Source organism: Pelobates fuscus, chromosome 3 (assembly GCF_036172605.1).
Source record: "Pelobates fuscus isolate aPelFus1 chromosome 3, aPelFus1.pri, whole genome shotgun sequence".
Lineage (NCBI taxonomy): Eukaryota > Metazoa > Chordata > Amphibia > Anura > Pelobatidae > Pelobates > Pelobates fuscus.
The window spans coordinates 165,987,989-166,060,077 of NC_086319.1; the positions used below are offsets into that span (position 1 = coordinate 165,987,989).

The 72,089-nt window shown below is 43.5% G+C and overlaps 1 protein-coding gene across 4 annotated transcripts; it reads left to right on the forward strand.

Annotated features, from left to right (window-relative positions):
* The first annotated feature begins 1,540 nt into the window (after positions 1-1,540).
* Positions 1,541-59,612, forward strand: BORCS5 (BLOC-1 related complex subunit 5). Of its 4 annotated transcripts, none has more exons than XM_063447643.1 (6): positions 1,541-1,597; positions 3,345-3,437; positions 6,814-6,957; positions 12,247-12,315; positions 57,186-57,343; positions 58,894-59,612. In XM_063447643.1, the coding sequence occupies exons 2-6, from the start codon at positions 3,380-3,382 to the stop codon at positions 59,122-59,124; spliced, it is 660 nt and encodes a 219-aa protein (XP_063303713.1). In that variant the 5' UTR covers positions 1,541-1,597; positions 3,345-3,379; the 3' UTR covers positions 59,125-59,612. The 4 variants fall into 4 exon arrangements, with proteins under 4 accessions (XP_063303713.1, XP_063303711.1, XP_063303712.1 ...); XM_063447641.1 differs by having other exon boundaries at positions 1,545-1,717; XM_063447642.1 differs by having other exon boundaries at positions 1,545-1,692.
* The last annotated feature ends 12,477 nt before the right edge of the window (positions 59,613-72,089 follow it).

The window sequence follows — 72,089 nt, forward strand, 5'->3', positions numbered from 1 at the left end:
GTGTAAGACACACAATGGGGAAAAATAGGGGATAAGATACACTGAAGGGGGTAAGACATTTAAAAAAGGGGATAAGAAACAAAAGGTGGGTTAAGGTGATACCGGAGAAACTGACGGAAGCCAAGCACAGAGAGATGGACACAGGTTTCTTCAGGAAGGAAGAGATTCTTTATTCGGTTCACCGATCGGGACTCAGAGGGACTAATGTCACCAAAATACAACAAGTTCTGAGCCCCGGACAATAGTGTAGGCTCCTTATATAAGCATGTAACTCCTCCCATAAGTAGCTCCACCCACACATTCTCTTACCCAATCAATCGAATAAGAACTAACTTCCTGTTTGACTGCATGGCTTGCCCAGCACAATGGAGGAGGGGAATACTACATCCGGTATTCTCGCACATGCTCTGTACACTACTGATCGTATCTTTGCCACGTGCAACCAACCGACCAATACGCCAGTATATGCACGTACACATGCCACGTGGTAATCTCGGCCTACTAAATTTATTTTTACTGAGATTCCACCACAAGGGGGCACACAGGTGAAGATGCTTTTAGGTGGTTGGGGGGAGGCCCCAAAATCATTTTTGCTTGTGTACCCAAAAATCCTTGCACCGGCCCAGCACCTCTATGAGGAATGTTCACCACCAGGCAGAGCATTTACTTGTGTGTGCTGCTGTGGCTTTATATGTGATTTATTTGTTGACCACTGGCGGGAGTGGTGTTCCACTGATTTGCATCATATATCTCCTTATATTAGTCTGGTTGTTTTTGATTTGGGTGCACCCTCATACTAACAGATGAACCTAATACTCTCCTCTGATTTACTTAAAGGACCACTATAGTGCCAGGAAAACATACTCGTTTTCCTGGCACTATAGTGCCCTGAGGGTGCCCCCACCCTCAGGGACTCCCTCCTGCCGGGCTCTGGGGAGAGGAAAGGGGTTAAAACTTACCTTTCTCCAGCGCCGGGCGGGGAGCTCTTCTCCTCCGATCCTCCCATTCGGCTGAATGCGCACGCGCGGCAAGAGCTGCGCGTGCATTCAGCCAGTCTCATAGGAAAGCATTATCAATGCTTTCCTATGGACGCTTGCGTGCTCTCACTGTGATTTTCACAGTGAGAATAACGCAAGCGCCTCTAGCGGCTGTCAGTGAGACAGCCACTAGAGGATTTGAGGGCTGGATTAACCCATTTATAAACATAGCAGTTTCTCTGAAACTGCTATGTTTATAAAAAATGGGTTAACCCTAGCTGGACCTGGCACCCAGACCACTTCATTAAGCTGAAGTGGTCTGGGTGCCTATAGTGGTCCTCTAAGTTTAACTTCTTTGCCTGCATCCCATAACAGTGGTAGCTGTGGCACTCCAGTACTTGATTGTACTACTCTTACTCAGCACGCCACCTGTCCTAGAAAATGTAATTCACAGAAGAAGCTAGAACGCAAAGCTTAGCTAAGCACAAACTGCATGAGCATTCCATGTAAACAAATTAGAATCATGTGACGTCACTAGCAGGCTGTGCACCTCGACCCGGAAGTACAGCCTTCCATCCAGGCAGCAGCCGGAACCCGGAAGTGCTCTGCGTGATCCTGAGGTAACCACGGCAACCGGAGCCGGTAACGTGATGTTCCGGGCAGTAGGACCTGTAAATAAAATTCAAATCAGCGGTAGACCTTAAATCTTCCTCCAGTATGTTGTTGATCCCAGCAAACTAGTATGTAGCTTAACTGCATCGCTATTACATGTAATTACATCATGGAACCTGCAATATTAGCTAGATTTATTATAATAATAATCATATTTCAGTAGTTTTTCAAATATTCATAAGGGCCCATACATCTATTTTTTCTTTTTTTTTTATCGTGGCAACATCAAAAGAGCTGGTTATCACCCTTTTGAAATTACTACTTTCCCTGGTTTTATTATGGTTTTAATAGAGCTGTGCAATAAACGTTTTGCATAACTATCCCTAGAAAAAGTAAAGCTACAGTATCATTACACACACACACTTACATGTGTAAATAAAACCTCTAAAATATATATACATTTTTTTTAAATAACTTTGTAGCCTCGCATAAACAATACTGTTTTGACATGTTAGATTTTGTTTTAGCAGATATTAAGTTCTTGATGTATAATAAAATGTTTTAGCTACAGTTCTGCTTATTTGTTTTTTGATTGGGTTATCATGCTATATTTAGTTGGCCCCTACTAGCTGTAACATCCATATCATGTTCATCAGGTCATTGACTGGCCAGAACAAATTGTTTACTGAGACTACACTGCCTTCAAATGGGGGGCTTTCCTATCACAAATAATGCTTAAGGCCTCATTTTCTCACTATTTGCTATATTTACTGGTTGGGGTATTTCTGAGGAAGCCAGGGGCACTAAAGTACTGGTTTAACTTCCACTGGTATTTGACTCAGAATGCTGATATCAAGGGTCTGTTTGTTGAGTAAAATGAGGTGTTACCCTCAAAAACATCTCACTGGTATTAGTAGTACTGTACTGTTTAGTTTTTTTTTTTGCCTTTTAAGTGTTGTATGTAAAGTTGAAAACACCAACTTGGTAAATGGAATGAACATTGAGATCAATAATAGAGCTATCTATTTTTTTTTCTATGCTATTTTGACACACATTTGTCAGATTTTCTTGTTTGGAAAGTTACAAAAACAAAACAAAATAACCTTCAAGGCATATCTCCTGCAAAGTGAGCAAAGGAAAAACATGTTCACTGCTTTGCCTTTCTGTCTTTTCATTTGACCTGTATGTTTATTCTCATGTACTGAAAACCTTGTACACGGGACATGAATACAATTTCATTTCCCTAAAATATATTTTATGCTCACAACATGTATCTAATTTTTTATTTGATACTGTGTTTTCAGCAACCCAAAATAATGCACAATTTGGACTAATAAAAATAAAAAAAGGAAAGAAAAAGAAAAAATATGATAAATGCCTAAGCATACCTCTGAGATGGGGGGTAACCCTGTGATAGAATGAAGAAAAAAAAGAAAACAGAGGATGCAGTGTCTGGTACTATAATAATGGAATGCTAAAGAAAATTCTTAAGATAAAACTGATTAGTTTTTTATTAAAAGTTAAGAATTTTCTTTAGCATTCCATTATTATAGTACCAGACACTGCATCCTCTGTTTCCTTTTTTTCCTACAATTTGGACTATATTCACACAATAGTTGCATCCATAGACTGTTGATATCTAAAGTATTTTAGAATTATCCAGGAGAAGCTGTTACATTTGTCATTGTTAATAACATTTGTTTAGGGCTGTTTAACAGTTATTACATTGGTTTTATTTTTCCTTTTTTTTTTTAGAGATTGTAGATTAATCACTGCAAGTGCTTAACAACATGGGTGCTGATCAGAGTTCAGAATCTGATATTCGGCATGGTGGTGATGGCTCTTCAGGTAAATGCATATTACATTCACTTGCAAATTTAAAACCAAAAATAGAACCCTTACAATGTCAAATACCCAGCTCCTAATGTAAATTTTTAAACAAGAAGCTGTAGTATTGTTTACTGACCTAATCTAAAATTGAATCAAACACACCAGGTCAATTTATCATTTTTTTTTTTTTTTATATATTTGAAGAGTTTTTACATTAAACATATGAAGAAAACTCTCACTTTCTCCATTTAAAGGAACACTCCCAGCATCGCATCCACTACAGCCTGCTGTTGTGGTTATACTGCCAGGAATACCGTGACATCCATTTAGTGTAATTTGTCAAACTGTAGCTAAAGAAAACGTTGCAAGCAAATTGTATCAAAGAGAAATCGTAGGGCAGTGAAGGGGTTAACCCTAATTTAGAAATGTAGACAATAACAGAAATACACTGTCCTAAGCTAAAGATAGATCATAAAACAACGTTTAAAAGTCGTTGATAATAAAAGACACACATAAACTAAAACATGTAAACAAAAAAATAATGTGAGGGAACGTGAGTAAAATAATAAAGTCAGTAATACATATAGAAACCTATATATTTAGGATACACTTGTAATGAGGATAGGTTTATAAGCTCTTGAAGGATCCCAGGCTAAATTATCTCCGTGAATAGGATACTGTTGCAATTTGATGTCTGAATTGTTATTACAAATAAAGTGCAAAATAAAGTCAGTATCCAAAGCAGTGAAAAAATAGCAACAATCAGAGGGTTGTAACAATTTGAGGTAAAAGGTAAATATCGCCTAAACAGCTGTTTATTGAATCCTAATAACTGCTGCAGCGATGCATAAAAAATCTAGATTGTAGAGAGATAAATCTAATAGTGCTACCTAATTAGAAGGTGATGAAAATAAATACTTGTAAAAGTGCAGGATCGGAGATACTGACGATCTCTGTAAAAGTGCAAACACCGTGTGGAATGCACTATGCGTTCCTCCCCCGAGTGGAACAAAGATGGCGGATACATCATCCCCCGCATGTGCTAGTAGTGCTCAGGACGCATACCTCATTACGTGAGGATGTGATCAGTGTATGGAATGCACAATGGTTACAGGTTTGTCTGCACAAGCGATCTTTAGGGATTGTAGGACATTAATATAGACTTTATAATTCTGAGGAGAACACATTGTTTTTTACCTTCATGTAATAAATATGTCCTACAATGGTTTTGGCTGCTGGGGAGTTCTTCTATGCAAGGGGAGTTCTTCTATCACGAAGGATTGGTCCTGCCTAAGCTGGAGAGTTGTGAGTGGCACTCTACCTTTGTGAGTGAGAGTCCATTTTTCAGCATTGTTTTATTTTAAAAATATTACAGTGTTGCACTATGTTTGTCTTGCTTTTCTATTTATAGCTGATCAGAGTCTGCCTAATTAATTTATAAGCATGTATATACAGTGCACTCTTGTGCACCACATATGGTTGTTTGTACAGATATGCACTTAAGTACATTTTGCACCAGTTTTTTTACCTAATTTTTTTTAATTTATGAATAATTAAGCTCTTTTGACAGTTAGACTACTTACAGTTGGAGGGTGTCACCAGGGCACTCCTTGCACCTTAAACACTACAGGGAGCTCTATTTGTTATGGTGTTTGGAATGTTGCTTTGAGCTATTTAGTACTTTTTTTTGCAAATACTCAATGATTATGAAATACGCAACCTTTCCCAGTGATGAGCATAAACAGTGCTTTCTGGGCACAGCAAGGGAAGTTAACAGTTTTACAGGGATGTGGCTGCAGACTACAGTCAATGTAGTTATGGTACCTACAGTGTCCCATTAAGAATCAGGGGTTAGAATGTCATTTGGGTTTAGGCTTTGACTTTTCTCTTAATCTCACACTACCCCATACATGTGCAGCCTTCCCTTTTTGCAATTGCTCATTTTTACATTGCTCAGCAATTATTAATGTGTTTTATGCATAAACATTCAGATCTACATCACAGTAAGATTACTGCAGACTCACATTTGAGCTGCAGGAAAGGAAATGCATGCTGTGGGACTGGCTGCAGTGAGTACAATCGGCTGGGTAGGGCTTTTTAACATTGTGCTCAACAGAAAACCATTTCTATGTCAATAAATAGACTCTTTTCTGTGCTTTATATTTGATAATGCTGGTGTTGACAATCTGCAGGCTGAATTCTTATTATGCTGCTTCAGTGAGGGTGGGCTCACTATTTAAAAGGGCACCAATAGAGAAATTGTCAAGAGATGAAGCTGCTGCATTGAGAAGCAGGTACAGGTTTACAAGTATATGTAAAATATGAGAAATCATCCCTACTTTAGTATATGACAGGACTGAAGCAGGGAAGACCATTGAGACTAACTGTTGTTTTTCAGACACTGTCTGATCAAAGATTTATGTATATGGTCAAATGATCCTGTTATATACTGATAGTAGGGATTTTTTCTCATTTTTATGTATATTCTTTATTTTAAGAATGTATCTTCTTTCAATGCTTGAGGAAAGCAATGAATATAATATGTATATATTATTTTCAAAGTGACTGTTCTCCTGTAAGAACAATGCCATTGTTAAAAGTGTAGTTAGTATGGTTGTTGAGAATAGATTTTAGTTTGTAATGTATTATTAAACAAACCCCCCAAAAAGTTGAAAAACTGTTTTTGTATTTTTTTCTGTTATTCAATGTATTCAGCCCATCTGCCTCCCCCGATACCCAATGGCATCACAAACCTTCTAATATGCACATGCATATTGTGATCTTTACATATGCATCCAATTTTACCAGCACATTGTGCAGATTGAATTTAGAGCTTTTAAATGAGCCAACAAATGAAGACGTGAACAAACATTCTTCCCAATTGGTTCATAGTTAATGGATATAAATACCATGAAATTAAGCTAACAGTCTGCACTTTATGCTTTAAAAACAAAGATGAAGCAATAATATTTTTGTCACTATTCAAATACTTGTATATGCTGTACTGATTTTTTTTCTTCTTTCAGTTCACAGTAAATTAATAATTAATGCAGAGTGCATGGTCAGACTATTAATAATTACTTTTTGTATATCTCCTTAGAATGATAGGGCCTTGCTAAATTAGTATACACCCCACAACCAAATTTGCGTGACTATATACCGGTGGTCTAGTAATTAACAGTAGAGAAAAGTGGGTGTCTGGTGATTAGTTGTATGTATGGGTAGTCATAATCAATCATTGCAAATTGATAGCAGAATGTGTTGACTGAGTATATGGTCCACATACCTGGCACAGTGACCTTTCTAACTTGCTAGAGGGTAAGTTATGTTATTTTCTTTAACCAACTTATATATTTTAATAGAAAATGCTGTCTTTATTGAACATATTTTGCAGCTGTCCCATCTCCGGCTAAACAGAGAGCAAAAATGGATGACATTGTAGTTGTGGCTCCAGGGACCCAATCCAACCGAAACATCAGCAAAGATCCTGAAGTTATCAAGTTACAAGAGATTCCCACATTTCAGCCTCTATTGAAGGGTCAGTATGATATATGTTGGTCCTGGTGTGATTGTGTTGATTTAAGGTGTACTATCACGTCTTTGAAATTAACACACATTGAATAAAATATTGAAATCACCTGCAACATGTGTTAACCTTTTTCATGAGATTGTTTTCCTTTAAATATATATTAAAGATATTACAAATTACATTATGATCCAGTTCCAACAAGGCAAAGCCAGGGCAAACATTGCAAACAAGGAGGAGAAATACAAACACTGTTTAATTTCTCCTTCTTTGTTTCTCCTCTCTTCTTTTCTACACTTATCAGCCACAACATTAAAACCACCTGCCTAATATAGTGTAGGCTTCCCTAGTGCTGCCAAAAAAGCTCTCCTGCGTCGAGACATTGGCTCCACAAGACCTTTGAATGTTTCCTGTTGTATCTGGCACCAACACATTAGCAGCAAGTCCTGCAAGTTGTGCGGTGGTGCCTGCATAGATCGGAATTCTTGTTCCAGCGCATTCCACTGATGCTCAATGGGATTGAGATCTGGGTAATTTAGAGGCCAAAGCAACACCGTGAACTCTTTGTTAGTGTCCTCAAACCATTCCTGAACAGTATTTGCAGTGTGGCAGGGTGCATTATCCTTCTGAAAGAGGCCACTGCCATCAGGGAACACCATTGCCATGAAGGGGTGTATATGGTCTGCAATATCTAAGAAGATGATTTGTATCCAAGTAACATCCACATAATTGCCAGGACCAAAGGTTTCCCAGCAGAACATTGCCCAGAACATAACACTGCCCCTGCCGGCCTGCTATCTCTTCCCCAGGTAAATGACGCACACGCATCCGACCATCTACCTGATCTAAAAGAAAAATCGATTCATCAGACCAGTTGGCGTTCTTCCATTGCTTCATAGTCCAGTTCTGATGCTTACGTCCCCATTGAAGGAACTTTCAGTGGTGGACAGCGGTCATGTTTTGACACCGTTCTCTCATGGCCAGCATTACATTTTTCAGTGTAATCGGACCAGATAGGCTATCTTTTGCTCCCCAGATGCATCAGTGAGCCTTGGGTTCGAATGACCCACTCACTGGTTCAACGGTTGTCTTTCCTTGCACCACATTTGATAGGTACTAAACACTGCATACTGGGAACACCCCACAAGACTTGCTGTTTTGGAGATGCTCTGACCCAGTCTTCTAGCCATCACTATTGGGCCCTTGTCAAAGTCACAGATTTTTTGCATGCCCATTTTTCCTGCTTCCAACACATGAAAGTCAATGACTGACTGTTCACTTGCTGCCATAAATATCCCACCCATTGACAGTTGTCATAGTAATGATATAATCACTACCTTTAAGTGGTTTTCATTTTCTGGCTGACCAGTGTATATGTTTAATTGCTAACAGTTAAACTTCCCAAGCAAGCTTGCTATACATGTATGAAAAAAAAGTGTCTCTACTGCAAAATCAATATGCACTTTAGTTTGATTTTGCTCCACAGAAACATTCTTTGATACATGTTTGCCACTTGGAATTGAGAGACAATTCTGTCTATTTGATTTTTTTTTTTTATTTCACTATATATACTACTGCACTTTATCAAGTTTATATGTTGAAGCTTGCTATATAAGCCCTTAGACTCCCAGTGATTTACAAGATATTGTCAGACTGACATGGTTATTCACTAAAGTGAGAATTCAAAGTGAATTACAAATTTAAGGCCAGGGTGGTCAAACTGAGATCATAGCTAACTTGAGAATGTTTCCACTTTGGCTATTTTGGCCGTACATTTTAAATTCACTTTAAATTCATTCTCAGTGAGAAGCCTCTGATTGGTCAATTCCTTGGCACAGATAGAAAGTCCCTGCCTGGGATTAAGCGGGAAGCCATCAAAAGCATGTATTAAAAATTATGGTTTTCTCTAGTGGTATATTTACTAAATTGATAAAAAGCAATTAATGACTTGTTTTTTTTAATATCACGGTATGTGCAGTGCTTTTTACTGAAAAGCTGAACATACAGACTCCAAGCACCATTGTTCTTTAGTGTCCCTGCCCCTAGTTATATGGTCTCCCCTGCCCTTTGTGTCCCATAAAAGTAATAAACTAAAGCAAGTCATCAAGGAGGCATGGCCTCTTCCAGCTTGGTCCGATCCAATACTCCTCATATAGGAGCAATGGTGACCTGATGCGCATGCATACAAGTTACTCCATAGAAAAGGATTGAATCAATGCTTCCACGTCATGTGACCAAGTTTTACTCCGTGGCTGTCCGTGTAACCGCCACTAGTGGTGTGTTTGCCATTTTGCAGAAACCACAATGCTTACCTAGAAGGGTGAGTGTTATACCTTGAAGGGTTAAATTGAGATGAAGGGGCCTGGGTGACTTTAGTGATTCTCAAGTGGCATCTCCAGCCAGGCTTGGAAATGGGTTATCAATAAAAACTGCTGGTCTCAAAAACTGTGTATTAAAAAGGGGCGGAGACCCAATGCAATATACCTGCTAGTTCACTGACTTTTCTCCACTATCCATATCATGGTGCTTGGAGTCTGCATGCGCAGCTTTTCTGTAAAAACCACTGCACATACCCATATATGAAAAGAACAATTAGTTGACTGCTTTTAAACTATTTAGTAAATATTCCCCTAAAGAACACATGCATGTGCTTTTTCCTACATGCTTTTTTGGGGGATTTATGACGAAACAGCTGGCAAAGGCTGCAGACTTGGTGCATTCAGCCTGTGCAAGCCCTCCTGTTTATCCCAGGTACAGACGTTCAGTTAGAGGCATCTCACTGAGAAAGATTTTCAATGAGCTATAGTAGAGCTCTTTAAAAAGGGTGTGAGGCAGGTGCACTCTAGCCCAGCACACTTGTCACTTCTGTTATCTCTGTAGGGCTAACGGAAGTGGAAGACAATTTCCTTGGCTGTCTGCGTGATGGAGGTGTTTCTGCCCCCAGTTATAAAAGTCAATTCAAAATTGAAATCTGAACTTTTATAAACTGAAAAGTAAGAGATACAGGTCACAACCTGTATTGCTGCTTCTAACTATATCATATGACAAGAACAAAAATGTTGGACTAGGGTAGGCTTTCATCAAGTCTACTGCTCTTATCACATGCAAAGCACAAGGAAAGAACAGACTATTGAAGATTGCAGTTCCTATCGGTAGGAAGTTACATGTTTCTGCAAGAGCAGAAAGAAAATAGGGTAATGTTGCAAACTATTGTACAAAATGATTGTGCCATTAACACCACACATGGGTTTTAAAAAACAAACAAACTGTTAATTGTACCCTTGAAATATGTATTCACATTCATGTGGTATAAAATACCAGGCAGTGATTGGTATCACAGTGTTGCAATATTTTACTATTAATATACGCTATTGCAGGGGTGCACAAAAGGAAGATCCCCAGATGTTGAACTAAAACTCCCATGATGCCTTGCATGCTATAAGAATGCTTTAGAATGGCAAAGCATCATGGAAGCTGTAGTTTTAAAACATCTAGGGATCTACCTTTTGGGCACCCCAGATCTATTGTTTTACTTTTACGTACATACACCTGTGGGATCAAGTGCAGTAATTGATCATTTCAAGGAAATATTTATTTTAGTGTACAACTAACCAGGATAACCTTAGTTTTGTTTTTCTTTCTGCAAAGAACGGAAATTTTGATTCAACACAGCTTATATATGACTAGTGAACAACATAAATGCTGCTGAATAATGACCATTATATTATTTCCAACAGTTTCAGAAAATGTAAAAAAAATTTATGTGTGTAGAAATATCTGTACAATTCTTTATAAAAAAAAATAACAACTGAAATATCTGAAACATGTGCCTAATAATGTTTAGTCTGTTTTCTGAACAACAGAGGGCAGCAGTTCCCAGTCACATTTTACACACATTGGTAATGCTATTAACAAACTGAAGGGTATGCTGATGTATTGTACATGGTTATTCAATTTAGAAACACTGCAAAATGAGATATGATCTAATATGATTCTGTATTATAGAGATATTACATAATGCTGTTTGAGCAAGTGATCATATGTCTTGCTTAACTTATTAAGTGTTATAGCACTTTTTAAGACTTTGTTAGTATTTCCTGCACTGTAAATTTATATTTTTTTCCCACCTTGTTGCTCATTATAACCTCTTTAGAACGTAGGATAGGCAAATGGAACTTACAACAGCTTTATGTAAAACTTTTAATTTTTTTATTTTTTTAATTTCATGTTTTTGCTAAATGTGGAAAATGTCTGAAACTAAATAATTGCAGAAACATTTTTATCTAATATCTACTTTCAAAAAAAGTTGTTCTTTTCATGATTTTGTGACTGCGTTTCACTCTACAAAAATTTGAAGTTTCAAAAATTAACTAGTAGAAAATATCTACTTGTGGCGCAACACTTTAGAGCTATGTGGTCCAGATAGATGTTTGATTTGGTCAATTTTCCTTAACATATGCTTTATATTTTATATGTGAAAACATTGTTGAAATTTTCCTGCTATCTCTTTTCGCTCTTACTTTTCTTCTGTTTTGTTTAGTTTTCACATACTACATTTGAAATGCCCAGTGAGTTGGCTTGAAGTTATTTTTTTTTTTGGGTTTTTTTTAACTTTAATAATACTTTAAAAAAAAAAATGGGGTCTGAATGGCAATCTATATAGAAAATAAGTTTTTCTCATAATTTTTTTTAATTTTAACAATATTATATAAACAAATCTAAAACTGGGGAATAATGATACAAAATAATAATCCGGAAATATGTGTATAATATCTTCAGTATATTATTATGGTGCAAAATGTTATAAATGTTTTTAATACCTTTAAATATATGTACCTGGTCAAGTGGGATCATCAGTGTGAATTATTTGAAGTTTTCATTATAAACTTTGGGTTTTTCATACACTGATCAACCACAATATTAAAACCCTTGACAGGTGAAGTGAATAACATAGATTATATTGTTACAATGGCACCTGCCAAGGGGTGGGATATATTAGTCAGTAAGTGAATAGTTAGTTCTTGATTTTTCATCTGTTGGAAGAAAACTGGGAAAGTGAAAATATCTAAGTGACTGAAAAGGGCTAGATAGCTGGGTTAGAGCATCTCCAAAACAGTATGTCTTGTGGGGTGTTCCTGTTATGCATTGGTTAGTACCTGTCATGGGGCTGTGTAGCCGCAGACTGTTCAGAGTGCCCATGATGACCCCTGTCCACCGCTAAAAGCGCCTTCAATGGGGACGTGATTGTCATGGAGCAATGGAAGAAGGTTGCCTGGTCTGATGAATCACATTTTCTTTTAGATCAGGTGGATGGCTGGGTGCGTGTGCGTCGTTTACCTGGGGAAGAGATGGCAGCACTATGGGAAGAAGGTAGGCCAATGGAGGCAGTTTTATGCCCTGTTCTTCCGGGAAACTTTGGATTATTGCAGACTACCTATACCCCTTCATGGCAATGGTGTTCACTGATGGCAGTGGCCTTTTTCAGCAGGATAATGCACTCTGACACACTGCAAATACTATTTAGGAATGGTGTGAGGAATATGACAAATAGTTCAAGGTTTTGCGTTGGGCTCCAAATTACCCAGATTTCAATCCAATTGAGCATCTGTGTTTTTTTTTTAATTATTATTAATTTTTTTAATTTTATTTCTTTTTTGTGTGTGTGTGCTTACTCCAGACAATATTAGGAATATTGTAAGTAAAAATGTAGAAATTTAAAGTACTGCAAGTTCTTTCTATCATTGAGACCACTGTACACCCCTTTTGAAAATAAAGATTATTCACCTCAATTCCAGCACTGAGACACCGCAACTGCAGCTGCCCACATGGCCTCTGAAGATGTCAGCATGCCTGCTGACATCTTCCTTGATTTCATCAAATCCACTGCTTCTCATTGAGGTCAGCAGCATTTTATTGCAGGACCGAATTTTACTCTGTTCTGGAGGTAAAGCTCATCTAGTTGCTTGTCAGGAAGCAACCACTAGAGGTGTATATAACTCGGCAATGTAAACCATAAAAGTTTTTACAAAACCCAAAAGTGTTTTTCATTGCAGGGTTAAAACAACAGGGCCACTGCACCCATAACACTTTATTAAGATGAAGTGGTCTGGGTGACTTTAGTGGTCCTTTAAAGAAATGAACTGCTCCTGTGGCTTTCATTAATTTATAGTGATATAATGTTCCCTTACTTTCACTTACCTGTCCAATAGTGTGCTGATGACCCAAAGTATTCATGCTTTTTATAAACTATCCATGAGGGGGCATAACTGCACTTTCTTCCAAATAAAGGGAAGCATCCTGGCAGAGAGAGCCTCCTTAGCTCAGGCGTTTGAGATAACAGCCTGGACCAATATAGGTATCTTTGTATTAGATGTGGAGAGCTGCTGGGGAGGCAGAAGTTGAGCAAAATGTCCTTCAAGTAGTTACACATTAACCTAACAACCCCCAGCTATGTTTGTTTAGCTTTGGCAATTCTCATTTATTTATTTTTCTATTGCCTGAGAATGCAAAGAACACAACAAATCTAATTTCTGTTTATACATTTTCATGTAGTTGTCTACAATTTCTGTTGGCCCCCAAGGACCTCCAATAGTGCAAGTTTTGAGGAAGAGCACTCCCTAGTAATTTTCAGTGACAAAAAGCTGTCTTAGCTGGTATTTATTGAGATTGAGTACCTCCACCAGGTCACCTTCCACACAGCTACAAGGGACTTTGGAGCATTGACTGGGGTATCTGAGGACCCCTTCCACCTGTAAAGCAGATAATATAGCTTTTCCCCCACACATAAGACAAATCTGAATGTAGGTGGTAGAATGACCTTTATTGCAAAAGTACGTATACACTGAAATGTTGACTCTCCCTGAAGGCAGGCTACAGCTCCATTGGCTGTTTTTTTTGGCACTCAATGTGTTGGGGGATCTTACTGCAAATTATGAGGACAGGTTCACTTTGGTGCTGGGTTTATATCCAATGTAGGCTGCCTGACCACACATTATAAGGACAGACTCTGACAGTGCTGCTTTTATAACCAATGTAGGCACTTCTGTAGCACATTATAAAACTAAACTAAGACAGTGCTGGGTTTACATATAATGTAAAGTATCTGACTGCACATTATCAACACAGGAAATGATAGTGCTGAGTTTATATCTAATATAGGCAGTCTGATGGCATATTATAAAGGCATGCTCAGACAGTGCTTGGTTTATGAATAATGTAGGAGATCTGACTGAGCTGACAGTGTGAGATCAGAGATATTAATAGGAGAGGCCAAGACAATGATGTTTTTGTTTTTTGTCTGTCTGTCTTAGTCACAGATAAAGTAGGCTGGTTTCCAACAGGTGAAGCCAGATGTCATTTTAGAACAAAGCAGGGCCAATGTCATTGGCTGAGAGTACGATGCTGATGCCCTCAGCCAATGGTTGTCCTGCTTAGTTATAAAGTGACATCCAGCTTTTCCTATGGGAGAAAACCAGGTGCAGCAAATACAGGGTGGGCACCTAATGTGATCTAAGTAAGTTGTCAAATGGTGCTAAAATGGTTTGACAGTTTACCATGAGGCCATGGTGCTTGGAGTGTTTTTGTTTTTTTATAGGACATTCTGTCATTTAAAAAATAATATATAGTATGTTTTGTTGCACTAACCAAGTTAAAATGTATCACTGACTAAATACCGGTACACAGAAAATATTCCTAAATACTAAAGGCTCAAAACCTGCTGTTGTTATGATGCCAAGAGTACCCTGGTACGGTTCCCTGCTACTTGGGTCTCTCCAATGGGCCCTGAAGCTCCTTTCCCCTTGGTGATGTGCTTAGGGCTGCTGCAAAATCTGGAAGATGATCCAGTCACCAATTGTGTCAGATGACTGCTCTTTGCCAATGAATGGCACGCTGTGCATGAAGATTTTCACAGAACTGACTGGCTAATGATGCCCTAATGACGCTGCTGTAGGTGGATTGACACAGCAAAGGGATTAAACGCTGTACGTACAGCTTTTCATACTGAAACACTTCACATACAGACTCCATTCACCATGACCACTACAAATCACTGAAGTGGTCATGGGGCCTGGAGTAACCATTTTAAGAGACATCCTAACACCCTAAAGCACTTTAGCTGAAATGCTTTATATAAGTAAAGTTGTTGGTTGTTGTTTTTTTGTTGTTTTTTTTTTAATAAGAGAACATTGTTGCACCCACTTGGCTCTCCTGTTAACTTCTTGGTTTGTTTAGCTCAGTGGAGCTAAACTCAAGAGACAGGCATTTGCTCCGGCCTTGCAAAGTCTTCTCATCGAGCTGCAGTAGGAAGTCTCTTATTGGACAGCCACAGAAACTTTGGGATGGGTGAGGAGGAGAGGGCATGCAAGAGCTTCACACAATAGATATGCAGTTTTTGCGAGCTGTCTTTAGAAAAAAAATCGTAGTTTTAGAAAAAAAATAAATGAATGCTTGTTTTCATAACAAAATAAATAAATAACCTGTGATTATTTATTTTGTTGTTAAATCCTATTACTTAGTTTTTTTTTTTATTTAGGGAGTGAAGTGTTCCATTAAGCAGTATGTAACACTTAAAGATATCATGTATAGGTGACCAGTGCTGAGGTGAGGATGTCCTTGCTCTGTTTGTTGGTGACCCCTTTTTAATAGTTGACTTTACAGTCTGAATACTGCAGCAAATTTTAAATTAGTTTATGCCATACTTATTAAAATAACTTACTTCACAACTTTGTATTTAATATTTTTTTTTCATATAAAAAGTACATCTTCAAAGAACTAGATATGCAGTTGCATTACTGTGTGCCACTTTCCTATTTCATCACATGTCCAGGATTGATCTGATGTCTTTCAGGAGTTGTCCCTGACATTTAAACGTGCCTAATTAAATTGTCCTATCTAACTACTGCACCTCACAGACCCAATACCGTTTTTATTTTATTTTTTAATGTTTAGTCGTATCATGCCCCCTCCTAATTGCAGTACTAATCTCTAAGGACACAGCTCCCCTCTGAAGGTTACATCAGTCACAGCCCTTTGATTTAAATGGTCAGTAATACATTAATATAAATTCCTTTCATATCAAATACAGAGCCAAGTTCGTATATTAATGTTAAAGTAATGTTAAAGTAATGGAGTTCTCCTCTAGTGCTTTTTACTGATTCAAGAAACTTTAGTTATTTAGAGAAGCAGGTACTGTGTGTGTAAATTACAGTTCTATTTGTCCTAAAAGCTGTGTTCAAATTGGCTGCTGTAAGCCAATCAAACCAACTAGAGCTCAACAAGGAATAATATATGTATTATTTTGCAGTTTAAAAAAAAAAATGTATTACTATACAATTTACAGTAAATAGAAAATGTCAATTTATTTTTCTATATTTCTATATGTCTTTAAAGAAGGGACACTATAGGCACCCAGACCGTCTCATATCAAATATGTGATCTGGGTGCCATATCGCTGTCTAGTTAACCCTTCAACTGAAAACATTGCTCTTCTATAGAAATGGCAATGTGTACATTGCAAGGTTAACATGCCTCTAGTGACTTCTTCCTGACATCCACTAGAGGCGCTTCTGCCTCAATAATCAAGTAAAACTGAGCAATTCAATCAGGAAACATTTGATTGACTGAGATCATCTACAGTGATGATCATAGCCATAGAGGCAGAGCGTGATCGCGGAGGCTGGCATGGCGAGGGCTAAAAGTAAATAATGCTCACCTCACGTGGGGGGGAGGACCTAAATAGGTGTTAATGGTATCCGAATGCTATAGTGTTCCTTTAAGTTCAGTGTTCAAGTACAGAAGTCAAGTTAAACTGACACTGTAGGCACCCAGACCACTTCAGCTCATTGAAGGGGTCTGGGTGCAATATCCTGTGTCCCTTAACACTACAGTGGTAATAATTGCAGTTTCTGAGAAACTGCAATAATTACCTCTGAGGGTTAACTCCTCCTTTAGTGGCTGTCTAACAGACAGCCACTAGAGTGATTTCCGGTATTGAAATGGACCTTTTGTCCATTATCTGACGCTGGACGTCCTCAGATTTTTCCCCATAGGAAAGCATTGAATAATGCTTTTCTATGGGGAAATTCGAATGCAAGCGCGGCCATTGCCGCACATGAGCATTAGGTCTCCTCCGCCGGCAGATGTTGACGGGGAGGAGCGTGGGTGGAGTCTGACCAACTGCCGAGGGACATCTGTGCTGTATTCAGGTAAGTGGCTGAAGGAGGGGCGCGAGGAAGAGGGCCCCTGCAGAATTTTACAGTGCCAGGAAAACTGCTTTGTTGTCTTGGCACCATAGAATCCCTTTACGCAAACCCAATGTCTGTATTTGCTTAAAGGGGCACTGCATCCTGGAAGTGTCCTCCGATTTGTAATGCATGAAAAGAGATTATTATTTAAAGGCATGAAACAAATATATAATTTTTCTATGTTTCTGCTTTTGGTGCACCTTCTACAGACTTCTGCTCACACCAGGGAGTATGGTGGCCAATCAAAAGCCTCTGCACACTGCATTCATACACACACACTACATTCATACACACACACTACACACACTGCATTCATACACACACACACTGCATTCATACACATACACACACACACACACACACACACACTGCATTCATACAAACACACTGCATTCATACACACACTGCATTCATACACACACACTGCACTCATACACGTTGCACTCATACACACACACACTGCACTCATACACACAAACACACACCGCATTCATACAAACACACTGCATTATATATACACACACACACACACACACACTGCATTTATTATATACACACACTGTAAATAAATATTAAATTAATATAATTTTGGGGGGATATAATTTTATTTATAAATTTACCAGTAGCTGCTGCATTTCCCCCCTTAGTCTTATACTCGAGTCAATAAGTTTTCCCAGTTTTTGGGGGTAAAATTAGGGGTCTCGACTTATATTCAAAAGAGATCATTTTTGTCAGGTCTAAATCTGTCCCAAACTCCCTGAGTGTATGTGGAGCCTGACGAGCTCTATGTGCACAACTAAGCCATAGTAAGAGGAGAGGTTTCTGCCTCTTGAAGTTCTGTTATCAGCTTTCTACTTATTTGGTTAAAAATATATTCTTATAAGCATGCAAAAACTCCGGCAACTGTTTGACTTATAGGCAGCCACTACATATTGACATTAGGTGTGTATAACGTACAATTTATTGCCATTGTTATTCCATATAATGCTTGGCGATCTTAGTACATAGTAGAGATTGACATTTATTTATATCTTGAATTAGTGTATCTTAGCCATGTATTCCTATGTACTCATTGAACAAATTGGAGACTCAGTCTTGCTGATTACAAGCACCTATCTGATTTTAGACTTCCAGTTTTTAATTGTGTCCCCTGAAACAGAATACATTGTGATGCATTGTCAAAGGAATTTCATGTTTTCCCCAAAAACATATCCAACTTGGAAATACTCTCTGCAGCTCCAGACTCATTTTTAAATAAAATTAGAAACATCTTTGTCCCATTAAAGTTAGATGCCTAATTCAAAGTTGCATACCTCCCAAAATGTTAAATTAACATAGAGGGAGACTTTAATTTAAGGGTGTGCCTGGGAGTGTATCCTGGGGAGGGGCTGTCCCGAGACATTTTAGGTCACTAAACAATTTATGCAACTAAAATGTACAAGAACAATGTACCTTATTTACACAGTATTAATGCTGTGGATTTCTGTTTTACACTCAGACCAACAATACTTAGCTCCTAGAAATGAGGACAGGATAGAAAAGGAGGGATTTGGGCCCTTAAATAGGGACTGTCCCAAACCCCCCAAAAGGGCTCATATCATCACTTTATGCACACCTTAGCTCCAATAACATTGATTGGGGGGAACGACCCAATGGGAATCAGATCTGGGAGAGGTCCTGGAGGGTACAGACTGGAGAGACATATGGGAGGCAAATAAGGCCACCTCGATATGTGTTACACAACAGGAACAGGCTTACAAAACCATGTTTAGATGGTATACCACCCCAGTGAAGCTATACCACATGCGCAAAAACCCTGATGAGCTGTGCTGGAGGGGCTGCGGACATAAAGGGACGTACAAGCACATGTGGTGGGACTGCCCGAAGGCACAGGCCTTTTGGAGAGAAGTAGGGCACCTCTTAGACAAAGTGTTCCAGAGAAGGGTAGGCATAGACCCATGGGTGTGCCTGTTGTCCAGACCAATGGACGACTGGATAGGAAGGGAACAAAAACTCCTACGTAAAATCACCCTGGCAGCTAGACTCACCATGGCACAGGCATGGCTTAAACCCGAAATCCCCCAGATCCAAATGGTGATACACAAAATAAGAGACATCCACGTCATGGACCACCTCACGGCACTAGTGAGAGGTACTATAAAAACATATGAAAAGGTTTGGGAACCCTGGAAGGCCACTGATAGAAAAGATTGAGACTAGAACAGGAGGCATTGCCATCCCTGGCCTGCCCCGAGTGTAAGCCAGTGTAATCCAGACGAAACTCCGATCTCCGCTTGAGGACCTCCTCCCCCTCCCCTTCCCTCTCTATCCGTTACTCTCCTCTATTTTCTTTAAATGGTTACTGTGTAAGTGTCAAATTGTGTCGCCAACAACAGTATATTTTGGCTTGTGACAATGACAATAATACTGTACGAGTTGCATTACACAATTGTATACGTATACTTGAATGTACCATGTATGTACCTGGTCACGCAACTATATCCACCAAAGAGTAATACAACAACACACCAAACATGAATGAATCTTAAAAAGGTGGTATAGAGAAGAGGGCAAATCACAAGATAGCATAAGTGAAAAAACGTGTTAGAAATTGAATGGGACACAAGTTAGTGTTTGTTAAGAGTTAATTAAAAACTCCTTGGTGGACGGTGACGAAGATATTACTTACAATGAACATGCAGTGTCTATGGTTGCTTATTATATAACACTGTTCAAATGCATGACATGTTACTTGGCTTTTGCACAAGCCAATATGCTAATGATCTATCACTATGTCTGCCAAGATGGAAAAATAAAGAATATAAAAATAAATAAATAGGGACTGTCCCACCTAAATAGGAAAACCTGAGAAGTATGAAGTTGGTTTTACAAGGACAACTCGCCTGTTACAGGGTTAGTCACCAAAGTGAGAATTCAAGGTGAACTGCAAATTTTAAGGTCAGCTATGCGTTCAATTTGGCTACTCTTGCTTTACATTTGAAATTCTCTTTGAACTATCACTTTAATAAAGAATTCTGCTTGACTAGAGACATGGCTGATTTATCATTAGCCAGAGTAGAGCCCACTTGGGGGTGCCTGTTTTGAGCACTTATAACGTGCCGTTTTGCGCTTAAAAAAGCTGGGAGATATAAGTATCGGGAACCTTGGGAAGTGTTCTTTGTAGTCCAGACAGCCTTAAAAGCAGGACTCCAGAAACAATTTTAGAAAGTATAAAACTCAGTGCTGTCCCACCTCCTTCAGTGTCTGTGTGTGTGAAGCTGGACAGGAAGTGGAAGGGATCACTTCCCATTCGCCCACTATAAACCTCTCATGCAGGAAATGCCTTGCAGGAGGAGCAGGGGAAGCACACTGTAAAACCACTCTTAATAACTGACGGATTCTACAGAGACATAGGAGGGTGAGTACTTTGCAAAATACCATTCAAACTCCATACTCAAAGCATAAACCTGAAAATAAGCCCTTTACCTTAATCCTATGTTTACCTCCTCTTAACAACTATACACCTCATAAACCCCAAAAATAAATTTAACCCTGTACGTAATAATTCCAAGCAGCCCTTATACTCTAACCCCGCTCAAGCTGCTAATCTTTTTAGGAACACTCCACTGCCCAGATTATAAAACATAAATCACTGCTTTGGAGATGTACCCCAATGAATACATGCATTGCAGTTTTGTGCATTTATTCATTAGGGGTATATGTTAAAACAGTTTGCCAAAGTTCGTTTGCAAGCCCTCCACTTTTTCCCCGGAGGAGTCTTTGGTAAATTCCTAGGTAAATAATGTCAATCTCAATGCTAATTTTTTTTTTTTTTTTTTTTTTTGGTGTAGCTGTATTTTATTTTGAAGGCATGTTTAAATACAATTAAATTAAAATTATTAAATCAAAACAAGCGGGCCACGGAAAAATTATCCAACGTTTACCGGTCCGCGGCGATAAAAAGGTTGGGGAGCACTGACTTATGGGGCTGGCATAGATTTTTTTTTCCAGGGCTGCTTTGTATCCCCAGTCCGGCCCTGCTAATAATGCAGGAATGTAAATTCTACATTATGAATGCAGTCTAGGGGGTGTCTCAGGGTGCTGGGAAGAGACCAGGTTTTGTTAGCAGTAAACACAACTCCATCCACACAATGATACAGCCCCCAGCCCTCCCTGTGGATCTGTAATCTGCTGATCTTAACTCTGTCACCACAACCGTGTATGGAGCTGCTGGGAGCATGGTGGCAGATCTAGGACCTGTCTGTAACCACTCACAGGATGTCCCATTTAAATAGATTTGTGACCGTGTATGGAGCTGCTGGGAGCATGGTGGCAGATCTAGGACCTGTCTGTAACCACTCACAGGACGTCCCATTTAAATAGATATGTGACTGTGTATGGAGCTGCTGGGAGCATGGTGGCAGATCTAGGACCTGTCTTTAACCACTCACAGGACGTCCCATTTAAATAGATATGTGACCGTGTATGGAGCTGCTGGGAGCATGGTGGCAGATCTAGGACCTGTCTGTAACCGCTCACAGGACATCCCATTTAAATAGATATGTGACCGTGTATGGAGCTGCTGGGGGCATGGTGGCAGGTATAGGACCTGTCTGTAACCACTCACAGGACGTCCCATTTAAATAGATATGTGACCGTGTATGGAGCTGCTGGGAGCATGGTGGCAGATCTAGGACCTGTCTGTAACCACTCACAGGACTCCCATTTAAATAGATATGTGACCGTGTATGGAGCTGCTGGGAGCATGGTGACAGATCTAGGACCTGGTCTGTAACCACTCACAGGATGTCCCATTTAAATAGATATGTGACCGTGTATGGAGCTGCTGGGAGCATGGTGGCAGATTTAGGACCTGTCTGTAACCACTCACAGGATGTCCCATTTAAATAGATATGTGACCGTGTATGGAGCTGCTGGGAGCATGGTGGCAGATCTAGGACCTGTCTGTAACCACTCACAGGACGTCCCATTTAAATAGATATGTGACCGTGTATGGAGCTGCTGGGAGCATGGTGGCAGATCTAGGACCTGTCTTTTTTTTTTTTGTAAATATATTTTTATTGTCATTTTCATATATTCAATGTGAGACTCACAGGTCTCAATCGTTGTCAACAATATAGAAATCGAGACTCGCAGGTCTCTTTAAGATAAGCAAACAAAGCACAACGTGTGCTATAAGATATAGGTTGGAAGTGGAGCACGCAGGCCCCCGGCAGTGGTGGACACGCAGGTCCTATCAAAAGTGAACCTTGGTTAGGTTTTTGGTAAAACATTCGTGTGTCCCTCTGGGTTTAACTGCATATTAGGTTATCCCTAGTAGTTGTCATGGTGCTTAGATGCAAAACGAATGTATCTGCGGTTCATAGGGTAAGGGGGTTAGGTAACCAAAGTTCAAAACATCTCTCAGTCACTGTAGGTGAGCTTTGTGTGTCTGCGTGGCCGCCTGAGCCTTCGTACGTTGATCATACGTGTCTCTGTGCTGTCGGGGCATTTGCCTACGGCCTTAATGGAGGATGTGGGGAATGTTAGAGGGGGGGGAAAGCAGGGGATGGGGGGGGATTCCAAAGGTGGGGGGGGTATGGGGCTCCGTGGTAGGTTGGGTGGGTGGGGTGGTAGGGTCAGTCCGTCCCGTCGTGTGAGTCTCCCGTTTCCAGGTGAGTGGTGAAGTCTGTCCGTATAGTGGTTACTATCCAGTGTGTCCAGGTCTCCATATATTTCTCAGTGGTATTGGTGGTTCCTGCGTGGAGTTCTTCTATAGCCCTGAGGTCCTCCATTTGGTTGAACCAGGCTTTAAGGGGTGGGGGTCTGTCCTGTCGCCAGTATTGAGGGATGATCTGCTTTGCTACATTGAGGATCCTAATTGTCAGGGATTTTTTATACCTAGATCTGGGTGTTGTCGTGTGGTGTAACAGCATCGCCGCTGGGTCCAGCGGTGGTGGTGCATCTGACAATCTCGACAGGATATCATGAATAGTCTTCCAAAATGGTGTTATCTTACGGCAGTCCCACCATAGATGTAGTGTGGTGCCTGTAGCCTCTCCACATCTCCAACACAGGTCGGAGTGTGAGGGGTCTATGGCATGTAATCTGTGTGGGGTGCGGTACCAATGGCTCAGTAGTTTAAATGCCGTCTCTTGCGTCTTCGAAAAGGTGGAGCAGTGGTGTGTTAGGTAGCAAATTTTGTCCCATTCTGTCTCTGTAAATGTCCTCCCCAGGATCGTTTCCCATGTTCCCTTAAAGGCTGGAGTCTCTGTGGGGGTCTCCCTCTGAAGCAGTGAGTACAGGATTGAAATGCTGTGGGGAAGGGGGTCAGGTTGGATACAGTAGTCCTCGAAGGTGGTCGGTTCCCTAGCGTGGTTCTGTCCTCCGGGCAGTGAGTCAATGTAATTCGAAAGTTGTTTGTACCTAAAGGTTTGCATGAATGTGGGGTGTGTGCGTTCCGTCAGTTGTGTGAGTGTTTTCCGTCCTTTATGTGTGTGTATGTGGTGTAGTCTGGGGATTGGGTTGTGTATGAGGTCTCTGAAGGCCTTTGGATCCAGCCCGGGTGGAAAGTCTCGGTCATGGATAAGTGGTAGCAAGGGTGAGGGGTGTCGGGTGAGGCCATGTACCCGAGACGCTCTGTGCCATACCCGTAGGGTATGTTGCGCCAGAGAGGAGCATCCCCGACCCAGGCCCCCTCCGGAGCACCATGGTAGGGTCGACACCGGCCCCGCTATCTCAGTCTCTTCCACCGTTTTCCACTGTTTGTGGACGTTGGTCTTGGTCCAGTCCAGGACCCTCCGTAGGTGGCCAGCCGTGTAATATAGATAGAAGTCGGGGATGGCCAGCCCCCCCCTCTCCTTAGGCAGAGTGAGGGTCTGGTACTTGAGACGTGGTCTTTTCCCGTTCCATATATACGCGCTAGTCAGCGTACGTAAGGCTGTGAAGAATCTTTTAGGGATTGTTATGGGGAGTGTCTGGAATAGGTAGAGTAATCGTGGGAGAAGGTTCATTTTAATTACCTGAACCCTTCCCAGCCACGATATATGTGGGTGAGACCATTCGGCTAGTTCCCTTTTGAAAGTGTTCAGTATAGGGGAGAAGTTTTCTCTGTATATGTCTGTCAGACCTTCCGGCATTCGCTAACCGTGGACTTCCGGGTTCTCGGAGCGCGGCCACTCCCCCTCCTATGACGCGGTCGTTCCCAGGATTCATAGAGAGACCGCGTCAACACCACAGTGCTGGATCAACTCGAAAGCTCCCGCGAACTTCAAACTGAATATTTACTACTTCTACTGTGTATCGGACCCGGACTGTTTAATCGTTTACCCTCCTTCTCCTCTCCTACGACCTCGGACTGTTTTTGGATATTCTCTTGCCTGCTGCAACCTCGATTCTCTGTGGAATCTCTATCACCAATTTGGATTATCGCTCCTTCATAAGTTAAGTAAACCAGATTGGCTCAAGCTTAATATATAACCATCCTAATTCTAAGTGGTTCGCTATCTGCTCCACCTAAACTCCTAACCTTGTTTTCAACACCTACTAATTAATCATCTGTCTCCTAATTTGGAACTTCTCGCTGGTTGTGTTAAATTTGCCTTATCTCAAAACAACTTCAACTCCGCTGCTGTTTATAACCTGCCAGGAATTAAAGAGACAGTTCAAATTGATTATCTTTTTTATTTAAAAGCAATAAACAATATCAAGTTCAGAAATCTGCAGTTGTTTCCATCTTGTCAACAATTGAGCATTACAGATTGATCCAGCCTAATTAATGGATACAGCAGATCTCACTTCTGAAATCACCAGATTAAACCAAAGAGTGGATACGCTTACTCAAGGCATGCAAGATCTACAGATCACCAATGAAAGAATCCTTACTTATGTAAGGGACTTGCAAACACATACTCCTCACACAGTTACACACTCGGCTAGTGACCCTGCTGTCTCCAACCCCGAAAAATTCTCTGGAGACAGATCCCAATACCGAGAGTTTATCAATTCTTGCAAGTTGTTGATTGCATTAAAACCCCGATCATATCCCACTGAAAGATCTAAAGTTTGTTCTGTTATTTCATTTTTGAGAGGTGAACCCATGGCCTGGGCTCATTCCTTTCTTGAGAATGATGATCCCATATTGGATTCTCTGGATGAATTCTTTGAAGCCATGTCTCTTCTTTACGAAGACCCAAACAAACAAGCGACTGCAGATTTAACCATTAGAACACTGCAGCAAAGAAACCGGCCTGTCGAAGATTACATTGCTGAATTCAAACGATGGGCACCAGAAACTCAGTGGAATGACATAACTCTACGTAACCAGTTCCGTATTGGGTTATCTGAAGCTGTCAAGGATGAGCTCTCCAGAACTGAACTACCTACTACACTAAATACACTTATCCAACTGTCAATCAGTATCGACAGAAGACTTAGGGAAAGAAAAGCTGAGAAATCACTCACTAGCTCTCTATGGAAAAAACCCTTCACCTCTTCAAAGGCACCGGAGAAACCTATAACTCCCGCTGAACCTATGGAAATAGGGGTTGTGAGAAGTCCTCTTACTCCAGAAGAGAGAACCAGAAGAAGACAAATGAACCTCTGCATGTACTGTGCTTCGCAAGAACATGTGGTCCCAGACTGTCCCCTATTGAAACGTCCAAGAGGCGGTAAGCATGGTTCTACCACGACTGTAATGAGTGTACTTCCTTCTAAACCAACCGCTCATTTCTCCTCTGTTTCTCTCATATTACAGTGGGACAAAGAAAGAATTACGACTAAGGCCATTATTGATTCCGGTGCTAATGGGGTGTTCCTGGACTCATCCTTTGTTACAAAAAATAAAATTCCTTGTGTTCAAAAACGTAATTCCGTCTCTGTCAGAGTTATTGATGGCTCCTTAATCTCCTCGGGGCCCATTCGCCTTGAAACTGTCCCTTTAAGGACTACTACTAATTATATCCATTCTGAATTTCTTGTTTTTGATGTCATAAATTCTCCTCTTTATCCAATAATATTAGGGATAGACTGGTTACGGACTCACAACCCACTTATTACATGGGCTCCTTTCTCTCTCACGTTTAACTCTGCATATTGCCAGGGAACATGTCTACAACACATCCCCATTTTGCATGTTACTGGGGAATCCACTATACCTTCCAGCTATTCAGAGTTCGCTGATGTGTTCAGTAAAAAGGAAGCAGAGACACTTCCTCCTCATCGACCCTATGATTGTCCGATTGACCTTGTTCCTGGTGCTCCTATCCCTTTTGGACATATTTATCCTCTCTCTGAATCAGAGTTAAAAACCCTCAAGGAATATCTGGATGAAAACCTCCGTAAGGGGTTCATTAGACCTTCCTGTTCACCAGCCGCTTCCAGCATGTTTTTTGTAAGAAACAAGGACCAGACTATACGGCCAATCATCGATTACAGGTCTTTAAATAAAATAACTATCAAGAATCGTTACCCTCTTCCCCTGATCAATGAGTTGATTGAAAGATTAAGAACAGCTACCATCTACACTAAACTTGACCTTCGTGGGGCATATAACCTTGTTAGAATCAAGGCCAATGATGAATGGAAAACGGCGTTCAGGACCCGATATGGTCTTTACGAATATCTTGTCATGCCCTTCGGGCTATGTAACGCCCCTGCAACCTTTCAGCATTTCATTAACGATATCTTCCGAGATCTCCTAGACGTTTGTGTCATCATTTACTTAGATGATATTCTCATCTACTCCAACAACCTTGAAGAACACAGAAAACACGTGAGATGGGTATTATCCAGATTAAGAACACACAAATTATACGCAAAACCAGAAAAATGTATATTTGAAGTCAATGAAATCACTTTTTTGGGATACGTTATCTCCCCTCATTCAATAAGTATGGATACCTCCAAAATAGATTGCATTGTCAATTGGTCTACTCCTACTAATACTAAGGACTTACAACGTTTTCTGGGATTTGCCAACTTCTATAGGAAGTTCATTAAAAATTACTCCAAGGTTGCTCATCCCCTCAACCTGCTCAATAGCAGTAAACGGTCCTTTGCTTGGAACGATAAGGCTCAAGCAGCCTTTGATGAATTAAAACGGAGATTCACAAGTGCTCCCATTCTTCAACTACCTAATCCTGCTTTTCTCTACGTCATGGAAACGGATGCTTCTGACACAGCTATCGGGGCTGTCCTCTCTCAACACCAAACGCCTCAAGATCCTCTCCATCCAGTAGCTTTTTTTTCACGATCTTTGTCTCCTGCTGAACGAAATTATCCTGTAGGAGAAAAAGAATTATTAAGTATTAAAGCTGCATTCGAAAACTGGCGTCACATACTTGAAGACACACGCACTCCTGTAATTGTTTATACAGACCACAGGAACCTTGAATATCTTCATTCCAACAAAACACTCTCTGCCAGACAAGTACGCTGGAATCTTTTCTTTTCCCGTTTCAATTTTCAAATCATCTACAGACCTGGATCCAGAAACAAAAAGGCAGATGCCCTGTCCAGAATTCACCAAGATCTTCCTGTAAACGAAACTCAACCTCCTAAAATCATAGGTATTATTTCGTCATTAATTGATGATATTAAACATCTTAAAGAAGAAGATCTTGAACTTCCCAAACAAAGCAATCTATCAAAAAAGGACGGTATGTACTACTTCAAAGACAGGTTATACATTCCTCCCTTGCTTAGGAATAAAATACTCTCCTTGATTCATGATTCCCCTCTGGCTGGTCATCCTGGTACAAGGAAAACACTGGAGCTGTCTAAAAGATATTACTGGTGGCCTCGCCAGGACAGAACCATAGAATCTTATGTCAAAAACTGCCCAACCTGTCTGAGATCAAAATCTGACCATCACCCACCATTCGGTCAATTACTGAGCCTACCTGTTCCAGAAAGACCTTGGCAGTCCATCTCAATGGACTTCTTGGTAGAACTCCCTCCTTCGCAACATCATACCACCATTCTGGTAGTGGTAGACCGTTTCACCAAGATGTCCCATTTTATTCCTTTGAAGAAATTACCCTCTTCATCTGAACTTGCAAAAATATTCATCAACAACATCGTAAAACTCCATGGTCTTCCTGAAGAAATCATATCAGACAGAGGAACACAGTTCACCTCCAAATTCTGGAATGAGATGTGTTCCTCCCTCAACATTCAACGTAAATTATCTTCAGCCTATCATCCCCAAACCAACGGACAAACAGAGAGAGTTAATCAATGTGTTGAACAATACTTGCGGTGTTATTGCTCTCATTTACAAGATGATTGGATCACGTGGTTACCAATGGCAGAGTTCTCATACAACAACTCGGTACACGCTAGTAGCAAAATGACTCCATTCTTCTCAAATTTTGGATTCCATCCTTCTTCATTCCCTGATCAAGGACTTCCTTCTTCTAACCCATACGTCTCCAACCATAACTCGTTCATGTCTGCCCTCTTCCTCAGGTTACGTGATAACCTTAAAAATGCATCATCTGCTCAGAAAAAGTTTTTCGATACTGGTAGACGACCTTCCCCTACTTACAAGGTTGGTGATCTAGTATGGCTCTCTTCAAAAAACATTGTCACCAACCGTCCCTCAAAGAAACTGAGCTCACTCTTCCTTGGCCCTTTCCGTATATTGTCGCTTATCAACGAAAACGTGGTTAGATTGAAACTTCCACCTACCATGAAACTACATCCAGTCTTCCATGTGTCATTGCTTAAACCACACCACTCCGACCCTTTCATGAGGGATGTTCTTACCACTCCTGATCCCATTCTGGTACAAGGTGAAGAGGAATACGAGGTCCAGAGGATTCTCGATTCACGAATCCATCGTGGTTCCTTACAATATCTTGTCCGGTGGAAGGGCTACGGAGTTGACGAAGATTCATGGGTGTCGTCCTCCGCGGTGCATGCTCGTCGACTTATCAATGCGTACCATGCTCGCTACCCATCCAGACCTCGTTGACAGCATCCGGTGGCTGCTTCTTATGAGGGGGGTTCTGTCAGACCTTCCGGCATTCGCTAACCGTGGACTTCCGGGTTCTCGGAGCGCGGCCACTCCCCCTCCTATGACGCGGTCGTTCCCAGGATTCATAGAGAGACCGCGTCAACACCACAGTGCTGGATCAACTCGAAAGCTCCCGCGAACTTCAAACTGAATATTTACTACTTCTACTGTGTATCGGACCCGGACTGTTTAATCGTTTACCCTCCTTCTCCTCTCCTACGACCTCGGACTGTTTTTGGATATTCTCTTGCCTGCTGCAACCTCGATTCTCTGTGGAATCTCTATCACCAATTTGGATTATCGCTCCTTCATAAGTTAAGTAAACCAGATTGGCTCAAGCTTAATATATAACCATCCTAATTCTAAGTGGTTCGCTATCTGCTCCACCTAAACTCCTAACCTTGTTTTCAACACCTACTAATTAATCATCTGTCTCCTAATTTGGAACTTCTCGCTGGTTGTGTTAAATTTGCCTTATCTCAAAACAACTTCAACTCCGCTGCTGTTTATAACCTGCCAGGAATTAAAGAGACAGTTCAAATTGATTATCTTTTTTATTTAAAAGCAATAAACAATATCAAGTTCAGAAATCTGCAGTTGTTTCCATCTTGTCAACAATTGAGCATTACAATGTCTTCTTTCTGTCTAGTTAGCCATGTGCCTAGGTAACGTATTTTATGTTCTGCCCATTGGAATGGGAAGCTGGGGCGGATGGGGGTAACTCTGTTGTCAGGTAAGTCTACATTCAGTATGTGGGATTTGGAGTAATTTATTTTGAGGTTGGAGATGTGTCCGAATGACTTGAAGGATTGCAGAATGTTGGGGAGAGAGATCTCCGGTTTCGTAACGTAAAAGAGGAGATCATCCGCATATGCGGCCACTTTGTGATGTGTGTCTCTTGTGCGTATGCCCGTTATGTCGTGGTGTTCTCTGATGGCTATCATAAAGGGTTCAAGGGCAAGGACGAAGAGCAGTGGGGAAAGTGGGCAACCCTGACGGGTGCCGTTATGTATCGGAAATTCTTCCGTCAGTGCCCCGTTTACTATGACATGAGCCGTGGGCCCATCATACATGGCTGTGATCCAGTCCTGCATGTGGGGTCCCAGACCTATTTGGCCCAGGATCTGGAATAGGTACTCCCATCCCACTCTGTCGAAGGCCTTCTCCGCGTCCGTGGACAGAAGGAGAAGGCCTCCGGCGTCGCAGGTCTTGTTGTGCATAAGGGCAAGGGTTCGAATGGTATTGTCTCGCGCTTCACGGTCTGTGACAAACCCGACTTGGTCGGGGTGCACTAGTGAGGGGATGTGTGGCTGCAGGCGACCGGCAAGCATCTTCGCCATCAACTTAATGTCACAGTTGATGAGGGAGATGGGCCTGTAGTTCCCGCAGTGCTCCGCGTCCCTGCCCTCCTTTGGAATGATAGTAATGTGTGCTGTCAACGCCTGTTTGGGGAAATGGTGACCTTCTCTAATCGAGTTAAAGGAGGCCAGCATAGGTTGGTACAATTTGTCTGCGAAGTGCTTGTAGTAGCAAAGAGGCAGGCCGTCGGGGCCCGGACTCTTGCCAGGTTTGGTTCCCTTAATCGCCCTCGATAGCTCCTCAATCGAGAAGGGTTCATCGAGCTGGTCGGCCACCTGTTGGTCTAGTACGGGTAGTTTATGGGTCGTCAGATAGTGTCGGATGGAGTCTTTTAGGTGGGCGATCGCCATCTCCGACTTCGGTCGGGGAAGCGAGTAGAGTTCTGAGTAGTAAGTCTTTATCGTTTGCATGATTTCGGATGGTAGGCGGCGCGTCACTCCCTGTTTGTCTCGTATTTTATTGATGTATGTCATTTGGCGCCGTTTCGCCAGCATCCTGGCTAAGAGCTTGCCGCTCTTATTGCCGTGAAGGGAGAAAAAGGCTCTATGTCTAAGGGCTTCTCTATGGTGTTTGGACTGGATCAGGGAGGTCAGGTCTCGTCGCAGTTGTAGGAGTTGTGTGTGAAGGGCCGGGGATTGGTTTTGTTTGTGAAGCGAGTCGTGTTGATGTATGTCTGTTATGAGTTCTGTGATTCGGGCTTCCCGTTGTTTCTTGAGTTCTGCACCCTTTTGTATGAAGTGTCCCCGTATGACGCTTTTGTGTGCTTCCCATCTAATTGTCGGTGAGGTGTCCTCTGGTGCGTTGTCCTGAAAGTATTCGGTCAAAACTCTGTCAAAGTGTGTGGTCATGTCTTGGCGTGATAGCAGGTATTCGTTCAGTCTCCATTTGGTCATTGCGGGTCTAAGGAGCGGGGATCGGAGGGTGATAAGGACTGGAGCGTGGTCTGACCAGGTCGCTACTCCAATCTTTGCGTCTCGTATTAAGGAGAGGTGGTAGTGTGTGGTGAGAAAGTAGTCTATGCGAGTGTATGTCCGGTGGGGGTGGGAGTAGAATGTATAGTCCCGTTCGTCCGGGTGATGTGCCCTCCAGCAGTCAATTAGTCTGTGTCTATTCAGTAGGGAGGTTATTGCTCTAAGGTGTTGTCTGGGGAGGTGGGAGGTGCCCGTGGAGCTGTCCCAGGTTGGGTCTATGGCAACGTTTAAGTCGCCCCCTATTATGAGGATCCCCTCTGTGAAAGCGTGAAGCTTCCGCAGAGTGCTTTTAAGGTAGCGGTGGTGTTTGTAGTTCGGTGCGTACAGAGTGGCAAAGGTGTAAAGGTGGTCGGATATTGTGCCTTTTACAAAGAGGAATCTCCCTTCCCTGTCGGTCATGCTTGCCTTCTCCACAAACGGTATTTTCCTATTAAATAGTATCGCAACCCCCCTGGATTTTCCTTCGTGGAAGTCACTGTAGTATCCTGTTGGGAAGTGATGGTTAGTCAGCTTGGGCCTGTCCCCATCTCTAAAGTGGGTCTCCTGTATCATTACTACAGATGCTTTCTGCGAGTGAAAGTCCCGCAGTGCCCCTGACCTCTTCTCCGGTTTGTTAAGCCCTTTGGCGTTTATGGAGAGGACAGTGAGGTCGCACGGCAGTAGTGGTCCGTCGGTCATCGTGGGATGCGTGTACTTGTCTGTGTCGGGTCCGGTCAGTGTGTGTCGTGGGTCAGTCGGGTCGTCCGGTAGAGGAGGGGAAGGAGGGAGGGGGACGGGGGGGGGGAGGACAGGTATGGGGCGGGAAGGGAAAGGGAATCTAGGTGGGGAAACTATGTACAGTGAACCAAGCAGCCACTCGGTGGTGGCTGTTTAAAGGTCGAGCGTCGGGGGACAAGGAGTGGTGGGGTCCACCAGTGGTCCACCAAGTCCCGTCCACCTGTCTGTGGGCGCTCTCTTCCTATTGGGGAAAACGGAGGAGGTCGAGGGTCTCTGTGTGAGTCCCGCCCGGGAATCCCGGGGTTGTGTGGCCTCCCGTGCCCTCACACCCCTGGCTCTCGAGTGTCGGGTCTCACCTGGAACCTCCAGCCCCCCTACGGCTTCAAATGTGTGTGGTGGGTGAGTGATTGTTAGTTTCATCCTCGTCCTAAACTCGTATTGGCCTGAGGCCCTCGGTGGGTAGGGTTTGATTCTTTGGGCTTTTGGTATTGGTGTGGCGTGTGGCCCGGTGGGCGTGTCAGTGAGCATCAACAAACAATAATAGTTGAAAAAACATATTAAGCAGGTATAACAGTTTAAATGAGCTTATTAAACAAGCATATATTGAACAGTTTATCTACCTAAGAAAAAGTCCCGTTTCCCCATTCCTCAGGATTGGTTTCGGTTTTCCCATGCTACTCTACGGGTGTAAGTCCTATTCTGTTCCCTTGGTTTGTGAGGAGGTTAGGACAGTATGCGACTCTCATGGTGTGGGTGGGAGGGGGTACCCCATTCGTGATTTTAGCGGTTGTCGGGGGTGGGTTCAGATTCCAAGTTTGCATTCTTTAGCGTCACACACCCATCCCTAGTTCAAGGTAGGCCCTGTACTCGTCCTCCGCCCTCTGGTTTTGGTGTTGAGTTAACTCCCCTGTTGCTATCGAGGAGGGGGGTCGTGCCCCGGGTGAACCGCACCAGCATCGGCCCCCGCCTCTGCTCCCCCACCGGTTCCTTGCAGGGCGGCTCAATGCTAATTTAATGAACACTTCTCAACTTTATAAAGGTAAAGAAGAAATATTATATGAATTTTTCATAAATAAAAACACAAATCTGTGTGGTTAATCTGGCAAATCTTCTATATTCCCAGATCGAGACATACACTCTTTAGTTAAATGTGGCATTATCAATAGGAAATAATCAACACAAGTTCATATTTTTGTGAACACAGGCAGTTGTTTCAGATATTCATTGTGACCTTAGGAGTTTCTTATTCACTCAACAACTAACTGTGTTTTCATGAATGAGTTTGTTGCCATGGAAATTGAGCTGTTTTCCCACAGAGACATTTCAGCCTAACACAATATTGTTGTATTTGTGGATCTATTGCTGTAGATGCTATTTTCAACTAATAATGGAAAATGTTTAACATCAGGTAATTGCTATAAAATTAAGAGGGATTTTCCAAGTAGAGCGATATTGTGTAAGTTTATTTACAATCAGTAGTTTCTGTTGTCATAAAGATCTCTTTTAACAATGTATTACATATGTGCAATTCGTTTCGGTCCGAATATGAATTCGGACGAATTTCGGGCAATTCGGACATTCGGGTACTTCCGAATTGCCGAAGTTCCGAAATTACCGAATTTCCGAAGTGTCGAAGCACAGTATTGCCTAAGTACTAATATACTTACCCAGTGGAAGAAGAAGAATGTTACACTGTATACAATTTTAAATAAACGGGGGGTGGGGGGGGGAAATTCTGTAATTTCGGACCTTCGGGACCTCGCCAATTCGGCAACTTCTCTTGCAGCTGCTTGGTAGAAAACTCCCTAATTCCCACGGTATTAGGGAGCTATCTACTAAAAGGCTGAAAGACCTAAATTGGTCTATCAGCCAAATTTACTAATACTAAGTAAAGATTACTTAGTATTAGTAAATTATGCCCCTACTCGCTATACCGTGAGTAGGGGCATGTCTATTAAACAGTGAGCAGCCTGTGGCTAAAAAATAAAAAAAAATGTCCCCCCCTCCCAAGCCCCCACCCGTGCTGCGCGAGTAGGGGCTTCTAACCTGAAGAGGGGACCTATTGCCCCCCCCGGCCCCCACCCCTGAACGACGGGTGGGGGCCCAAAAGTAAAATAAGGGGGGGACCTATTGTTTTTCCCCCCGGCCCCCACCCCTGAGCGGTGGGTGGGGGCCCTAAATTAGAATGAGGGGGGGACCTAATGTCCTCCCCCCTGGCCCCCACCCCTGAGCGGTGGGTGGGGGCCCTAAATTAGAATGAGGGGGGAACCTAACATCCTCCCCCCTGGGCCCCACCCCTGAGCGGTGGGTGGGGGCCCTAAAAACTAATTGGGGGGACCTAATGTGCTCCCCCCTGGCCCCCACCTCTGAGCGGTGGGTGGGGGCCCTAAATTAGAATGTGGGGGGGATCTAATGTCCTCCCCCCGAGGCCCCCTCCCATGAGCGGTGGGTGGGGGCCCTAAAAATTAATTGGGGGGGACCTAATGTCCTCCCCCCTGACCCCCACCCCTGAGCGGTTGGTGGGGGCCCTAAATACTAATTTGGGGGGGAACCTAATGTCCTCCCCCCTGGCCCCCACCCCTGAGTGGTGGGTGGGGGCCCTAAAAACTAATTAGGGGGGACGTAATGTCCTCCCCCCTGACCCCCACCCCTGAGCGGTGGGTGGGGGCCCTTAAAAACTAATTGGGGGGGGACCTAATGTCCTCCCCCACCCCTGAGTGGTGGGTGGGGGCCCTTAAAAACTAATTGGGGGGACCTAATGTCCTCCCCCCAGGCCCCCACCCCTGAGCAGCGGGTGGGGGCCCTAAATAAAAAATTAACCCCCCGTCACCCCCCTCACCAAAAAAATTAACCCCTACCTACCCCCGCACCCTAAAAATAGTGAGGGGGGACCATTAGCTCAAGCTGTAAAAAAATTAAATAAAACTTACCATTTGATGTTTTCTTTCTTCTGAAATCTTATTTTTTCAGCCCCCAAAAAAGGCCAAATAAAAAGCCATAATAACCGACGCACTTTAAAAAAAAAAAAAAATCTAAAAATAACCGAGCGCAAAAAAAAAATATCCATCTTCACCCGGCAAGGGCTCCCGGCAAGGGTCTGCTTAAACCCACCAATCAGAGTGCTCTGAGCCTAATTGCAGGGCGGGGCAAGGCTTTATAAGCCTTCCCCCGCCCTGCAGAGCTCAGCCGGGTGAAGATGGATATTTTTTTTTTGCGCTAGTTTTTTTTTTTTAAAGTGCGTTGGTCATAATGGCTTTTTATTTGCCCTGTTTTGGGGCTGAAAAAAGAAGATTTTAGATGAAAGAAAACATTAAATGGTAAGTTTTATTTTATTTTTTAACAGGTTTAGGTAATAGTCCCCCCTCACTATTTTTAGGGTGAGTGGGGGAGGTATGGGTTAATTTTTCTGTTGAGGGGGGTGACTAGGGGTTTGGGGACCCCTAGTCACCTGGGGAGGGGGGGTTAATTTTTTATTTAGGGCCCCCACCCGCCGCTCAGGGGTGGGGATTGGTGGGGGAGGACAATAGGTCCCCCTCTATTGGTATTTAGGGCCCCCACCCGCCACTCAGGGGTGGGGGCCAGTGGGGTGGACATTAGGTCCCCCCCTAATTAGTATTTAGGACCCCCACCCACTGCTCAGGGGTGGGGGTCAGGTGGGAGGACATTAGGTCCCCTCCCGTAATTAGTATTTAGGGCCCCCACCCACCGCTCAGGGGTGGGGGCCAGGAGGGAGGACATTAAGTCCCCCCCCTAATTAGTATTTAGGGCCCCCATCCACCGCTCAGGGGGGAGGACACTAGATCCCCCCTCATTCTAATTTAGGGCCCCACCCATCGCTCAGGGGTGGGGGCCGGGGGCGAGGACAATTGGTCCCCCCCCATTATTTTATTTTAGGGGGGCAATAGGTTCCCCCCTTATTCTAATTTAGGGCCCCCACCCACCGCTCAGGGGTGGGGGTGGGGGCGGGGCAATAGGCCCCCCCTTTAGTTTAAAAGATGGGAGGGGGACCCTTTTTTTTTTTTTTTTTTTTAACAGTGAGCAGCCACTGGCATAATTTACTAATTTTTATGGGCATAATTTACTAATACTAAGTAATCTTTACTTAGTATTAGTAAATTTGGCTGAAAGACCAATTTAGGTCTTTCAGCCTTTTGGTAGATAACTCCCTAATACCGTGGGAATTAGGGAGTTTTCTACCAAGCAGCTGCAAGAGAAGTTGCCGAATTGGCGAGGTCCCGAAGGTCCGAAATTACAGAATTTCCTAAATGTCGAAGTGCCGAAGTTCCAAAGTGCCCGAATTGCTGAAGTCCCGATATTTGGAATGCCGAACTGAACCGAATATTTTTCCCTTGCACATGCCTACAATTTATGATTTACAGTCATGGGAAAAAGAAAGTACACACCCTTTGAATTCCATGCTTTTACATATCAGGCCATAATAACAATCATCTCTTCCTTAGCAGGTCTTAAAATTAGGTAAATACGACCTCAGATGAACAACAACACATACTGTGTCATGATTTATCTAACAAAAATGATGTCAAAATGGAGAAACAATGTGTATAAAACTAACTTTACGATTCAATAGCTTGTAGAACCAGCAGCAATAACTTGAAGTAATCGTTTTCTGTATAACTTTATTAGTCTCTCACATTGTTGTGGAGGAATTTTGGCCCACTCGTCTTTACAACGTTGCTTCAGTTCATTGAGGTTTGTGGACATTTGTTTATACACAGATCTCTTCCAGATTCCACTTCAGTTAGGTTGAGGTCTGGACTTTGATTGTTTTCTTTTTCAGCCATTCTGTTGTAGATTTGCTGGTGTGCTTGAGATCGTTGTCCTGTTGCATGACCCAATTTCAGCCAAGCTTTACGTGTCGAACAGATGGTCCCGCATTTAACTCTACTTTGGCATACAGAGGTGATCAAGGTCGACTCAATGACCTCAGGGTCCCCAGGTCCTGTGACTGCAAAACAAGCCAAAATCAACAGCCTTCTACCACTTTGCTTGACAGTTGCTATGATGTATTTGTGCTGATATGCTGTGTTTGGTTTTTGCTAAACATGGCACTGTGCATTATGGCCAAACATCTCCACTTTGGTCTCATCCTGCAACTTTGCAAACCTAAGCCATGCTGCCATGTTCTTTTGAGAGAGAAGAGGCTGTCTCCTGGCAACCCTTCCAAACAAACCATACTTGTTCAGTCTTTTTTTTTAATTGGCATGTACTTTAACATTTAAGATGTTAATTGAGGCCTGTAGAGTCTGAGATGTAACTCTTGGATTTTTTGCAATTTCTCTGAACTTTGCATGGTCTGCCTTTTTTGAGTGAATTTGCTGCAATGTTCATTCCTGGGAAAATTGGCAACTGTCTTGAATGTTTTCCACTTTTGAATAATCTTTCTCACTGTAGAATGACGAACTTTAAATTGTTTGGAAATGGCCTTCCAAGTTTGATTGGCAGCAACAATTGCTTCTCTAAGATCAACTGCTGAAACTTTGGCTTTCATAGAGGTGGCCACACTTGCTCATGATCAGTTAATCAAGGGCATTTGATTAGCAGCACCTGTCTGCTACTTAGTGTCATGGTTGCCATTACTCTTACACAGGAGAAAGGATACCCACAAAGTGAGGGTCCAAATGTTATATTACCAGGCCTTAGAGTGGCCAGATTGAATATATTACAAGTGAGAATCAAGTGAGAATCAAAGTCAGGAATAGCCGAGGTCAGGAATACAGAGATAAGGATACATGAAAAACAAGCCAGGTCAGGATAGCAGAAATACACAAGTCAATATACAAGCCAGGTCAGGATACCAAAGGATAACATAGTCAAAATAAAGCCAAAGTTAATAACCGGAAATCACAAAAAAGTCACAGGAGCACTAAATGTATTACTAAACAGAAACCACAATAGGGCAAATAGTAAAGATCTGATTATGCTTTAAAAAGGTTCCCATATGTTCTCATTGGTTCACGTCATTTCTGCGGTTCCAAACAGCATAGGGTTGCCTAAATGATGTGGGCCCTTTAAGTGTTCTAATTTATTTAAGGATGCGCCCTTAGAGCGGGCAGTGTCCTAACATCTGCAGGGGCCAGTAGAGGGAGCTGTTTGTGGGACCAAAGGTAAGTACTGTATAGATGCTATTCAGGCCGTGCGACCACGTGAACGGTTCGGGCCACACGGTGCGCTCTGCCCATGCAGTCTGTGGAGTGGAGCGGCACGGGCACCAGGTGCTGGTAAGTCTATGACACTTATCTTGATTCCTATGGAAGCCGTAAGGGTGCACATGGTTTTTCACACATGGCTTCTCCATTTTGGCTTTATTTTTGTTAAATCATGACATGGTGTAATATTTTTATGCATTGTTCATCTGAGGTTGTATATACCTAATTTCAAGACCTGCTAAGTGACAGATGATGGTTATTATGTCCTGAAATGTAAAACAATAGAATTCAAAGAGGGTGTAATTTAATTTTCCCATGACTGGATATCCATTTGGATATCAAGGTATCTTGTATAGTGATTGGAAAGAAAATTTGTTTTGGTAACTAGTATATTTATTGATAGTAACCATACTGTGCTTCTGAAAGATGAACATTGCAGAAATGTTTTCTTCTTTGCATTTTTTATTTTGTTTGCATGTCTAACACGCCTCATATTGAGATGTTGTCACTACAACTGGTGGCTATAGTTGGGGTATATCTTTTTTTAAAAAAATTCTTTATTTTCTTGTGCATACGATAACAACACGCATGTAGAGCCACAACAGCGTCTACTAGCATTTTCAAGACATTCCAACGTGTGGCAGTTTGATCGGCACATTTTTTATAATTATGAGGATAACAGGCTATAAATCATTGCTTATAGAACATAACATGCTATGGTAATTAAGCATATTAAAAGTTAGACGTAAGTTTGATAAAACATGCTAAGTTAACTACAGTCTGAGTCTGAGTGAAGACATGTTGTGGCCGCTGTGGCATGGTCCGTCTATGATTGGCTACTACGCCTTGCTTATATGACACACCACGAAAGGGCCACCAAGCATATTAAAAGTTAGACGTAAGTTTGATAAACCATGCCAAGTCAACTACAGGTTGCGCGGAAACATACTGTGTTCGCTGTGGTATGGTGTAGCTAGGGCAGGCTAATAAACATTGCTTGTATGACATAACCTGCCAGGGTAACTAATCATATTAAAGGTTAGACTGAAGTTTGATAAATGAGTAGGCAGCACATTTTTCCAAGAAGGTGGTGACAGTGGATAAGCGTAACATGTCAGCTAGTCTGCGATATGAATATTTTATTAAGGAGTGGTTAACTTGTTACACAAGTTCCATGGGGTTAAGTCCCAGGTCTTGGGCATTAATGCGTGCAGCCAGTAATACCGTAGGTGGAGCATAGTAGGTATGAGTGAGATGCGATTGTCGATAGTGCTGCATTCTATGTTAATGTTAACAGTACTAGTGGCCCAGTGTCCCATTCCCCAGTATGCATATTCTTATGGTAAATAATGCCAACATGGTATACCATACCGAGCCGGGTAATTAGATGTATATTAAGTGTCGTGTGAGAAGTATACAGGTAACTACTAAGGGAATTGTGCAGCTGCAACACATAGACGATAAAAAATAATAAGTGGGTAGAGGCAGGATAGTGTCCATTTCTGTATAGTTACATGCCAAGTCCCGTGGATATAGCGGGTGGCCATAGGGTCATCGCAGTGGGGACAGTTTAACCAATACCCGCCTGATGGTGCACAGAGTTCTGTGGCCATGTAGTATACTGCAGGCTGTCCCAGCTTGTGGTGGATCGGCAGGTGGGAGCTTTCTCTGGGGTTCTCCTTAGTACCTTCGGTAAGTCCTGCAGGCTGACCCCCCTGGTGAGAGTGTGAGGCTGTGCTGCGTCCGAGCGCCACATGGTGTCTCTGCCGACAGCTCCGCCTTCTTGTGGGGTTGTGGAGGTCGGGCCAGAAGTGGTAATGTGTGGTCTTGGCTTGGCCCACTTCTTGGTCTGCGGGTCGGAACAGGTCCCCTGTGGCTTCTTTGTGCCTGTGAGTGGCGTTGTGATGCGCAACCCTGCCGCCCGAGTGATTTGGGTAAGTGGGGTCGGTCCCTGCCGTGATGGACGGAGGTTTCAGGTGCCACTGAGAGGTAAGCGGGTCGGGCATGCTGGCGGTCCCCCATTGGTGTGTATGAGTGCTGGTGCCCGGGGGATATGTTGGCGTTTTCTGCCATCTGGGTCCTCGGCATCGCCTCCTTCAGGAGGCAGCTCTGGAGGCTCTGGGCGGGTGCCTACACAGGTGACGCCTGGTTGCGGGGCGAATCCATGCCGCCACCTTTTTCATCGCTAGTTTAAAGGTCTGGCCTTTGACGTGGAGCTTTGTCCATAGGCTTGTGCCGAGCCGGTCAAAGAAGTCCAGAGTATGCTTGGGTGGTTTGATGTGGGTTTTATCAGTCAAGGGCCGCGTCTGTGCCGCCATCTTGGTTGGGCCCTGGCAATTTTGTTTGACTGCAGGCTTTGTCGCTTGTTCGTGGGTTTTCATCCCCAGCGAGGACCGGGATATCCCCCACCGGTCCAAGGGGGGGGGGGGGGTAGCAGGGCAGTGTTTGATTCACGCTTGCGAGCGGGTCCCGTGCGGGGTGGTCAGCCGCCTCCCCCAGGCTTCAGGCTCCGCTCCGTTTTAGGCCGCATGGCCGGTTCAGGCTCTCGCGTCGCGTTTTGGCGCAGGACAGGTAACTTTCTGTTCCCCGCGTGGTTCGGAATCGTTTTACGGGCACCTTGTGCTGCTGGCTTTGTTTGTTTGGTCAGGATTTGTGTTTTTGCGCCTGCTGATGCTGGAGCTTTCAGAGAGCACGTCCGGCCATTTTGGCTGACAGGCCCTGTCCCCCAGGGTATATTTTTAAATGCCTGTGTTTACTATTGTATGGGTGACATTTTTAGTATGTTAATGTTGTGTTGCTGTAAAAGCCATGACAAAACAGGATGTTTAGGGTGCGGCATTTGATCTTATGTAAGTGTTACAGTATAGTATCTTTGACCAAGTTTTGCACTCCAGATACTTTGGATACCTTTATAATTAACAGGCAGGCAGAGCATTGTAATTGCAGTATACAGCATCTGGTGTGCATAATAAGCCTGAGTGTGCATAGAAATTACATATTGAGCACTCCATATAGTGTGATTGTAACTGGCTATCTGGGAATGATTAGCTTACAGTTCATAATGTTACATGAAACTCTTTAACATTCTTCTGCATCGTGAAGCAAGTGCACTGAAGAAGTCAAAAGCAGCTGCAATCTTTTTGAGCTATCCTTTGCCAGGTGTAGCCTGGAGCATTACTCTAAAACTACTATAAAGTGCTTGAAGACAAACCGTGCTGAAGGATGATGCAATCGTGTGAACATGGTGCCTTTTTAATGCTAACATTTGAAGCATATGGTTCCAATGTCACCACTAAAAGGACACTCTTTGCTTCATCAAAAAACTGGAACCAGATGTGCTTGGAACATATTGTGTTAAATCATTGTGGTGACTTAGCCTCCTTATTGAAGCAGCGTGGTCTGTATTAAATCACTAAGAAAGGGTGAGTTCCAACAAGTATTTAGCCTACTTAGGTCATGTTTCATGAGATACAATAAAACGCCTAGAGCTTTAATTATAGTAAGCATTTAATCAGGTTTACCAAGTAACCGTCATCCTTGAATCTGTGTAGTAAGAGCAGTTGGAAAACTACTGTTAACCAATGGATTTCATAAAGTTCGCTGTCAGCACTTTCTTATAATATAATTTTATAATAAACAAATCCTCCTCAAAATATGTGGATGTTAAAGAAACATTCAGAGCACTATAACCACTACAGCCCTCCCATTTTAAGTAGCCAAAGTGTTTTAGAACAATTTGGCAACTTAGCTGGGTCCTGTCTAGAGTCCACTGCCGCCTGCCCTAATGCGTCTACGTCGAACTACTGAGCTGAAGCCGGCTGTGCAGGTCCACGTTCAGTGGCCATAAGTGTCATCTGATTCTTCTCAGCCAATGAGAAGGGCCCTGCAGAATTCTCTAAGTAGCAGGAGTTTCCAGAGATGGCATAAAGCCAGGGGGACTCTGGGAGGGCACTTCTGGTAACATAATTACTATAGTACGCTAAATGGTGCTTGGGGTGTTCATTTTACGGTAAGTGTAGATGCAGATGTATAGCTTACATCAATTACCACTCCCGAAGTGAGGCATGTGGCATCCCACAACTCCTAGTTGGTGGCTGTATGCTTATAATAAAATAATGCTTTGTTGGTCTCTGAATGCGATAGAGCAGTGGTTCCCAAACCAGTCCTCATGGCCTACCAACAGTCTAGGTTTTGTCTGTATCTCCAATGGAATACAAAAAAGGAAAATACATAAATCCTTGATTGTTGGTGAGCCATGGGGACTTGTTTGGGAGCCACTGCGATTAAGCATTGACATGGTAACTGGTGTCAGTGCTTGTATTAATTAAGAATCGCCACAACTCAAGCAGTCTCACATTGATCTTCACTCCTGGTGGTGCAGAAGATACGCTCCCATGCTATGGTGAGACGGTACTGGCCGTCTCTCCCTGCTGGTTGTGGGAATGCAGCGTGCCTCTTCCTCGTACCCCTTGCCTGGTGTCTGTGTACCCTTTATGTATGTGTACAATGCTTTGAGAACCAGACCCTGAAACTGTAATTTTATCAATAGAAGGCCAGATTCCCAACCAGAGATTACAATACCTTAGATACCATGTCCATGAGTCACAATTTTGATTGAACTAGGGCCCTTATGTGCTGATGGCTTACCTTTCCTACAGTGTCCAGATTTATCCTGGTTAGTAGATATATCTGCAGCTACATATGGGCTGTTTCTGTTTGGAGCAGAATAAGCACTGCCCATGTACATGGACATTTTTAATTGTGGCGGTCCTGCCACCACAGAACTCTCTGAACCCAGGTACCTTAATAGTTTTATAAATTGTAAAATAATCAACTCTGAGAATTCTTTAGATTGCAATATGAAAAAACACCAAAAATCTAGACTGGGAAAAACATGAAAGAAGCATTGTAGATATGTTGCAGGCTGTAGGGGATATGTTCTATTGGTTATTGCGTAGTTTTGATTTCTAAACGTAAAAATAAAGCATACCAAGCATTGTCTTACAGAATGATAACTAAAACTGGTATATCTGTCTCAGTGCATCTGTTGCATTTCTATTTTTTTTTTTTTTTTTTTTACATTTGCAAAAATGTCCATTTCTAAACTTCATCGGTGAAAGATTGCTTTAAGAACCCAGTGTAAATGTTTTATCTTTGATAAATGACCGCTTGTTTTGTTCATTTGTGAAAGCAATGAGCAGCTCTATGAGAGGAACTGCCGCACTACAATGCACAATAACAATCACAGTATGTTATTTGGGGGAAGGGAACAGTCCTAATGTTTGCATGACATCAGCCGATAAGAATGGAGTGAGGTCAGGCCTGGCAGACTGTTTTATTGCTTTATATCTTCGCTGCAAGCAAATAGGCCTAGTTTACAGAGCATGTAAGATAATGGTAACCTTTTCACTGCCAGATAAGAAAAACCCTTCATAAAATAAATTGTTTGAAACATGGCCCCTGAGCTGCACTGCATCCCCTCACTCACATGCCATGCAGACTGGCCTGAAGAATGTGTATTGAGTGGGTTACAACTATTCCCACAAGTAGGAGATCTGTTTGTAAATACTAGTCTCATTCATTAAAGTCTTATAACTAGCAAGTAGTATATTAATAGTTGCATTGTTGTATTTGCCATTTTTAGCTCACAATTCATGGAAATATTTCCATCCTGCATATTTGTAATATAGGTCACCTTACTGTCTAATACTGGGATGTAAGGAACCAGGTAATATGCAAGAAAGGGGAATTTTTAAAATTCTTTTTTTTTTTTTGCCATTTGCACAAATTTTTAAGCAAGCCTGCCGGTGGCACTGCCTTTTTGATACCGGAGAAACTGACGGAAGCCAAGCACAGAGAGATGGACTCAGGTTTCTTCAGGAAGGAAGAGATTCTTTATTGGATCACCGATCGGGACTCAGAGGGACTAACGTCACCAAAATACAGCAAGTTCTGAGCCCCGGACAATAGTGCAGGCTCCTTATATAGGCACATAACTCCTCCCATATTAAGCTCCACCCGCACATTCTCTTAACCAATCAACACAAATAAGAATTAACTTCCTGTTTGACCGCATGGCTTGTCCAGCACAATGGAGGAGGGGGAATACTACATCCTGTATTCTTGCACATGCTCCGTACACTACTGATCGTATCTTGCCTCGTGCAACCAACTGATCGATACGTCAGCATATGCACGTACACATGCCACGTGGTAATCTCGGCCTACTAAATTTATTTTTACCGAGATTCCACCACATTCCCCCCTTTGATGCCTCTTGATATTTCACAATTACTTGAGGCATCACTTAACCTTGGTTTGCATACACCGCAAGTTACCTTGAACCAGACCAGACTTATCTTATGATGTGAATCTTTTAACACTCATCTTCCTGCATTGGTTCTCCCTGATCTAGAGCCTTATACTTATAAATCGCCATTATCTGTGCAGCAGCCTTCCTCTCTGCTATATTTCCTATCAGGCTTTGCACAGACCTAACTACTAAGGGTATAAGACACGGCAGGAGTAGACACAACATTAAAATCAGTAGGACTCCACCTACCACTGCCTTAAGCCCTCCAAACCACTCATACCAGCTACCAAACCAACTACTTGGATTATACCCTTTCCATACCTGAGTAGGCACATGCGCTAGTTTAACCATATGGCTAGTAAGCTCAGCTATTGCTTGCCCTTCGTCATCTATTTGAAGACAGCAATTGCTCAGGTTAAACTTCCCACATACACCTCCCTCTACTGCCAAAAGGTAATCCAAGGCTAATCTATTTTGGTATACTGCTGTCCTCATCCTGGTGTTATGCTTCGCTAGGAGATTGAGCGCTTGTGATGTTTCGTTAGTAATAATCTCAACCACCGCCTGTAATCTTATAATACGGTTGAGCATATAAATAGGGGTTCTGTAACCAAAGGTACCATCCTCAGCCCACGTGGCTGGCCCATAATAATCTATAATACGCTGGGGAGGCCATTCATTATCTTCCCAGGTGCCTATCTCTATGGGTCCCCTTTTCTTCCTATGATTCACATCATACACTTTAACACCTAAAGTCTCACCTGTTTCAATCGGTAACAAGAAGAAGGATGGTTTGAGCATACCCAACACACATGCCCCTTCCCAGTCCTGTGGCAACTCCGAATAGGCTTTCTTACCACAGATCCAGTACAAATTTGCTGGGGCTCTCCAGGTAGATGTGATGGATAAATCAAACCACACATCCTTTAAATTGGCGTATCTAGCAAACGGGTTAGATGGTTCTGAGACATTTGAAGCCGACCACCAAGTTGTATTTTTAGTATCATCATCATAAGCTTTTTGCCCTAGACAAGTTAATTCTCCTACAGAAGTATTATACATTATTCCTTTCCTTGCTATGCAAACATAACCTATGATGGAGGTCTTTAATCTCCACTCAGATTTACCTCTAACACTCATATGATAATCGGCTTGTGTAGATATTAGTTGGTCAACTGCCTCAGAACCGGACATTACCTCCTTTGCTTCCCAAGGCCATTGGTCTCCCATGTTAGTACCTCCACACACATAGCAGTTGGTAACATTAAGACTACCGGCAATACTTTCGGCTAAATCGATGAACAGGTTTTTAGCATTATGGGGGATCTTATTATCTATACTCATCTCTTCATAAAAGGAATGGTATACTTGATGAGTTTGGGAGGATACCGTATCAGTCTCTATCCCTATGAACAATAATGTCCCAGGATCTAAACCCGTCCCGTATATCTGAAACCCAAATAAATTGCCATATTTGTCTAAGAACTTATCGGGGTTATTTATAAGTATATGGATGGGATTACATTCCATAGACTTACAATATGGGCTAGTCGGCAACTTAGTCACTATCATGTCTTTATCTACTGTCTGTCCCCAAGTCGCCCACCCCACACAAGACCAATATGGGCAAAAGTTATAGTCTTTATTTGGGCATCTAGGACTCACATATTTATTTTTACTACTGGGACAAATATATTTATCATTAGACCCATACGTCCTCTCCCATCTAAGATCCCCACATACATTCCACGGCTTTCTACCACTCGATATCGCTTTACACGCATCAAATAGCAGAACACCCGAAGAATGTACGGATTCTAACACCGTCTTATTAATTAGGGTCCCCTGAGGATCTCCATTCCTGAGAGTCAACCAAATTGTACGAGGTTGATACTCCGGACTGAAGCACCTAGGTTCTCCTACTCCTAAATGGCACACACTATAGTCTATATTTAGGTATCTACATCTCGATACATCTCCTTTACACTCGTATTGTGAATGCCAAATTAGGGTTTGGGAAATATGGTTACCTGTTCTCGTAGTCTTAATGCATACCTCACAGCTAGGAGTGTCGGTACCTCTACCTTCCTGAATATAAAAATACACATAAATAAACATTATCAAAAACACATCTTTCGCCGTCATCCTCAGTCTTCGTCCGTGCGAAGGCACCTCAGCTTCCAGGATGTGAGGGCTGCAGGGAATGGAGTTCTGCTCGTCTTCACAGGTGTCCCTTCGAGACTTTTCCTGGCTTATATACTATGTGTTGGTAAGCGGACAGGCGTTATTATGGCCGTCTAAAACACTCACTTCACCAAATCCCTGTAACAATAAAATTTGTAATCCACACGATTCCTCGTTACTCCGACTGAGTAGTGCGTTTTAACCGGATCTTGCAGGGATTCTCTGGATCTGCTGTAACTTGCCAAGAATCGACTGCTGCTGGTTTAACCCTGGAGTGATGTATCCACGGAGTCACTTCGGCTACTTTTATCGCTGTAGGGGTAGACAAAAGAACAACATAAGGACCTCTCCACTTGGGCCCTAACGGTACATTATTCCACTCTTTAATCCACACTTGATCTCCTGGATGATAACTATGAACAGGGGGATAAATATTCACAGGTAATCTATCTTGTACCCATTTCTGTACCTCCTCCATAGTCTTACCCAACTCTACAACCTGCTGCCGGGTAATTCCTTCTCCCAACTGACTCAAATCCCCCCTTAAGTTACCAAGTACGGGAGGTGGTCGCCCATACATAATTTCAAAAGGAGAGAGGCCCATCCTTCTGGTAGGGGTACTGCGGATTCGCAATAGAGCTATGGGTAAGAGAACGTTCCACTTAAGTTGGGTTTCCTGACACATTTTAGCCAACTGGTTCTTAATAGTTCTATTCATTCTCTCTACCTTACCAGAACTCTGGGGTCTATATGCAGTATGAAGCCTCCACTTTATACCAAGCATATGGGTCAGTTGTTGTAGGCACTGATGAACAAAAGCTGGACCATTGTCCGATCCTATAGAACAGGGTAGTCCATATCGGGGTATTATTTCTCGTAGCAGGAATCTCACAACTTCTCCTGCTTTCTCTGTACGAGTAGGACATGCTTCTACCCAGCCTGAATAGGTGCACACAATTACCAACAGGTAACGATGTCCACCCGATTTAGGCATCACTGTAAAGTCTATTTGTAGATCGGACATGGGGAGTCCCCCCATAAACTGGACTCCTGGTGGCTTTACTGGTCCTTGTCTTGCATTATTTTTAGCACACGTTACACATCTGCGTACAATGGCCTGAGTCAAGTTGGACAATCTTGGTATGTAGAAATGTTTCCTGAGAGATTCTTCTGTACTGTCTCTCCCAGAATGTGTCCCGTTGTGATAATTTTGGACAATTTCTACCGCTAGGGATGCTGGTATGACTATTCTTCCATCTTCTAGCTGATACCACTTGTTCTCCAAATACTTTCCCGGTTCAGTCTTTAACCACTCCTCTTCTTGAGCTGTATAAACTGGAGTCCATTGAGACAGTGGAGTTGGTATTAGAGCAGCTATATGCCCCACATATTCCTGTCTTCCTGATTCAGCGGCACGCTTAGCTGTACTGTCTGCCATCCGATTTCCCTTGGTTACATCACCATCTCCTCTCAGATGCGCTCGACAATGTATGATACCGACTTCTTTCGGCTCCCACACTGCTTCCAATAGTTGTAGGATTTCAGCTGCATACTTGATTTCTTTGCCTTCTGAATTCAGTAGTCCTCTTTCTTTATACAAAGCTCCATGGGCATGAGTGGTTAAAAACGCATACTTAGAGTCCGTATAAATATTCACTCTTAAACCTTCAGCCAATTGTAACGCTCGTGTTAGTGCTATTAATTCTGCCTTTTGTGCTGATGTTCCTTTCGCCAGTGGCCGAGCTTCTATCACCTTGTCTATTGTTGTTACTGCATATCCTGCATAGCGGATCCCTTCTTTCACATAACTACTGCCGTCGGTGTAATATTGAACATCGGGGTTCTGGATGGGAAAATCACGAAGATCTGGTCTACTTGAAAATACTTCATCCATTACTTCCAAACAATCATGTTGACTTTCAGTAGGTTGTGGCAAAAGGGTAGCTGGATTTAAGGTGTTTACAGTCTCTAAATGCACTCTTGGGTTTTCACACAACATTGCTTGATACTTGGTCATACGGCTGTTACTAAACCAATGATTTCCTTTGTAATCCAACAACGTCTGTACTGCATGTGGGACTCGTACATAAAGTTCTTGACCCAGAGTGAGTTTATCGGCTTCAGCTACTAGCAGGGCGGCTGCAGCTACTGCTCTTAGACAAGGTGGAAGTCCGCTGGCCACTGCATCCAATTGCTTAGACATGTAGGCAACAGGTCTTTGCCATGATCCCAAGTACTGTGTCAATACTCCCACAGCCATTCTTCTTTGCTCGTGTACATATAAGTAGAATGGTCGTGTGTGATCAGGTAGACCTAATGCTGGGGCACTCATCAAAGCCTTCTTCACATCTTCAAATGCCGTTTGCTGTTCTTGGGTCCATAAGAAGGGGTCGTGCTCTGTACCTTTGATAGCTGCGTACAGAGGTTTTGCCAGTATCGCATAGCTGGGAATCCATATCCTACAGAAGCCTGCTGCCCCCAAGAATTCTCGCACTTGTCTTCTATTCTTGGGTATTGGTATTTGGCAGACAGCTTCTTTTCTCTCTGGCCCCATAATTCTTTGACCTTCAGAGATATGGAATCCCAGATATTTGACAGTTGGCAAACACAACTGAGCCTTCTTTCTAGACACCTTGTATCCTGCCTTCCAGAGAATGTGTAGTAGATCGTGCGTTGCTTGCTGACAGATTTCTTTTGTAACTGCTGCTATCAACAAGTCATCTACATATTGTAACAATGCACACTCTCCTGGGATGGACTCGAAATCCAGTAGATCTTGACTTAGGGCTGAACCAAATAGGGTAGGTGAATTTTTAAACCCTTGGGGCAGTCTTGTCCAAGTCATCTGGCGTTTTGAGCCCGTTACAGCGTTCTCCCATTGGAAAGCGAAAATACATTGACTTTCTGCGGCAATTCGGAGGCAAAAGAAGGCATCTTTGAGATCTAAGACTGTGAAGTAAGTAGCCCCGCCCGGAATTAAAGCAAGCAGGTTATATGGATTGGGTACAACTGGATGTATACTAACAACCGCATCATTGACTGCTCTCAAGTCCTGCACAGGTCGATACTCATCTGTACCGGGCTTTTGAACAGGCAGCAATGGGGTGTTCCAGGGGGAAGTACAGAATTTTAGGATACCATACCGTATGAACTTATCCAGATAGGATTGGATATTCTTCTTAGCCTTCTGCGGGATGTGGTATTGTCTTAGGCTCACTGGATAAACCCCAAGTTTTAGTTCAATTTTTATAGGTGGAATATTGCGGGCCAGTCCTGGTGGGTTGTTCTCTGCCCAAACTCCTGGTATGTTAAATAATGTCTCATCACTCCTAGGGTTTTGGCTAGTCAACACTGTATAAAGTCGCCACTCTTCTTCCTTTGGTATGGATAATGTCATGATACCTGAAGGTCCATTAAACTTTAAAGATGTTGTTCCATTTGGTAGGAACGTAATCTGCGCTTGTAACTTAGATAGCATATCACGTCCCAGCAATTGGACTGGACATTCAGGCATATAAAGGAATTGATGTTTTACTACGTGGCCTCCCAATGTACAGAGTCGACTTTTAAGAACCGGTTTTTCAGCACTTCTTCCAGTTGCTCCTATCACAGTAATAGTCCTTCCAGATGGAGGAGCAACTAGATTAGTCACCACTGAATGTTCAGCACCAGTGTCGATCATGAACGCACTCCTTTTTCCCCCTATTGATACATCGACCATAGGCTCCGCTCGACCAAGGGGGATGGAGCCCGGTCGGTATCAATAGTCCTCCATGACCGTGTCAGCCAATCCTACAAAGTCCCTACCTTCTCTATCGCGGGACCTTTGCGCTGCTGGAAAATACCTGTCTTCCCTAACACTTCCTCTGTTCCCATTACTCCCTCTATTACCATTACTCCCTCCGGGGCCTCCTCTACCTCTCGCTCTGCCTCTAAAGTTTCCGTAACCTGCCCTGGGTTGGTCTCTCTCGTACTGCTCTCTTTGTGGACATTCGTTCCTCCAATGCCCTTCTTCCTTGCAATACGCGCACTGATCCCTACTCAAAGGCTCCCTACTCCATCTACTATCGCCTCTATCTGGACCCCGTCTATCTACGCCTGCGATCGCTACCGCTAGCATATCAGCCTTTTTACGCATCTTGCGCTCTTCCTCTTTCTTGCTTTCTGTTTCCCTATTCATATAAACCTTATTTGCTACCTCCATTAGTTGGGTGATTGACATACCTGCAAACCCTTCCAACTTTTGTAGCTTGCGCTTAATATCTCCGTAAGCTTGGCTGACAAAGGCAGAGTTCACCATTCGGGAATTATCTGCGTCTTCCGGATTAAAGGGGGTATACAAGCGGTATGCCTCCAATAATCGGTCATAAAAGACACTGGGCGCTTCATCGCTTTTCTGAATCACCTCAACTGTCTTCGACATGTTAATGGCTTTCTTTCCTCCGGCTTTCATGCCAGCAATTATAGCGTCTCTATAGGCTCTGAGTTGGACCATATCAGCACCGTTTACGTTCCAATCGGGATCGGTGTTGGGATAATGTGTTGCGGCCCATGCTGCTGGATTAGCTTGGTTCAAAGTACGGGCTTTATCCTCTAGTGCCTTAATGGCTGCTTGATTTATTCTTGTCCTTTCCTCATTGTTAAACAAAGTCATTAATAACTGCTGGCAATCAGCCCATGTCGGGTTATGTGTCTGTACTATTGAGGTGAACAGATCAGTCATAGCTTGTGGTTTCTCGGTATACGAGGAATTGTGGGTCTTCCAGTTTAAAAGATCGGTTGTCGTGAATGGGACATATACAAAGACTGGGTCAGCATGTGCCATTTGGCCTGCGGCATCGATATAGGCTGACCCAGGATTCAGACGAAGAGGCATCTGATAGTGTTTTAATTGTTGGGCACCGGTCAACTGTCGGGTCTGTATGGGGCTACGTGGAGGGGCGTCAGTCATAGGTTCCAGTCGGGGAGAAATAGGGTATGGGGATATGGGAGCTTGGTTTTGGGAAAAGGTTGTAAATAAAACACTTCGAGCCGAGCTAGATGAAGCTTGACCGGAAGTCTGAAGTGGCGCCAAATCAGGATATTCGTTTTTAATGGGGGTTGGTTCTGATTCCGGAAGGGGAGGTTTAGTACGAGGGGGGGTGGATCCTGTACTGGAGGAGGAAGCGGAAGTGGATGGGGGTAATGAGGGGAGGGTTGCAGGACTTCCTGCATTTGCGTCACTTCCTCTTAACGGAAAGTAAGGGGGCGGCAAAGGGATCTCGGACTCAGGGGGCGTGTCCAAAATGGGCCTAACACCAGTCCTAGTGGACGAACAAGTCCTAGCTACCATGAGGCGACATTGCTCCTCGTGGCATGTCCGGAGCCATTTTGGCGAGTCATTTACGGCCTGTCTCCAACAATCAATATAAGGAAACTGGCCGTAAAGTTCAGGCCTACCTGATACAGCCACGTGTAAGCGCTGTACCAGAGTTGGATCCAAACTGCCACGTGGCGGCCATGCCGCAACCAAAGTAGGCCACTCCCTAGTACACAAAGTGACCAAACGTACAGGAGACATTTTAACCCCAAAATCACAAGTTTTGAATCCCTTTTTAAAATTCTTCACCATACAACCTAAGGGATCCGGAATCGTTGACTGCGACGCACCCATACTTAACAATGGAACGTCGTCGACAACGAATACTATACACGCGTACTATTCAACAGTCACACCCGTTTCCTCTGGCAACAGCACCACGTGGTACGGTTACCAAGTGAAACGTACACAATAACAATAAACACTCAGGGAATTCCCGTACACACACAGCTGTTACACCAGTCACTAGATAATCAATATTATGCCCTTTGGCGTAACTATACAGTCACCCACGCTATAATTCTCTATATATGAATTACCCGTCTATAACACACCCCAGTAACATCGTCTTTTACAAATAGCGGTTACAGTACGGTTAGCATAGGTCAAAGCACAAGTTAAGGTCACAATACAATTATTAGTGGTTATGGTGTTAAACATGCAATGGACGACAATGATTAGTACTTATATACAGTGTCAGTAAATATACAGGGTTATGGTACCGTGCACTATGATACAGCAACACACTATTAACACTCTCGCTAGACGGCTGAGCTCGCGCTATCTAACAAGATATACACTTTACTAAACAATCTTTATCACATTTACAATTCCCAACTAAACTATTGGCCAGTACCTTGAATGGACTACCTAAAACTATATACACCCGTTTTGGTTAGCCACACTGCCCAATCACCACATATAGCGAGCTAGAGAACCGAATTTACACAGGCGCCTCTTAGTCGCACTATCAAAAGTCTAGTGGGTTCCAAATTTACACGCCTTCCCACTTAGCCCAGATAGGTTGAGAGCTAGCGAACCGAATTTACACAGGCGCCGCTTAGTCTCCCGGTCCCTCCGACCTAGCGAACGTAATATACACCCTAGAACGCTAGTCTAGACAAGACATCGGTGTCCGGCTAGGGCTATTTACACCAGGACCCCGCCTGACTAACAAAATCAAACGGTCTGACTAAAGAGCGTTCGATCGAGCGGTGCGCCTTCGCTCCTTCCCTCCGACAGAGGGGGCAGATACACAGATTCAAACCCCTTTGGGCCTACTGCACAATCGGTATACCCCTAGTGGGTCCTGCCGTCTAAAACAGCAGTTGTCTTACCTCCTCGTTCCTGAACCTGAGTTCACACTCATCGACGGGGACACCCCAGCACTTCTCACGTAGAGGCCGATGATCTCCTGGACAACAGACCAGTGGCGCCGAGACGAAGGGAGGTCCACGCAGAAGTTCAGGGGTGCAGCCGTAGAGAACGTGGGCAAAGATAGACCGTCTCACGCCTCTGCCTCTCAGCTACCGTTGAACGATGAGCTTCCCGGCCAATGCACCAAATGATACCGGAGAAACTGACGGAAGCCAAGCACAGAGAGATGGACACAGGTTTCTTCAGGAAGGAAGAGATTCTTTATTGGATCACCGATCGGGACTCAGAGGGACTAACGTCACCAAAATACAGCAAGTTCTGAGCCCCGGACAATAGTGCAGGCTCCTTATATAGGCACATAACTCCTCCCATATTAAGCTCCACCCGCACATTCTCTTAACCAATCAACACAAATAAGAATTAACTTCCTGTTTGACCGCATGGCTTGTCCAGCACAATGGAGGAGGGGGAATACTACATCCTGTATTCTTGCACATGCTCCGTACACTACTGATCGTATCTTGCCTCGTGCAACCAACTGATCGATACGTCAGCATATGCACGTACACATGCCACGTGGTAATCTCGGCCTACTAAATTTATTTTTACCGAGATTCCACCACATTTTGTAGTTTATCTGACTTGGCAGTAACTATCCTAACAGTTTAGGACCCCGGAAGTCTGAGCAGTTCTCAGATTTATCTTTGACATTCACTGAGTATTGAATTAGAGTTAAAATGCATTTGAGTGTTGACGTGATAGAAAGTATAGTCAATAATCTTATTCCTTTCACTTGTAAAGAAATGCTTTAGTTGGAAGTTACTACACCATTTATTTTATATGACCACATAGAGAACAGGTATGTGAATAATAGTATAATACACTTTTATTTGACTTCTCATTCTTCAATTCTGCAGGGCCAAGATCCTTTTATGTTGAGAGAATTTATTCACATTTACCAGTCCATTATGAACTGGAATTATCAACAGCAGTAGGGATGCTAGGACTTGCCAACCTCTGTTAAAGAGAGTTTAAAGGGACACTCTAGACACCATAACCACTGCAACTAATTGACTTCAGGTCCCATAACCACTTTAGTGAATGGAAGTATTTATGGTGCCTGAAGAGTTTCTTTAAAAATAAAGCAATGGTTGACTTCCATCTCAGGTGTTCTCCAGCTTTAACATTAATCACTTTTTATTAAACATTTAGCTAAAAGCAAACCAACCGACTAGTTCCTGTAGGGTGTACTTTTAGGGTAGTGTTTCTCAACCATTTACAGAGAAGTTCCCATTTTTCGAGAAAGTAATTTCTATTGCTTTTAATTCCAAACGAAACACACACATTGAGTATAACATAACTCATTTTATGTTACAAAAGACGTTAAGTTAATTGCAAAATGGAAGTGATATCACTGCCTCCATAAGAAGCTTTTTTTTTAACCTGATTTATGTCCCAAAGAAACTTCCATCTTAGTCAATGTTTTTTGTAAAATAGTAAAAACAAAATAAGAATGATTACATCAACTTGACCTTCACCAGACCTCCATGTAACATGTACATATAATGCTTTTATTCACTGTAATACACATACATTTGCAGTTGAAAATGCCATTATGTTACAATTTAGACTGGTATATAATATTATCGTAATATTACAATACATCAAGGTTAATCGCGGTTGCAGTTGTGGGTTGCTAAGCTTAAGAATAACACAGCTATAAAGGTGAAGTATTAAGGTTGCTTCAATTCAAGTTTTAGAAATAGAACAAAGTGCGTAGCATGCAAGTGGATCTCAAATATACTTTACATCTTGTGTCTTGTTCATGTGCGATACGCGACCTCAGTGAGCTAATTTGGGGTAGGGTAAAAACAATATTAACTGTCAGGTTATAGAGTGGTAATTTGCTGTTGTATGGTTGTGAAAATTGATAGAAAAAGAGACTGGGGTGATTCGTATATCTCAATTTCTAACTTTGGTAAGATGACTGTTATCAGGTGAGTTTTTGTTTTCTTTCTTTTTTGTCATTTCCTTTGTGTTTTCTTCCCTTCTCCCCCCCCCCCCCCATCCCTTGTCCCTTTCTCGCTATGTCATTGTTGATAACCTTTATGTGTCGTGTAGTGTATAGAGTATATATGCTCACGTTGTCATTACCATAATGGCATATTTTTCAGCAGGTTAACATGGTTTATATAGGGTGTAGATAAAATATAAGTTGCCCATATGTTGGTGTTTTAACTGTCTGTTAGGTCGTAACGAAAAGTGGTTTATTAGTGAGAATGCGTAATGCTCTGAGGCCGCCGGCAATGCCTCTGGGGCCTTGCTGTGGGTTTTACGGGGTTTTAGTGGGTTTTACGGGGTGGCCTCGGTACTTACGGCTGCTGTGTCACTGAGATTGATTCCTCCCAGAGCTTTAGGAAGGCGTGAACGTTTAGATGCGACTGATTAACATTGCAATAGTGGTTGGTATGCGACTTGTTGGTCTCCTTTTGATGGGGTAGTGGTGTGAAGTGACATTAAGTATGTTATTATCAATTATTCTGTTGTTGGATATATTGCGATGGTGTGGTCGCTAGCAAAAGTGTATGTCCTTGTTGTTGTATAAGAGTGTGGTCTGAATCTCGTGTACTTTCCCCTAAGTTGGGGTGTATGCGGGTCCCTACTGTGGTGAACTGCGTTTTTATTTCTCGTGGGTCTGTTAGGATGGGTGACACTACTGTCCCTGCGGCCCAGCAGTGTGAATGTTTTCGTGTGTGTGCTATTGTTGGTTGCTTGTGCTGTGGTTTTGAGCGAGTTTGGGAAGTTCTCTATGTGTGGTACCTAATGTAGCTAGGGGCTAGTGGTTAAGAAGTGTGTGTGTGTGTGTGTGTGTGTGTGTCTCAGTTAATTCCCTTATCGCCTGTGTCAGACCTCCATGTAAATACTTACATTTCATTTTAAATCGTTTCATTTAACTGCAGTGCAATTGTTCGCTTTTCTCCCACATTCCCTCTTTGGCAGAAAACGTGTTTTTAAAATAAGCCTTGTTTTAAATAAGGGGAAATCAAACCATAACCACAGGTTCCCTCCTACGCAGTGCTTCTTGGGGACAGCTTTCAGCCTCAGCCAAACACTTCCTTGTGGATCAAACGGACTAGTACCTAATAGCAAGTGATACAAAAGGAATGGTTATTCTTGCATCATAAAGATGTCAAGCACAAACATCCATCTTTAATCTTCGTGTCCCTGTTCACAAAGCGAATCACATTTTATCTAAATATGCAGTATTCAGTTTTATAACAAGTATAATATATTCTTATCAGGTCAAAGTCATATTTTTGATTGAACCAGTATTAGAATGTAGTGTGATAAAAGCCGAATGTTTTTTCTTGGCAATGCATTCAAACATAAGCAACTTGCTATTTTAATAATTGTTACAAAATAGTAAAGATTATTAATTCAGATGCTGGTACTAATGCAGTTACATTAAAATTTCTGATTTCTATTAATTCAGTAATATAATATGTTCATCACATTCTCTGCTTCATTAGGGCTCCTGAGTGGTCAGACGTCCCCGACCAATGTGCGACTTGAGAGGCTGGACTCCCCACAGGTGCTGCAGCTGTGTGTACGATACCAGGATCACCTGCATCAATGCGCAGAAGCTGTATCCTTCGACCAGAATGCTCTGGTGAAACGTATTAAAGAGGTTTGTCTGCTAGTTATAAGAGACTTGGCTGTTCCTAAACATCATTTGTTATCATTCGTTAACAGATTCTGCAGATCTGAACAAATGGGAGTGCTAGAATGGGGTAATTTTTTTTCAATAGGTTAATTCTCTTATTAATGATACCAGGAAGAATGATTATCTGTCTACTTCCCCTGTGGAGACTTTCATATAAGCTGTTTTATCCTAAATTGATTTGTTTATGCCAAATGTAATGTACCCAATATATAATCCATAGATTGGTAAACTGATATCAAATAGACAGAAGGGGATGTTTATGGATAAGGTACACCATTGCCATCATCTCCATTTGTGATTTACGAACAGTCTTATTTTGTATTCTACATTTATTACAGTGCATTGGAAATGGAGCATTATAGGTGTGTTACTCTCTACGCAAATCCAATGATGCCAAAAACATTGTCGCAAAATTATATTTGATCTGTACATTTATTAACAAAAGTATAGATCAAGTGCCATTCTTCTAGTTTACATAAACCAGTAAAATGGCAAATTTGTACTGCTGTACAATGGATTTCAAAATTCTGTGGACAATGTTCTCACTGTGAATCACCATCAATATTCCTATCCTCTTATTTGAGCAGGCAAGTAGCACAGGGGTAACCTATTGAACTGACAGAGTAACTGTACTTGCCCCATTGCCCATCTGTGGGCGTTGAGTGATCTGTGTAATACTGCTGCTTTTGAGGAGCTGACTTCAAAATTGTGATTTCATCTGTAAGCATTTTAATTTTTACAGTACTGCAAAGTGTTACACCAACTATCATCCATATCCACTTAGAAAGGCAGGCAATTAGGAACGTGTTGTTATATGTTTTTTATACTGTGAGAGAGTGGTAGAAGCCTAAAGGATGTCAAAGGTGAAACAGATTGGGGAATTATGGCGACGATAAAGAAAGGAATATGATAGAGGAAGAGGTGGAGTTTAGAAAATCCTGTGTCCAGAATAATAATTTGTGAATTTAAGATGCAAAAACACCAGACATGAAGAGAAAAACTGTATAAAATAAGCATAGGAACACCTATTGGAGGTGGCAACCATCAAACAGTGGTAAGATGAAACTTTGCAGAACAGGGACTGCCTGGATCTTTATATCCTGACTTTGTCCAGAGAACATTTTATATACATACCTGCATTTGGCTCTTCATTTCTCAATGGAGGGATTGATGTTTAGATCTGGTTATGTGCTCAATAAGGACCTCCCACTTTCTATCCACAATGGCAGAAGAAACGAGATCTCAAGGCCCAGTACATGAAGAAGAAACCGTGTGAAGATATATGTATTTCATAATACACTAAGATATTAATACTGTATTTAGAAATGGAACTTAAGACCACAAGAAACGTGGTAGTACTGCGCTAGTAAATATCATGGGTGCTCAGTGTCCAGCTGTCACCGTTTTACCTTTGTAAATCATTTTCATTGCAGATGCAGGTTCCTGTGCTGAAAGTGTATCTGAATTGCGACCTCAACGTTTCTTCTAATTAATCTTTCTTTTTTCACTTGTAGATGGATGGTTCTGTAGATACTCTTTACAGCTATATGCAAGAACGTCAGAAACGTTTTGCGAAGTATGCAGAGCAGATTCAAAAGGTGAATGAAATGTCTGCCATCTTGCGACGCATTCAAATGGGCATTGACCAAACCGTGCCACTAATGGAAAAACTGAACGCCATGTTGCCTGAGGGAGAGAGGCTGGAGCCCTTCTGCATGAGTCCAGAGCAAGAGAACAAACCCTAACCCATGTGTCATTACTCCAGAGACTATGTAATCAGGGGAAAAACTGTCCCATTTTTACTTTCAAAGATGGAATTTCTTGAAGGATTAGTTAAACTAGATCTGTCTATCCTGGTTCTGTCTCATGGTTGTTTCCTTTGAGATATCCTGCTTTTTGTTTCAGCAATGAATGAACTCATGAAACCTGAAGCAGTTATGTACACATGTACTGGATGCAATTATTTGCTCTTATGTTATGTTTTCTCATACCTTTCAAGTATTTTTTTAAATTTTTTTTTGGGTGGGGGGAAATAACTTGATTGGGTGAGTGAGTTCTCATAAAAGATGGACTTGAGTTTAGAATTCCAACCTCCCTGTTTTTCTTTGGAAATGTACATAGAATTGGTATTATTTTATCAAGTTAAACATAAGTTAAGCCTGCATTTTAATGACAATTTAATTCATGGTAGATATGTTGAGAAGAGAATAAAGTAAAATGAAACTGCTATAAATCCAGCATGTTTTCCATATATGATTCTACAATTTTGACTTTTTTTGTATCAAAGTAATAAAACCAATATCTCTTAACTTTTCTGAATCGTATAGAATAAATATATAGTTTATAGAGTAAATATAATTAAAGGGAAACTACTGCACCATGAAAAAAAACCTGTTTGGGGGGGGCGGAGCCTGACATTCATACGGCTAAGACGTGTTGTGCACGAGCTCTTGAGTTTTTGGCCGTTTTGGGGATGTTTAACCTGGCCAACAAGCCACTATGCCTGTCAACTGTGTACCATCTGAGTCGGGGATCTCTGAACGAGCATTTAGAGCTGTCAATCGGCTCAAAACTCCCCTGGGAGCCCGAGAATTTGCTGCGGCCTGCTGTGGACAGAGCCGGGGAGAGGCGGCTGATCCTCCCGTTATTCATCTCACAGTGTGGTCCTGTAACACTCCTACCCCACCCCCCTCTGGACCGGTAGGGGTCATCCTGGTCCTTACTGACAGCCAACTGAGCTTGTATGGTGGGACATACCACCTGCCTCCCTCTGTATCCAGGTTGCTCCTCGCCTGACATGAACCTAGAAAATGGCAGACACACTCCAAGCTGCTTCACGGGCCTTGGCATATCATGGCAGCTGCCTCACAGTTCTGTCACGCATACCATGCAGCGTTTGGACGGAATATTCTAGGCCTTCTGGCACAAGCTACAGAAGTGTATAAAAGCCTCCCTACCTAAGCCAAAGGAGGAAAGGCAGAGATACACCCTGCCGGAGAAAAGAGGACTCCCTCGGGGTAAAACAACTCCACAACCTACCCTGCAATTGCCCTACTTGGGCCGAGACCACTGCGTGGTACCGCCTCATCGCACCAACCACGCAAGCCGAAGATTCCCCGCAGACTGAGGACATTAACACCTAGATCCTCCGACTACCCCAAACAGGGGAAAGACTTGGTACCAAAGAGTCCCCAAGTCTGTGGGATACGGGTGCTGGCTCTCTCAACGGCTCGGGGCTGGAGGGAAGCCAAGCTCTGGTGAACCGGTGCGGTCCTTCTCCTCATTATGCACCATCCCTGCCACCTATAGGGATCAGTTGATCGGAGCGACGGGCCCACAGAATGTGAAAGGCTAGATTGAATGCTGGCAGACACGATCTGCCCTTTGCGATATTCACCAAGCAACGGCATGAAGAGCTGAGTTCAGTGGTTAAGCTCTTGAATTACACTAGCTAGCTATGCCTTTCATCAAATGTTACCCCCGTAACCAGTACTAGTGATCCAAGCTAAGTCCAGCATGTTAAACTCATACTGTTCAGTATAGATATTTTCTTTTCCTACATACACTATAACGATGTGCTGATCTATATGTACACCTATTATCTCTGACTAACTAACTAATTATGTGTTATCGTATTATGTATTGTGTTATTTTGTTTTTAACCTGCACAACAAAAATACAGAATTAAAAAAAAATTATAAAATCTGTTTAGTAGATATAACACCAATGAAAACATGTAAGCTGAAGTGGTTTATTGTTCTGGAGTGTTCTTTTTAGTTTGGTTATTCATTTTGCAGTTTGTTAAAGGGACACTATAGTCACCTGAACAACTTCAGCTTAATGAGGTTGTTCAGGTGAGTGCTACAGCTACCCGGAGCCTTTTTCTTGTAAGCACTGTATTTTCTGAGAAAATGCAGTGTTTACATTGGAAGCTTGGAACACCTCTTGTTGCAGTCAATCAGACGGCCACCAGAGGGACTTCCGAGTTCAGAGGCCCTAAAAAGGCCTCTCGTCCGATGCATTCTGGGTGAATGCATCAGACGGGCTATGAGCACACAAAGCACTGTGAACGCGCTTTGTGTGCTGATAGCCTGTCAGCACTGCTGTGGGCGTGGCTTCAGCTGACAGCTTCAGCTTCAGCTGACAGCTGAAGCCCGAACCCACAGGGACCTACTCTCCTTCCCCGGCCCCCACCGCTGTGCGGCGGGTGGGGGCCCTAAAATTATCAATAAGGGGGGGACCTATTGTCCCCCCCCGGCCCCCACCCCTGAGCGGTGGGTGGGGCCCCTAAAATTATCTATAAGGGGGGGGACCTACTGTCCCCCCCCGGCCCCCACCCCTGTGCGGCGGGTGGGGGCCCTAAAATTATCAATAAGGGGGGGACCTACTGTCCCCCCCCCGGCCCCCACCCCTGTGCGGCGTGTGGGGGCCCTAAAATTATCAATAAGGGGGGGACCTATTGTCCCCCCCCCCCCCGGCCCCCACCCCTGAGCGGTGGGTGGGGGCCCTAAAATTATCGATAAGGGGGGGGACCTACTGTCCCCCCCCGGCCCCCACCCCTGTGCGGCGGGTGGGGGCCCTAAAATTATCAATAAGGGGGGGACCTACTGTCCCCCCCCGGCCCCCATCCCTGTGCGGCGGGTGGGGGCCCTAAAATGATCAATAAGGGGGGGACCTATTGTCCCCCCCCGGCCCCCACCCCTGAGCGGTGGGTGGGGGCCCTAAAATTATCAATAAGGGGGGACCTACTGTCCCCCCCGGCCCCCACCCCTGAGCGGTGGGTGGGGGCCCTAAATACAAAGGGGGGGGGACCCTAGTTAACCCTCCCCCCCCCCAAAAAAAAAATTATCTCCCTACCTACCCCCCTCACCCTAAAAATAATGAGGGGGGAACATTAACTAAAAACCTGTAAAAAAAAAAAAAAGAGATAAAAAAAACTTACCATTCAATGTTTTCTTTCTTCTAAAATCTTCTTTCTTCAGCTCAGGGGTGGGGGCCGGGGGGGACAGTAGGTCCCCCCTTATTGATAATTTTAGGGCCCCCACCCACCGCTCAGGGGTGGGGACAATAGGTCCCCCCCTTATTGATCATTTTAGGGCCCCCACCCGCCGCACAGGGGTGGGGGCCGGGGGGGGACAGTAGGTCCCCCCCTTATTGATAATTTTAGGGCTCCCACCCGCCGCACAGGGGTGGGGGCCGGGGGGGGACAGTAGGTCCCCCTCATTGATAATTTTAGGGCCCCCACCCGCCGCTCAGGGGTGGGGGCCGGGGGGGGCAGTAGGTCCCCCCCTTATCGATAATTTTAGGGCCCCCACCCACCGCTCAGGGGTGGGGGCCGGGGGGGGACAGTAGGTCCCCCCCTCATTGATAATTTTAGGGCCCCCACCCGCCGCACAGGGGTGGGGGCCGGGGGGGGGGACAGTAGGTCCCCCCCTTATTGATAATTGTAGGGCCCCCACCCGCCGCTCAGGGGTGGGGGCCGGGGGGGGGACAGTAGGTCCCCCCCTTATTGATAATTGTAGGGCCCCCACCCGCCGCTCAGGGGTGGGAGCCGGGGGGGGAACAGTAGCCACCCCCCCCTTATCGATAATTTTAGGGCCCCCACCCGCCGCACAGGGGTGGGGGCCGGGGGGGGGACAGTAGGTCCCCCCCCTTATTGATAATTTTAGGGCCCCCACCCGCCGCTCAGGGGTGGGGGCCGGGGGGGGACAGTAGGTCCCCCCTTATTGATAATTTTAGGGCCCCCACCCACCGCTCAGGGGTGGGGGCCGGGGGGGGACAATAGGTCCCCCCCTTATTGATCATTTTAGGGCCCCCACCCGCCGCACAGGAAGGCTGGGGGACCTGTCTTTCTTGCTTTTATATGGTGACTATAGAGTCCCTTTAAGCTTATTTCAAGTCAACACTTAAGGCCACAGAATACAGATGTTGATACTATATGATAGAGGTGCAGCTAGATGTAGATTTAAAAAAAAAATCTTTATTTTTGCAGGTGAGCAAGTATAACTCGTGAAACAAATGACATACGCACAGTATGACACAATGTTGAAAGTGAAAATGTCAGGGATCCACACCCATTTTAAAATTATACATAATAGAGACTTTGGTAAAGAAAGCTTGGTATACATTAGCATATATGAAAGTGTAAACCTTGGCAGCCATCCGAGACTAACAAAACAAAAACCTACAGATTAGAAAGCATTTGACAATGTGAGCAAGATATTACTTTGCTGCAGAGGGATTTAGATAGACTGGGGGACTGGGCACTCAAATGGCAGATGACATTTAATGTTGAAAAATGCAAAGTTATGCACTTCGGCGTAAAGAATGCCCAAGCAACGTATACCCTTAATGGAAGCGAATTAGGGTTAACAACACACGAAAAGGACTTGGGAATTGTTATAGACAACAAACTATGCAACAATGTGCAATGTCAATCAGCAGTGGCTAAGGCCAGTAAGGTATTGTCATGCATGAAAAAGGGCATACATTCTCGGGATGAGAATATCATTTTGCCTCTTTTTTAAAATCACTGGTAAGACCACATATTGAATATGCTGTGCAATTTTTGACACCTGTTCTAAAGAAGGATATTATGGCACTAGAAAAAGTGCAGAGGCAGGCTACAAAATTATTAAAAGGAATTGAACATATCAGCTGTGAAGAAAGGTTAACAAATTTAAACCTCTTTAGTTTAGAAAAATGTCGGCTGAGAGGGGATATAATAACATTATTCCCTTAACCCCTTAAGGACACATGACATGTGTGACACGTCATGATTCCCTTTTATTCCAGATGTTTGGTCCTTAAGGGGTTAAGGACACATGACATGTGTGACATGTCATGATTCCCTTTTATTCCAGAAGTTTGGTCCTAAGGGGTTAAACAAATATATTTGGGGCGGAGCCTGGCAACCAAGCAGCCCAGACGTGTTCAGCACAAGCTCCCACGTCTGGGGACGAAAAACGGGGTGTTTCACCCAGAAATTGGCACCTACGGGCCGCAGATTATTAAAATTCAACCAGGGGGAGGCTGCTGCACCAGACGGTACCTCTCCCGAACCTCTACGACACCGGACCGACCAAACGAGGCTTGCGGCCTACCAAGGGCTGAGCCCGAGAGAGGCGGCCGCTCTCCGGGACCTCAAGCAGAAGGTGGGCACCCTGAGCAGCACACCCCCCCCCCCGCCCGATCCGGCGGGTCATCCCGGACCACATAAAGCAAAGGCACTTCACCTTATGGACAACGGGCAGCCGAGACTGCGAGAGGCTGTCACACGGCATTCCTCCTCAAAAATGGCGGATACACTCTCTACAAGCGACACGAGGCAGGCCAAGCCAGATGGCTGCGCCACGATTGATCGCATGCTGCTACACCTCGACGAGATCTTCACTCGATTTTGGGAGCAGTTGGAACTACGCACAACACAGGGGGCTGGGGGACAGAGGAGCGGACGGAGGCAAGCGGGAGAAGGGGTGCATGGGGCCCCGCCAGGTACAGCTGCACACCCAGCATCCAGCCTGCACACACACGGTCCGCCTGGGCAGAAAGCCAACAGGGAAATCATCCCGAAGCAACAACCGACGCACCGAAAGGCACCAAAGCAGCCGACAAAACACTCCCTTCTCAAGCGGATTACAACGCTGCAGCAGCAGCCCATGGCCCCAGCGCGGAGGAAGGCCCCAAAATGGCGGCGAGTAAAGCGGCACACTCCACATCAACAGCGGGCGCCACACCAGCGGGCATTTTCGACCCTTAGACCAGTCGTCGCGCCAGAGGTAGGGGTGGAGGCATCGACCCCGGTGAGTGGCTTTCCCCTACAACCCACTCTGAAACCTGGAAGCGCAGGACATCTTTCCCAAAGACTGGACTATGCTCTGCCCCTCGAGGGCATAGGCTAAGCTGAGCTGAAACTCACTGGGACTAATGTCTAAGGTCCAAATATTGTTTTTCTTTTGAGCCCTGATTGTTTCCTATTATCTTTATTTTCATTTTCCTTTTCATATAATTATCCCAGCAGAACTGACAGCCGACACACTATTTTTCGGTTCTTAGGCTTGATAACCTACACACCACAGTTCATGCTGGCTAATTTGCCTGCATAGCATATGACTGCTTTTAACATGTTGTGCCTGCCTAGCATATAACTGTTTTTTCCATGTAACTGTTCTCACCAGGATATGTCTGCCTAGCATATAACTAGCATATAACTGTTTATATCAGGATGTATCTGCCTAGCATATAACTGTTAATATCAGAATGTGTCTGCCTAGCATACAACGGTCTATATCAGGATGTGTCTGCCTAGCATATAACCGCTTATATCAGGATGTATCTGCCTAGCATATAACCGTGTACATCAGGATATGTCTGCCTAGCATATAACTGCTCTCAGCGTGATCTATCAATTTAGCATAACTATTTTAAGCTGGAAAAGCCGGCCTAACAAATAACTGCTTGCCACACGACGGGTTTACCTAGCATATAGTTATCTCCTGTAACAATATACGACCAACAAACTATTAAGGTCTCAACTCATGTTAACTTGTTTTAAACAAAATGAATAGTTTTACTGTTACCCTTCCTTACTACGCTTGACTAGTCATACTCTTGCGTATTTAACGTACAAAAAAAACCTCACTCCGCTTCTTGTTCCACTTAAACCGCCATGAACGCTACACAAAAAGCCTGCTTAACTGTTATGGCGTTAGTTCATTTGCTATGTTTCTTGTATGCAGAATGGATATAAGCAATGCTTTAACTTTGACAAACCTTAGTTTGACATACAGTAACGTGCTCCTCAAATAGCCTACCTAGCTAAGGATCTATTACTATACTGCGTGCAGTTCATACTGAACAGCGGTGACTGCCGCTAAGCTACTCTACTACCTACATACTGTATAATTACACAATGTTTCCCCTTGCTCCACATTACACCTTTTAAAAAATTGTGCAAGTTTTATCTGTCATCCACTTCATATGTCAACTATGTACTAAACTGCTTGTGTCAACAGCTGTCGTGGCATGACATAATTGTTTGTTCACCTTTGCGCAACAAAAATAAAGAATAAAAAAAAAAAAAAAAAGGGGGTCATGCGTTTAGACTGGAAGAAAGAAGATTTTGTCTAAGGCAAAGGAAAGGTTTTTTTACTGTAAGAACAATAAGGATGTGGAATTCTCAGCCTGAAGAAGTGGTTTTATCAGAGTCCATACAGATGTTCAAACAGCAACTAGATGCATACTTGCAAAAACAGAATATTCAAGGATATAATTTTTCAATGTAGGTGCTTGATCCAAGGATAAATCTGACTGCCATTCTGAGGTCAAGAAGGAATTTTTTTCCTAGTTTGTTGCAAAATTTGGAAGTGCTTCAAACTGGGTTTTTTTTTTTTGCCTTCTTTTGGATCAACCGCAAAAAACAAATGTGAGGAAGGCTGAACTTGATGGACGCAAGTCTCTTTTCAGCTATGTAATTATGACCTGGGGCATGCATGTGTGAAAGCTGTGTCTGCCGATTTACCTACTAGTATAAAGGTATCATATGAAGATTAACTCAGAAGTTAAAACACTTATGATTAAAAAACAAATCTAAACAGAAACGGAAAGGATGATAAAACTGGTAACATAAAATTGGAGCGTCTGCTTCATATGCTCCTTATCCCTGGGCTGTGAAACCAGCTGGAGTGAAGATAGTGACATTATCCATATCCCACTGGTGAGTGGATCTGCTAGTCCCAGATATTACACGGGTAACCAGTTCCAGTGCTTGTAGAAAGCTGTTTGCATTGGACAGTGAAGTTAGCTTGTAGTGTTGATCACGTTGCTCGACTATAAGGGACCATGGGGACCCCCACTTGTATGGGACATTTGCCGCTATTAACTGTGAGGACACCTCCTTGAATGTAGTGTGCCATTGCAATGTTGATCTGCTGAGGTCATGAAAGAAGCTCAAAGCATGTTGCTCAAACATATACGGAGATTGACCTTTAACTTATGAAAGAAAGGTCTCCTTGTCAGATCGTGACTTAAAGCATATAATTACATCCCTGGGAGTTGGTTCCTTGTTCTTGGGGCCTCCCGGTAGTCGGTACAGTCCATCCAGCAGCAATCCTTTGGCCTGCTTGAGTGTCAAGGCTGCTGCAAGTAGTCTTCTGATGTAATGAGGTTATTCTCCAGCATCTATTGCGTCAGGAATACCCCAAATTTTCAGGTTTCGCTGACATCCCAGGTCTTCCAGGTGTTCCAATTTAGCGCTGCACAGGTGTTTGACACCTTCTGTAGGGGAGTATCAGTGGAATGTTGTTTGAGTCCAAGGCTTTGGATGTTCTCCGTGGCCTTGATTCTGCCTAAGTCAGCCTTTAAGGTCGCCATTTCTGAGGCAAAGAATGTTTTGATTTCTGATAACCTCGTCGGGATATCGGTTTTTGTAGCCCACTGTGGATCAGATTGCTTCTGGTAGAGGGCTCTGCCGGTGCGGTGCTGTGACAGGAGATCATCCAGATCCAAGTCCTCCTCTTTCGAGGCCGAGGTGGAGCCACAAGGTAAGTCAAGGAGCAGATCCGCCATCTTAGACCTGCTCAGTTGTGAGAGCATTAGGCCAATATCACGGGTTTGACCTCCGTTCAGTCCTCAAGTTTTTCGGGAATGCTTCCCTGTGATCTCTCCTGTCATGTGGGACCTCAGTGGGGTAAGTTGTGTTTCCGTAGAGCAGGGCTGCCCAACAGATAGATCCCCAGATATTGTAGAACTACAACCATGATGCTTTGCATGCTTTTAGAATGACAAAGAATCATGGGAGTTGTAGTTCTACAACATCTGGGGATCTACCAGTTGGATAGCCCTGCCATAGAGGGCAAAGTATAGGTAGTTACCAGTTGCTCTGGCGGAGCTCAGAGATCTTGCGACCGCTCAGCTTGCTGGTTAGCTCCTTCCCCCTAGATGTAGATATTTTTTAAGGTATTTATTTTTTAGTTTTTTTGAAATTCTGTTTTTGTTGTGTTTGCCACAAAAGACATTAGTACACAGTGTATTCACATGACATGTGGGCTTGGTTCGCGGGTTGCAACAGTGTCATTATATATGTGACCGGTATATAATATTCCAGCAATACACTTTTGAAAAAAATATTATGGACATGTATTAACATTTCAACAGTAGCGAAGCCTAAATGTAACAGGTCAGTATAAGTTGAGGCAGTCATTTGGATCACCTTAAAGTGTGTTAGTACTTGTCGAAGTGTGGGTTCGCTATGTAGACTGCATTGGCTACTGGAGGTTCGGCTGGTAGTGCACGGTACATAGTAATGACTAGCAAACAAGGAATATCACATATACCTATTTCCTCTAATATAAGTCGTGTATGGCTTCTCTGCGCCAGGGTGTATGGTCTGGTATGTACCTCCAGTGTGCTGGGTTACACCTAACCAAGGGTGTTAGCAGGAGGGAGGGTAGTAGTGTTACGAGATCTTTAGGGCCCATCCCATGCAGGTGGCACCTTACGGTGTTTAGAGTACGAGCAGCACTTGGGCTAGCTAGCTTAAAAAGGAACAAACATATCACTTTGAATAGGAAACAGTAACGATGGGGAGCTGGCTTATTAAGTTGCACCCATCTATTTATGTTACTGAGTCTCGACTACAGCTGGGTTCAAAGGGTGTTATCTTTTGAACGTCCCATCTGTGTGCAGTCTTCGATTGGTGGGCCTAGTGGGTCGATGCTGTGAGGCCCAGGGCCATGAAAATCTTTGTGGCATCCGCTGGGGATTTAGCTCTGTGGACTCTGTCGTCGGTGTAGGCAGTCAGTGTTTGTGGTGCAGACCAGCGGTACACAATACCTGTGGCGAGCAATTGTTGCGTTATAGGGTGCATGGATTTGCGCTATTGTAAAGTATTGTGGGTAAGGGCTTGGTAGAAGGTGAGGCGGGCTTCAAAGTCCAGTGGTGTTTTATTTCTTACTGCTGACATTATCTTCTGTTTGTCTGTGTATGTTTGGAATCTCACAATTATGTCTCTTGGGGAGTCTGCTGGTGCACGGGGGGATTTTGCTATCCGGTATGCCTTGTCAATTAGAGTGTTCTTAGCCTGTTTGGCCGGCAGCACCAATGCGATGAGGCGTCATAGAAAATGTGGTAGTTCTTTGGAGGAGACCCTGTCTGCCACCCTGCGGATTTTCACGTTCTTTCTCCTGTTTGTGTCTTCCAGAGTGTCCACTCTGATGGAAGTGGTGGCGTGGGAGGATTGGCATGTGAGAGCGAATACAGACCTTGCAGAGAGCCCTGCTTGAGCTCCACGACATCTTCCTCCTTAGCTTGTACTCAGGCCGCAACGACTTGTACCTCTGTTTTCATGAGGGCCATATCTGCATCGTAGAGTTTTCTGAGTTTCTCATACAGGTTGGCAATGTCCTCTTAAGTGACTAAATTTGGATTTTGTATGTCCGTGGGCCTCGGTTCTCGCGGCCTGTTTGGAATTGACTCGTCCTCTGACAGGTCTGTGGAGGCCTCCATGTCGGCGTGGTCTATCGGTTTAGGCCTAGGCGTGCATTTTAGCATTGTGCCTATGTCTCTTGCCTCAGGAGGTCTTGGGCTTTGTTCGGCCCATTTCTAGGAGTCCCAGTCTCTTATTGGTGTAGGTGAGAGCGGAGGGGAGTGTAACAGAACCCTGCCTTTTGCCTGGGAATAATTATTGCTACCGGCCCTTTAAAAGCTAACCGGGCACATATACAGCAACAGAGACCATGGATCTAATTTTATTGTGCTTACCTGGTTCATGGGGATTATTCATCATCACAGTTCGGGACTTTTACCAGCATTCGTTTATTTATGCGACCCATACGGTATGGACTCAGCCTTCATAAATACGAATGCAAACTACCGAACACCGGACCACCCTGCTACCCAATTATGTGGTATTTTACCTCCCTGATCGGCACATACAACCCCTATGAGAAAAGCACGAACTCTTTGTTTCAGTTCCTGGGTGGCCGCCATTTCGGGACTTTTACACGTGTTCGCGGCCATCTTAACTCCCGAACAGCGTTGATTTGCCGTCGAGTGTCTGGAACTAAAATCGGACACTCGAGTAGGCGAACACCACTGAGACCTCCATAGCACCGTAAATTCGTGCTGAAACTACCGACCGTCTTGCCGTTCGGTAGAAAGACTATACAACATACAGGGATTCTAGCGACCATCAAGATATCCACGGATGGCAAGCTTTTCGTGACTTTTTACTGCACGAACGAGGACCGACCGCAAGGCCAAACCTTATGGAACTATTTTCGGCTAGTGTGCCTGTGCGGTCGGTCAAAACTTTAAAGCTCCATAACTCCCGAACCCCTTAACCGAATGGGATGATTTTTCAATATGTTGCTCTCCCAGATTAGGGCTATGGGGATACTGGATTTATGAATGTACCCCAAGTATTTGGGGTACATCCAAAACTAGGGTAAAAAGGTGTGCTTGTTAATTATGTTAAATGTTTATCTGAGGGGAGGAGATGTGTGGGTTGTACCCTGCCTGTTATTGGTTACTGTACTAATTATGTAGGTGTCTCCCTTGCATGGGCAGAATCACATAAAAGGAGAATCCTTGTCATTAAAATGTAGTTCTTCTTGACCCTTCAAAACGTAGCCTCGTCTCGTTCTTGGAAGGGGATTTACCGCATAACCACTTTGCTCTTTTAATAGCTATGCCTGACTCTTCTCTTGGATCTCGTGGATGGGAAAAGGTAACTTCACTACTATACAGCAACTTAAAGGGAAAAAGGACGTCTCCAACGGCAGATACTCTCTCACTACCTGGGTAGCCGTTACATTGGTGGCAGCGGCGGGATGGAGAGCAAGTGCTGAATGGAGTCTCAGTATGCCAGACTGAAGAGGCCCACACTGAAAGATCTACTGGAGAGTCGTGGAAGGAGTGCCAGTAACAGACCACGGAGAGAGCTGGTAGCTAACCTGCTGGAGCTGGACGAAATGGATCGGTCCATTGAAGTCACCGAGCGACTTGCTCCTATCAGCGAGGAGGAAGAAATTACCTGCATTGTATAGAGGAGGTTAACCATGTACCCAGAGACATCAGTAGAGCTGATTGAGCGGCTGTTCCTTGAAGTGAAAGCGGTGATTCGGGAAAAGAGGGGATACGAAATCGAACTGATAAGAGCAAAACAGCCCATTACACAGACAGTTCATACTTCCCCTCCAACTAACACAGCAAAGAAAGTACCCTTTACTGCATTTAAAGCTATTGTGGAGAATGAAGAGGAAATCAATGGATATTTAGCAGATTGTGTGAGACATTGCTCGCTACATCAAGTACCCCCAGAGCAATGGGTCACTATCTTGTCTGGGAAATTGTCTGGCAAAGCAAATGAGGCCTTTCGGGCTCTCACCCCGGAGAATATATTACAATATCAGCGGGTCAAAGATGTGCTGCTAACCAGATATGCCGTAACCACAGAGATTTACCGTCGCTGCTTCCGGGAGTCCAAGAAAAAGGCTGTGGATTCCCACATGGAATGGGCTAACCGGATACAAAGAGTGGCATCACACTGGGTACGAGGTTGCAACGCAAACACCGGGGAGGAAGTGCTGCAGTTATTTTTACTGGAACACTTTTTCCAAGATTTATCTGCCGACTTACAGGACTGGGTAAGAGACCGTCGCCCTATCAACCTAAACGAGGCGGCTCGGCTGGCAGATGAATATGCCGAAAT

What these genes read in the sequence shown, in the direction of transcription:
- BORCS5 (XM_063447643.1), top strand. Translation starts at nt 3,380, where the DNA reads ATGGGTGCTGATCAGAGTTCAGAATCTGATATTCGGCATGGTGGTGAT. An exon ending in GGCAGCACTATGGGAAGAAG is followed by an intron (nt 12,316 to 57,185) that starts GTAGGCCAATGG and finishes CTGCTTCATTAG; the next exon opens with GGCTCCTGAGTGGTCAGACG. An exon ending in TGGTGAAACGTATTAAAGAG is followed by an intron (nt 57,344 to 58,893) that starts GTTTGTCTGCTA and finishes TTTCACTTGTAG; the next exon opens with ATGGATGGTTCTGTAGATAC.